Below are 60,948 nucleotides of genomic sequence, written 5' to 3' on the forward strand. Positions count from 1 at the left end.
ACTGCTCCTTGTGTTTTTGGACTTGATTTTTCCTGCCGATTTTTCTAACTCTGCCTGAACTTTTACTCTGATAAAATAACTTAAACTGTGTCATACTCTCCCACAAGCTATATTAGAGACATGTAATGGAGTACTTGCTTTATCTCAGCAAAGAAACTGAGGTTCTTTATACTCCCACTGAGCTGATTGGCTACATTATAACTATAGGTCAAAATAAGCTGCTTGCACAGGCAGCTTATTTTACACTAGCCGAAATTGAATATAACACACGTGTATGTTTTGATTAATGTATAATCAGCCATGTATATCTACATATGGAGTGGGTTCTCTTCTACAGAGTATGCCATGTTTCTACAGCAGCTTACTGTTGGTTACTGATGCTTGGGTGCAAATAGCATCCATGTGCAACAGTGTGTTCACACTTCAGTTCTAGTTCTAATTCTAGTTATTTGTTACCCTTCCTTTGGCGCCGCAGAATCAAACCAAGAAATACAAAAAGACCTTGGTGTGTGTTGCCTCTGATTTCTACCCAGGACATGTGAGTGTGTCCTGGCAGATCGACAGGAAAGATGTCACGGATGGCATGATAACTGACACAGTGATGTGAACCTAAGCTCTTTATCTCTCTTCCTTTTCCTGTTAGAACCAGGAGCTGAAGCTTTAAGAGGTAAATATAGTTTTGTGTGAACATATACAGATCAGAATATCAGCACCACTGAAACATGTCACTCATTGAAATGTTAAAATGTTTTGCAGAGAAATATCTGAGGATCAGGCATACTGTCAAACTGCTCTATGTTGTTTTGATTATGAAGAGCAGCATCTACAGAGTGTTTGTGTCATTTTTGGTGCAGAGGTTACAGGTTCATCCTTCAGGGTTAGGGTTAGGGTTACCATCATCATTAGTGTGCACGCTGCAATGAGTCATTGTCATGTCTCAGTGGTATTTGATAGCAGGTTTGAGCTCTTAAGTCCAGGCTTCTTCAAAATATGATGTTGCCCATAGATAAGGATAAGCAGTATAGATAATGGATGGATGGACAGATGAGTTTTTTTTAAACCTCTAATCCCAATGCTCTTGGATTGTTTCAAAATCCATTCATCCATTCATTTGTTGTACCACTTATCCTTTAGAGGGTCATGGGGGGCTGGAGTCAATCCCAGCTATCACTGGACAAAAGGCAGGGTAAACTCAGATCACCAGTCTATCATAGGGCTGACATAGACAGCCTGCCCCTCTTCAGAAACTAACATATTGCACCCTACACTAAAAAACATAGACTCAGCTGCAAAATTTTGACACCCACAAATATTCTTTTTCTTTTCTCTTGAAACATCTCAAAATATTTTCAATGCAAATAAAATGCATTCATCATATTCAACATTTACATTTGGTTAAATCAAAAATAGTTTTACAAAAACAGTACTTGCACAAACTACAGGTGTACTGTTTGTATTCTACAACATGGGAGATGATTTAAGGTTTTGTTGCTGCAGTCTTTTAAACAAAGGCCACGTGGAAGACTTTTAACACAAGAGAAGCACTTAATCAAATGTTCATCTTCCATTTAAAATGAATTTTAAAAAGTTTTTGTTGCAGATGTGTTTTAAATAAAGGCCATGAGGAGCATTCATCTATCAAGTGGTAAAGATGTTGCCACCATGCTGAAGAGCAGGTTGAGGGTAAGCGGGCGTTTTATTTAAGGAAGAGGCTCTTCAAGTTTTACTTGCCCCCTCTAGATAGTTCAAGACTTCATCAGCAACATTGCTTTTGACACTGGAGTTTTCAGGTCCATACCTGAAGCAACCCTCATCTCACTGTGTAGGATTCACACTGCTGTCATAGGACTCAGCATCATCTCCTGGATCCAGGCAGGTTGCCTGTGACACCATCACATCCTCTCTTTCAGCTTCTGCCAGCCACCACAAACAGATCTGTGGCATAGTTTCTGCCAGTGACATCAGAGAAAAAGCATGTTGCAGCTCTCTTCAAGACCTCAGCAAGAAGGGACTCACACAGAAAAGCATCCTGAGTATCTCCAGGTGGTCGCAAACATCTCCCAAATGTGCCTCATTGAGAGACACAACTTTTTGCACTGCATCATTTGTACCTCAGTGTAACAATGACCACAGCCTGTTAAGCGATCTGCAACATTGCTGTTGTATGGAAATGGTGTGTGTGCTTAGGAACAAATGAACTCTTACAGTCAGCCAGTAAACCTTATGTTTACATCAACATACAGTAATACATACAATGAATCTGAAAAAGGTTTGAAGATTTGAGGTATAGAATTTTTACATGGATGAGATGGTGTCTTTTAATAATGTTTTAATAAAAGTATTTACCTTGCAAGCAGCACATAAATGACTTCTCAAGCCCCAGCTCAGGATACATGAGCATTATCAGTTGGGGGCCTCCCTCTACTGGATAGTCAGTGCTTTTACACCAATAACTACCAGTCCTACCAGCCTGTTCACCGCTGGACAAGTATCTCTGTTGAAAAGCACCACCTGGTGGCAGAAACCATGCAACACATCCACAAAGATCAATACCAAATGAGATGCACTCCTGTCCATTAATTACTTTGTGAAACATGGGGTCATCCCTTAAATTTGCTAAATGTTATAACTTTGTAACTGTATATATACGCTATATTGCTGTCTATGGTGTCTTTTAGAGGAGCAAACTGCTAATACTAAAGAGGTTTTTAGTGATATCTACAACTACTCAACATGTGATCACAGCTATTATATCTTGCCATGCATCAAGCCTTTTACAAGTCCTACAGGAAAATTCCTATTCAAGTACATAAGTATTAGCAGCAATGCAGTTTAGGAATTAAAGTAAAAGTACTGGTTTTGTCTGAGCTACAGCTGTTGGGTAGTGTGTGTGTGTAGCCCCCCATCAATAACACCACAGTTTGTGCAAGGGGCTCATTGTGACCAGGTTACATCGCTGTCTCTGCCTCTCTCCTCTGCTCTCTGCCTGTGTCATGGGTGTATGTAGAGCTATTTGACCGAGGGCAGGGCTGAGCGACTCACACACTCAGAGCAGAGGGGGCACAGCAGACAGAGAGAAGCATGCACATTGGCTGAACTCACACAATATCCAGAAATGCTGCACCTTTTTGCAGGGGTGTGCAAAGGTGTTGTCATATTTATTTGTGGTTCTGAATGTAACAACCAAAACCAGATCCCTTAAGTTGGAAGTTACAGCTTCAGATATTAGACTGATTGAATTTACTGTATTAATGTACTTATTAATGAGAAAAGAAATCAATATCACAGGAGAAGAGCTTTCAGGTCATAGTACAGTATTAATCACAAACTCCAACCACTTAAATCAATCATACATTTTTTTCAACAATGCTTTTCTATCCAATCAGTGTGTCTTTCTCCAATTCATGATTTTATTATTTCTAATTTTCTCATCCTATCATCTGACATACATCACATTAAGGAAGAAAAGATATACTGTGCCCTTTACATTTAGGGAACAAACATGCATCCTCATGTTCCTCACTGTCTCACATTTTGGCTCCTCCCAACAGAGCAGCAAAAGAGAACAATGCATGAGTTGGAAAAATTCTGTTCACCAAACAGGACACTGTAATTCTCATTCATCAGAATATAAAAGTAACAATTCACCCATCCCCTCTCAGCCCCCACCATTTAGTTAGTGTCTGAAATATCCTTGCTGTCAGTCAGTCACTGTGAGATAAATCTCCCTCTAATCCTTGTTGTTCCAGTCTGTTCTGTTCAGCTTTAAACCCTGTTATCTAAAAGAAGGACAGAGAGGTTGTCTTTGTCTCCGTTGATTCATGACATGATCAGTCGTTCCCCTAGTTTCAGCAATGCACTGTTAGACAGTGGCTGAATGACTATGGGATCACCATATTTTCTCTCTGGATATTGTACTTCATTATTCGTCATAGTAATCCAGTAGGGTCTGTTTTAGTCAGTGTTGAGCAATAACACAGCATTATTGCTTTTTGCTCACATTGATAGGATAAAGTTAGTAATGCCTTATAGTAATGTGGTTACTTTTTACAATAACAAGTGGTATAAGGGATTTACATTCAGTAACTACATTACAGTTCTTAATCCCCATAATGCTCCATTATTTTTGACATTGGCTTTTATGCTGGATTAATATCAGTCTGCTCTCTTTCTCTACATTCAGTGGACAGAGCATAATAAACATAAAAGTATAGCATTTTAGAAGTAATTATTCTTCAGGGATAACTGCTAAAAATATAGTCTTGCAGATTCCTGTGGGTACCTACAGTGAAAGAAAAATGTCTAGACCCACTGAAAAAGAACATGCTTCCCAGATCACATCAGCAGGCATGACTGACTTTTTAATACTTGCATGAGCAAAGCCCATGGCTGTGGAAGGGTCTTCAGTCGCGTGTGTTGATCCGCTTGCCGAGGTTATCTTCTTCCTAGAGAGCAGGGTAGCATAGTCAGAGAATAGGAAGATCTTTTTAGCCCTGTATAGGAGTGGGTAGTCATGGAGAGCCTGGCCAAAATTATTAATATTTATCCTTAATCTTCCTTTTAAGTCCATACATTTGTCAGACAGTAGTTCAGCTGTGTTTCCAAAGAGCTCACCATTGAGTCCAGTTCAGACAAGTGGCTGCTGTTGCATGCACACAAATGTTACCTTTCCAGCTCAGAACCTACAAATTCAGCTTCAAATTATGCTGTTCAGATAAAGTATTCGCAAATACCCAGATGTTGTCCCGCCCACAACTCAACAAATTATGATTGGCTAAGACGACTGTCGAAATCAAATTCATCCCCACACTGACTTGAATTACACAGGCATGCACAACAGCTGATAAAGGTCTTGGCAGTGGGGAGTTGATGACTCACCCCGATTCATCAGAAGAAATATTGTGATTGGTCCATTTACCATTGCTTTATATTAACCTACTGTTTGCCTAGACTTATTAGTTCAAGTTGTCAGTATTTCTTCTTAGGTCTTGACTGAATGCCTTGAGGGCCCAGAGGGTTCTCCACCTGTACAACTGAGGTCAGGTCTTCTGGAGATCTATGAGCTATCACTGAGGTTAATGTTGAGCTTGCTGCTGAATGGTCAGAAAATCCCTACAAATTGAAATGCTGCCTGCTTGCAATTTCTTGTTAAACAAATGGAGGATTTGCAGGCACTTTTTACAAAGCCAGACTGCGCAACAGAATAAAGGAAGGTGTAATGTCAAACATTACTTGTCCTTTCAGTTCTTCAAAGAATATAGTTGTTTGCAGATTTTTGTTGGTTGTCTCTGATGAGATTTTGACATTTCAAAAATAATCTTAATATAAAAAAAATATCATACATGACAATGTATGTCTGCTTTTAGGCCTGTCTGGCTTTAATAATCTCCAACACACAAATTTAATGAATGTATTCCAATCCAGCAGTAATCAGCTTGACATCTGGTCTTTCCTGTAACCTCAATAGGACTGTGTTATTCTATTTCTCTTTCCCCCCACCAGTCCATCACTAATCTTCTGTGGTGTAGAGAGCCATATGGTCCTTATCAAGACGTCTGTTTCTAGTGCTGACTGTCTAACTGTCAGACTGTAAAACTGGCTGTAAATGTTTACAATGTATTTGGACATCGGACAGTCGCAGGCAGAGGTGTCGTAAAGCAGAGAAATGCAAAGAAATGTGGAATCGTAAACCAACAGCCAGTAGCAGCCACGTCAACTCCTTAAAATCTCACTGTCTCACTGACCTCTATCAGTAATGACACAATAAAGAAGCGACATGAAGGATGGTAGACAGGCTGGAGGAGCATTTTATGCATGTGCAAAACTACCACTACCAGCAATACTGCACAGCAGGTTACACAGAAAGCAATGACTGTGATCCACTGTTCTGCATTGCACTTGTGTAAAGCAAAAATGTAATAACTAATTTTGTCAGTATAGTGTGCGATGAATCATTAACTTAGAAGCTTTCCATCTGGAACTATTTGTAGAAGATGATGAGATCTTGTCATCAGAATATGATTAATGATTAATAGTAAAGGGGCACACCACTAATTTTATACAGAACTCAGTTTATTTATCATGAGTGTACTGATGATGTCAGGATTATGTCAGATTAGTCTTGAGCCTGTGTGAGAAACTGAATGTGTGGAATTTGAGATATGAGGGCGTTTATGAGACAGGGAGGGTCTAATGAAAGACTGCATTGAATTGCATTATGAGACATGTACTCTTAGAGTTCTCCCAAGCTCTCTTAACCTAACATACATAGCAGAATGACTAGAGCTTGCACTTATTCAAGCTGAGAGTTAACTTTAGGTACATGGTAAATATTTGAAATTTTTTGCTTACTGCTTTTCATCCCTTTTGATATTTTCCATCTTTTACTATACTAAGAGATATTTTCTGTTTTTCTTTGATAGCAGTTGTTATTCAGACTGAATATTCTGAGACGGCCAGACCAAGAGAGCAGCAACTGAAACCTGTGTTTAGCTTTAATCTGTTTATGTTTGCATTCTGATTGGTCCTTTTTATTCACATAGCCCATAGTGGGTTTGTGGGCTGTTTGAAAGAGCTGAATGTGCCTGAAAGGATAGGCTAAACTACTTTATAAATAGTAATAGTGCTGTATGCACACCAAAATACACTTAAATTCCATAAAATAAAATATTCAAAATTAAAATGTTCTGTATTAAAGCCCCTATGAGTAGGATTTTAAAATTTCTGACTTTGGTGGCTCCTATTGGTGGCAGTATCAAAATAGACTGAAAACAACACATAGATTGCATTAATTTACTTGAAATGTTCAATTTTCCTACAAAGAAAAACATTTTTAAAAATTCTACACACAGGGGTTTTAACGGTATTGATAACAAACTATAAATTGAAAACATGACCAAAAACTCAAACTACACAGTGTCCCTGAAGTCTTCCAGACATACAGGTGCATCTCAAAAAAATTGAATATCATGAAAAAGTTCAATATTTGTCAGTTAATTCAGAAAGTGAAAATTGTACGTATTCTAGACTCATTACATATAAATGAAAATGTTTCAAGCATTTTTTTTATTCTAATGTTGATAATTATGGTCTACAGCTAAGAAAAACAGAAAATAACATATCTCAAAATATTAGAATATCTCATTTTGAATTTAAGTAAATCACTATTTATGCAGTATAAATACCATGAATCTCTCAGTCTGGTTCAGTACACACAACCACAATCATGGGGAGGACTACTGACTTAACAGCTGTCCAGAAGACACTCACACACACCCTCCACACGGAGGGTAAGCCACAGAAGATCATCAGTGAAAGGGCTGGCTGTTTGCAGAGTGCTGTATCAAAGCATATTCATGGTAAGTTGACTGGAAGGGAAAAGTGTGGTAGGAAAAGGTGCACAAGCAACAGGGATGACCGCAGCCTTGAGAAGATTGGCAAGCAAGGCTGATTCAAGAACCTGGCCAAGCTTCACGAGGAGTGGACTGAAACTGGAGTCAGTGCATCAAGAGCCACCACACACAGACATGTCCAGGAAATAGGCTACAAGTGTTGCATTCCTTGTGTCAAGCCACTCCTGAACCAGAACTAGAAACCAGAACAGAAATGAAGGACTTGGCACCTGCCCACAGTGCCAAAACTACTGGTAACTGGTTTGTTGACCATGGTATTACTGTGCTTGATTGGCCAGGAGGATGAGAAACACCAGACCCAACAATACAGACGAGCTGAAGACCGCAACCTAGGCTTCCATAACACCTCAGCAGTGCCACAGGCTGATTGCCTCCATGCCACGCCACGTTGATGCAGTCATTTGTGTTAAAAAAGGAGCCCCAACTAAGTATTGAGTGCATAAATGAACATACTTTTCAGAAGCTCGACATTTCTGTATTATACATCCTTTTTTTTTTTTTTGATTGATCTTATGAAACACTAAATTTACTTTTTGAGATGCACGGGAATTTGTCCATTCAAGAAGCTGGAAGCCAGGTAGTTCACTCTTCAGTCTCACAGGGTACTCCTCCTCCTCTCTCTGTTATCATACAGACTCTCAGGAGCTCTGAGTTTGAGTCTGAGACTCAGTGTCCCAGTTCTTTCCACGGTTCCTTTTCCTGTTCCTCTCTGCCATCACCACAGCTGCCACCACGGTGACCAGCACAGTCACAGTGATGACGAGCACAGTGGCGGTTTCTGCGATGCAGAGTTGGCTGTCCACCCAGGCCAGCGAAGCCCCAGTCAGCTGCGGCGGGTCCTGGCATGTTACATTCCTGTAGTCGTCGATGTGCAGGTGGCGAACATGCAAGATCTTACTGAAGACACGATGCAGGTCACAGTCACAGCTCCAGGGGTTGCCTGGGGGGGCAACAAGCAAGGTAAATGTAGAGATGTATGAAAAAGAGTGGTGAGTGAAGAAGTGATACGAGCAGTTAAAAAAGAACAGCACAAAGTAAAGGTGTTGGTGTTTTGCTACAACCTGGCCACTACACTCCCTACTTATTAATCTATTTTAAAACATCTCTGAGACATCAGATTTCCATCTACATGTGACTACCTACAGCAGGGGTCATCAACTACATTTGTCCAAGGGCCAGAATTTTTTAAGCAGACACTGTGGGGGCCAGACTTTAAAATGAAAAGGATTGTATTTAATTAGTCCTAACTAGCCTATTATTGGTTAATATTTTCATATTTTCTTACTAAATTAATGTTTTTTTATTATTTATTTGCCCATATCAGATACCCAGGACATTAAGCAAACTAGAACATTTTCTCAGACCTCTTCCACGGAGGCAGTTCACTGAGGAATGGTTAAAATCTTTAATTCTGGAAATGTCATTAAACAATGCTGTCCTGAATGGTGGAAAACAGGGAATTGCAAAAGAGAGTGAGAGAGGGAGTTAAAAAAAAAAAAAAAGGAAATCAAAATGTGGCAGCTGTAAATAAACACTGTCAGAGGAAAAGAAATGCTAGATATACTTAATACCACAACACATGTTTTCCTCTTCACATTTACTCAATTCATTAATATTGTGTGAGCTGGATGGGAAGCTTTGGCTTTCCGGATGTGGCCCGCGGTCCAGCTGTTGGTGATCACAGACCTACAGTGAGCTAGTTATCTAAATAATGATAATAGAGGTTCAAACTTGAGAGATGCTATTTCGAGTGTTTTCATTTTAAGAATCTTTTTAGGTTTTTAGCCCACAGCATTTCACTGGGAAACATTGTACTCTAAACCATTTTATTGATCTGACAGCAGTCATACAGGTCAACAGGTGAAAAATGTTGTATTTCAAATAAGGTTTTTAAAGTGAAAGAGTGGCTTAACGCCCCATGAACATTCTTGTTTGAGTTGATATCCAGTGTTATAAAAGTATTCTGTCTGAGTTTTTGGCCTGGAGTAGTCTAGGGACCATTTTTTAAGAAGCAGGTCCCTATTTTGTTTGTTTCGTTGATGACATCTAACCACACCATCACATCTGTGATCCTGAGTGTGGTCAGGGGTGAAACAGGAGAACATTTCACAAAGCAAACCCTACTTACATGTTTCATTTCAAACTATCATCAAGTTAAAATTTGAAAAATAACTAAATGCTGTCTAACAGCACTAAGCATGGCTGACCTGACCCTGGTTTACTATTATGGCAACTCTCTAACAGAATGTATAAATACATTTATAATGTGTGCAAGAACAAAGGTTCCAAACAATGAACACAGGTAAATAGTAAAGGTGATTTTAGAGACCTGACAGCTGGATGTGTGTAGCTGTTGTATGCAGGCTGATGAACGTTTTAAACTTGAGGTGATGCAGGTTGTTTCCCTCCAGAGCTAGAACTGCCAAGCTGTAGAGAGGAGCCAGAGCATCACTGTCTATCTGAGAGATGTTGTTGTTACTCAACTGGAGCACCTAGACAGACAGACAGACAGACAGGTAATTAGACATATGGGCATGCAGACAACTTGCTACACACCAATAATCATTTCAACAGTTAGTTTTGTACCTCTAGTCCAGGCAACATATCCAGGCTCCCCTGCTGCACCACAGTCAGTCTGTTGTTATGCAGGTTGAGATGTCTGAGCCTGGAGAGGCCCCTGAACACACCAGGACTAACTGACACCAGCTGGTTATGACTGAGGTCTAGCTTCTCCATGTTGTCCAGATACTCCAAGCTGACAGAAGGAGGGGGAGACAATAAACAGACACAAAGCTCAGTGCAAGAACTATGATGTATGATGGTGGAAGAGAGATGGGCTTTGAAGACATCACAAACTGAGGACAGACAGACAGGTACCTGTATCCAGATATATAATGTAAGTTGTTGTGCTCCAGTCGGAGCTCTCTGAGGGCCGACAGGCTGGCTGAGAAGTCGACAGGGAGAGATGTTAACTGGTTCCAACTGAGATCCAGCTTCTCCAGGAAGGACAAAGAGAAAAATGCCTGTGAAGAGAAAACATCTTTCTTTTCATTCTGCTTACCTCCCTCCAGCCTCACCCCATTTCTTCCAGTTTAATTCCTCACCCTGCTATCAGTGTTTGCATATCAACAGACAAATCAACTGATCAATCAACTGTTTGTTTGCACAATGTGATCTCACTCTTACAACACCTTTCGCGTGTCATTTCTACACAGTTTCAACTTTTCAGGTGTAGTTTTTTCCCTTATGGTGAGAGTTAGGGTGAGGGGGAGGGTTAGGGGTTAAAAAGTCACAAAATAACACATGAAATGAAAAAAGAACAGCGCAGAAATGACATTTCACACGTTTCATGAGACCAGGCTGGTTTGCACACACATCATGGCTGCCTCATGTCTTCTGTACTTATAGGGAGCACTGGTTGTGCAAGCACTCAGAAATTACAAGATACAATTCAGCACATGGCTGGGTCAGTATCAGAAGGTAGGATCAGCAGCAATTTTGAATCACCACAACGGCAGAAAGCTTTGAAGAGACACAGGGTGTGACTTTACTCCTCAGGCGACAGTCGAGGCGCTTTTTATTTTGTACTTTAAATGAGAGTTCATCTGATTTCAATGACTACACTTCGCCTAACAGGTCATTTCTTTTCTTCTTCTACTTCACCTCAACTCCTTTCAGTAGTTGCCCAGAAAACCCTTTCTGGGCTCAAACTAACACTTAGGGTCCTCAAGTGCATCAGCTTCAATGGTAACCCTCCTAAAACTTCACACAAGCATGGGAACATTCATAATAATTTAAATGTTTTCAAATATTTCCAAATTTCCCAAAAAAGCAAACCTAAATTTTCCTCAGAAACTTAACAGAAATCTTTTATAGTACTGTCGATCCTTTATTTTTACCTGTGGTTGTATGTTTTGTATCTGGCTGTTGGTCATCACCAGCACACGCAGGGACCACAGTCCGGTGAAGGCTCGAGTACCAATCTCAGTCAGATTGTTTCCCCCCAACTCCAGCAGCCACGTGCCATGTGGGAGGCCCCTGGGAACATGCTCAAACCCACGGGCACGACAGTCCACCAGGTCAGCATGCTCATAACAAATGCACTGGTGCGGACACAACCTTGACGACTTGACCGGTGGAAAAAGGAATGGGGGTGAATAAAAGGCAAAAAGAAAGAAGAGAAGGGTCGGGAAAAGGTGACACATTTCTCTGAGGGCAGTTTGTTCAGCGGAGCGGTTAAAGTGTGGAAAGCTGAACGAAGCTTGGTAGTTTAATTTCGCTGTTGACTCCACCAAGCCTCACATTCAGTGTAGATAAAGCTGGAAATAAAAAGCAAGCACAAACAGAAGTTTTAGTTTACATGTAGATCAGTTAAGTCAAACACACACACACACACACACAATATATATATATATATATATACAGTATATATGGTGTAAGTATAATAGTTACTAACTCATCTCTACTGACTCCTGTGGGAAATACCTGTCCCCTAAGTTGCTACATGCTCCACTGCTCCACTAGATAGTCGATCAGAGCATTTTTGAAGGCAGCTACCTGATGCAGCTGGAAACAACATTAACAAGTGTGGTGTTTTGGGGCTTGAAAACCTGAATAATGAGCTTGAAGAGGCTCCATACAGCTGACTACTACAGCTGATCATTTTCCACTGAGGGTTTCTGAAAGTCAGAGGATGTTGGTGTCCCTCCCCTCGACCTTGCTATCCTTTCAGTTAGTGGAAAACATACTATGCACGTATTTACTACACACCGCACTAAAACCTCACATCATCATCACCAAATTTTCACCATTACATAACTGATTTATTTGAAATTGTTACACTTGTTTTTAACACAGGTTTAGCATTTGCTCTATCCTCGCTCTCCCATCCAAATGTAATTGCGTAATCATAGCCATTAGGAGCAGAGCAGCAGAAAGGATTAAATCTCTGATGTCACAGCTGTGTTTTATAGTATAAAAATGTTTTCAGCATTCATTGGTCATTTCTTATTAAATGGAGAGCAGCTACAGAATTAGCTGTTTGTCAGCTAGCATGCCAGTGCTAACTGATACTTTTTTTATAATATCTTGTCAAAAAAGCAGCATATAGTAATTTTATTGACAATACAATTTTCATTCACATAAAACTGGAGGAAAACAAAACAACAAAACAAACGTTTAAGTGTTCATTTTCAAGATAAAATCTGACAAACATACACACTGAAAAATCACATTAAAATAAAGAGTAAAGTCAGTATCCAAATTACACAAAAATCATTTGGTGTGATATCTTCCTCCAAACATCGGACTCACCTCTCTTGCTGATGAAGAATCCAGACATCTCCATTCTAGATCATCAACCTCCTCTGACTTCACCGCATGACAACCCCACATAGACAGAAAGGAGCTGATGGACAGAGAGAGAGAGAGAGAGGGGGAAAGTCAGCTGTGTCACTAATCCTCTAATCCTCTCCAATCACCAAATGTTTCCTCTCATCCACTAAACTCTGGCAGCTCGTCTGATGTTTTCATCATGTTTTGGTTTCTGTCTCCTTCCCTCTCATTTCCTGGTAATACCATCTGAGAGCCTTGGAGTTCCTCCATGCTTCTGTGTCACTGACTTAAATATTATATAAAGACTGTTAACAGGTTGTGAAGATTTGTTTGTGTACATTTTTTCAGAGGCAGACAGAAAGAATGGGAGAGCCAGAAAGAACCACAGTTCCTATGAGAATTCCCATATACTGACTGATGTGAGCATCATTGCTGTCCCATACAAAGGCTGGATTCACTGATAACTGAGCAAAGCAGGCACCTCTGCCCTTGGGTCCCAGAACTCAAGACACCTGAAAATTCCAGTCTTGCTAAGTATCACCACTGGAGCCCTAAAGTGTTTAATTTGCAGCAATTTACTTTAATGTCCTTTATTTTCTCTATATTGTGGCATGTAGTAATTTACTTGTGCAAAATAAAAATAAAAAATGAAATAACAAAAAAATCTATAAACAAATTTCTGAAATTCTAGGGCTGCTATAATAAATAATATAATATATATAATAAATATAATAATAAATAATAAATAAATAATCATAAAAAAATAATCAACATTATGTACAGGATGATTGTGCTACTGGACTCTCAGGGCTGTAGTCCCTCCTGCTTCTAATCAACATCATATCTTAGGTCTGATCTATATATAGGAGTCTGTATATATATATATATATATACTCTCCGAGTGTAGATCTGTAGTGCACATTCCAGATCAGTGGGTGGCGGTAATGCAACCAAAAGCTGTTTGCCAGCCGCCAATAAAAGCAAACGAGGAAGAGGAGGGAGCAGAGTGCGGAAGTGGTAGCTGTTTTGGGTGCATTCATAGCACTGATACAGCCATGAGAGCACTCGTGGATGTGTTGTGCATTGCGAGTGGTCATTAACAGAGGAGAAATGGCAAATAACCAGTTTCTCAGCCTAACATGAGGTGTTATTAAACGACCGTCTGACGCCGACGGAACCTGAGGACCCGCCGGGAAACATTAGCGTAGCATAATAGTCCTGCTAACTTGTAGCGAAACACTAGCAGAGGAGGTATGTTGTCGAAAGTTTGAGCATATGGCTGCATAAATTAACTTTGACAACCCAGTTTGGCCTTAGTAACGATATATTTACTTTAGTTGAAATCTGTTCGCAACCACTTTGCTCTTGGTTTTATCTGTAAATGAGTCAAATCAGAGAGAAATATTTTCAGCCTGATATCTTGCTAAACATTGAGTTGAAACCAATGTTGAAGCCAATCATCAATACTCGAAGTAGTTTCTCATAATTATTAAGCATCATTCCCATCGCTACATTAGAGATATTGAGATATGGATTCATTTATTCTGTCAGGACATCTGTTATGAAACGAGATAACACCAAAATATACATTTTAACAAGTTTAAATATACATTTATTAATATTAGTGTCAGTGTTTTTCCATAGAGAAATTCATTCAACCTAATTCAAAAGTAGAAAATAAAATCTGAAGTTAATCTAAAACAAAATAAGAGTCAAGAACTGACTTTAGACCATACAACCATAAAACAAGTATTTCATATTTCTTTTATATTAGCAGCTAATTCAGTTGAGCTCAATTCAGTTTTCTTGATATAGCACCCAACTATAACATAAATAATCTCATGGAACTTCTGTTATCAGTTATATATCACTGTGATTTAGCTTTCAGAATAAACAATACTAAGCTCTGTGACAGAACAACTGTGAGGTATATCACTGTCTGCTTGTCACTGTGCAGCAGCCATGGCAGAGGCCGGAGCTCATCTCACCTCCACCACTGTGAATGAGCAGCCGTCAGTCTTTGAGGTCCTGGCGCAGGAGTCTCTGATGGAAGCAGTGAAACCTGCACTGAGACACGCTGTCAAGGTAAGTTTCACGATCGGCTGTTCATTAAACCCACCTGTGAACAGCAGTTGTCCAGTTGTAGCTTAGCAGCTGTAAACAGGCACGGTAGGCCTGTTGGAATCTGTTGAACCATTGAGCAAGGGGCTGTAATAGCCCCTGTGTACCCTGCTTCCTGCCCAGTGTCAGCTGGGATTGGCTCCAGCCCCACTGCAACCCTTAAAGGATAAGCTAGTATGGTAACAAACTCAGTACCTACAGCAGCATTATAACCTAGCATTAGCCTAGCATTATTTCCATTTTGTGGTGTTACAGGTTACATTAGAACAATACTTGTTTAGGACTGGAACATCCACTCTGCAGAGTTATGATACTAGTCCACAAGAGAGTCAGATTAGTGGCTCTGTCCTGTTCATTATTTTCTTTTGGGAAGTTTACACACCAGCAGCTCCAGATAAACTTGCATTAGTGCTTCTTTTGCCAGACTAACTAAAAGTAAAGTATACATTTAGGAAATACATCTGTCCTGTTTTATCACAACAGTCCACATCAGTTGACAATGAGCATACTCAGGAATGAAGAAGGTACTGCTGTTAGAACCAGTTTCCCCAATTCACTGAATTATTGAATGAGTGTACATTTTTCATTTGACTCATGAATTAATAACAGATTTATTTGTTGTGCAGCTGTGTGCTGCAAACAAACTTAAGCCTTGACTCTATCAACCCCAATTGTGATTATCCTCTCAGGTTCTAGCAGAGTCCAACCCATCCCGTTTTGGCTTTCTGTGGCGAAACTTCGATGAGCTCTACCTGCTGCTGGACCTCCTCCTTCAGAACCACTTCCTGTCTCACTGCAGCGCCTCCTTCTCTGAGAACTTCTACGGCCTGAAAAGAGTTTCAGGAGGATGGGGATTTCCTGTTCGCCTGGGGCTGCGCGGGAAGTCACACTGGAGATCTCTTCTTCTTCTGTGCCTGGTTCCGTACCTGCGAGCCAAGCTGGAGTCGACGCTGGCACAGCAGAGGGACGAAGAGGACTTCTCCATCCAACTGGCACAGACCAGGAGCCAGAAACTGTACCGGGCAGCCGTAGCAGCGTACCCGTACGTCAGCACAGCCTGGCAGGCCTGGGTCTTCTGCCAGCAGCTGCTCTTTGTCTTTGGAGTTGCTAGGACCCATAGTCCTCTGCTGTGGCTGGCCAGGGTGAGACTGGCACGACTTAATGCCCAAGATATCAGAGACATGGAGCTGAAGATCAGCAACACCGGCAACTCAGCTGACAAGAGGTACATCTCAGCTTAATCAAATTCTAAATGTGCCTGTGTCTGTTTGTCTCATTGGAGACAATTAGATACCAAAGTTTGGATGGTAGTGGTTAATGCTGGGTGCAGGTTTAGGTCATGGTCTGGTTAGGGTTCGCCATCTTACTGAAGGAGGCCAGATTTGTATGCACCTCGTAGTCAACAACTCTACAGGGTATCTTTGAATCAGCTCAAAGGAATCCTATGGAGTTTTAGACCTCCAGTAGCATTATGGGGCTGTGATTATGTACATGGGTATGAGAACTCTCATGATCACGCATGCAGGTGAAACTACACATATTCTTGCCAATGATTTCACTGTATTCTACTGATCAACAGGTGGTGGTAACAGTTAGCTTAGCAACTGTTTAACGAGGAAGGAAATGCAACACATTTATTAGCTGTCAAGGATACACACAGTGCATTTTGTTTAGTAGCACTGAATATAAGCATACATCCTGTTTGTTTACAAGACTCCACAGGTCACCTTTAAGTTCTAAAAAGCCATAAATGCCTGGAACCTCAGAACATTGTGCTGCTTTTCCATCTCACAGTTTTAGCACTACTCGCCTCTGCTCGACTCGACTCTACTCCGGTTTCGGTAGTTTTCCATTACAATTGAGTACCACCTCAATGTGGGTGGGGTCATCATAGCAAGACAGACTGAAACTCCCGTGATGTCATTTGTATGCGACACAAACACAACACAGCAATGGAGGACATCGAGGCGATGGTATACCTGCTGTCGCAGCACAGTCGCTGTTGCCAGGTTTTAAGAATTGGGGGGGTTTGATTCTTGTGCAGGAGTCGCTCTCATGACTCATCTAGTGATGTCACTACCAGGCCAATCAGTGGCCTACAGTCTGTTGACGTCACATTTTTGGCTCAACTCCGCTCGCTTGGAACCTGAGCTGAGTAGGTACTAAAGAAGTACCTGATACCAGGTACTACCACCTGATGGAAAACCCTAAAAACCGAGTAGAGTCGAGTAGAGTTTTCATGCAGTTTTCAGCTCTGCCAACTCTTGACTTGGAACACTTATTTGAATATCACAAAAATTAAATATAAATATTTTCTTGCACTCTGTGTCAGGCATCAGTATTAAATCCACTACCCACAATTGTTCCTCTGTTTGCAGCCTGGTGCAGAGAGTGTGGTGGCTGATCTCACAAGCAGCGAGGGGCGTTGCTGTTTCCCTCTCCACCTCTCTCTCCCTGGGCGTCTTCTTCCTGCAGTTCCTGGAGTGGTGGTACTCCTCTGACAACCAGAGCACTGTGAAAACCCTCACCTCCCTGCCTACTCCTCCACCCCCTCTCCACCTGCGGGAGGAGCGCAACTGTGGGGATTCTCAGTTCGTCTCGGCCAAGCACAGCAAAGAACCTCGGCTGGGCCCGGACAGCAGGAACTGTCCTCTGTGCCGGAGGCTCTGCACAAACACCACCGTGCTGTCCACCTCAGGCTTTGTCTTCTGTTACCGCTGCATCTACACGTATGTGAAAGCCAAACGCTGCTGCCCTGTCACCGGATATCCCACTGAACTGCAGCACCTCATCAAGATATACTCACCGGAGACCTAGACCACAGTGACAACATATGTAGAGCATATGTTAGAGTCCCCCTTTAATCAGCAACAGTGGCCTTGTTTTTAAAAGGTGAAACTCTCAGCAGTCTGTGCCAGTTCAGTTGGTTTCTCTCTGCAGCCCTGTGTTCAATGAGCTGTAGGACTCTGTGCTTGAATTACTGTATGTTTTTTGGGATAAAAACATTGTGTTTTTCCCATAGACTTTCCAGTCTTTACTACATTTGTCAGGGATACGAGCTAATTTAGATGTGAAGCGTAACTTCTACGTCAGAGTGAATATTTAAACATTCAGTAAATGATCATCTCTCAGTGGTAACAGGAGTATCTAATATCTCAACTGCAGTAATTGGAAAATGTTGTCTTTGGAGGACACCTTTAACACCCCCAAATCCAATACATGTATGGTGAGTCAACAAGAACGGCCAAACTCTTAGGAGTTAAGCTAGCCAGTGGCAGATTAGTGGCCTAAGTCCAAAACCCAAATATGTTTAAGCATCACAAAAAGAAAATCATCACATCTTCACATTCAACATGCTGTAACCAGTGATTTTTGCATAAACGACTTGACAATTAATTATCATAACATATACAGTAGTTTCCAATATTTTTTTGTCTAGTGACTTATTAGTTAATCAATTAATTATTTCAACTTTGAAATAAATAAATTTGGTTTATTTCTTAACTGGACTGAAACTGCCAACCATCTTACCAGTCTTTGTGCTAAGCTACGCTAACGAAAGTCAAAGTCAAAGGCTTCAGATGCTGTTCAGTGATCTGACAAGCACTTGAGTCAAAACATATCAACGCCTAGGTTGAACTGTTCCCTTAAAAACTGTTTGACGTCATGTGTGGAATAGTAGAACTACCATACTGTAGTTGTGTGATGGTTATGAGTAGTGGGGAATGACACAGTCAGTGAATTGCTTTTATTGAGTTTCCAGACAAGTTTTAACAACAGGCCCACTTAAAAAAAACAACAAAGAAACAGATAATTAGGATCAACGTCACAACATTACAGTGAGACTAATAAAAAAGGGCTTCATTAAAATGTCCACAAACCCTGAAATGAAACTGAGTGTGAAGAATCACAAGAGTCACTTTCCCTTTTTAAGCTCTTGCAACACAATTAATCAACAGGAAATCAGGACAAGAAGAAAAAACGGGCTGAAAGTTCGAAAAAGGGACAGGTATAATCATCAATAATAGTCACAGTAATAGATTGCTCGAATAGCGTGTATTGCACATGTGTACACATATATGCACTTTTATATACATGTGAGTCAGAGAGAATTAAACACGTATTGTCGCAACAGGAAAGAATCAGGATAAAACGACAGCACAGACAGAATAATCAGGAATGTGCTTGTGATCAGTTCCAACAAAAACTGTGTTTTCAAATTGTTCAGTCACGAGCTGGACGAGAGAAAGGTAACAGAGAGAACGACTCCCCTCAAAAACAGGAGGTAAAACAGAGAGGAGGCGACAGTCGCACTGATACTGAACCTCCTCTGTCCCACTCAGGAGTCCAAATATATCCTCCACCACCACCACCCCCCCCCAACCAATCACAGCAGGACACTACAGTTACACCACAGTATCAAACATATCAAGAAATATACAGTATTAACTCACGTAGCAAAATAGTCTGAGAGTGTGTGAAAATGTGCGTTCACCTTAGTGTGGGTGATAGCAACAGTAAAGCTGTATAGCCTCTGGACTGGGGAGGTGCCCTGACAACACAAACCATCAGACTGTGTCAACACTATTCATTGTATTGTTAGTGTTTTTGAATTTACAGAATAGAAACTCCAGTGGTACAGATGGTTTTCTAGATGTCCCCTCTTTTCAGTAGGACTCAGGACCAGAGCCCAGGTGGCCATAGTGACTCCTCTGAACTCGGTACAAACCAACCAGAACTGAGCATACTCTGCACTGCTCTGAAACCGCCTCTTAAAGCTTCAATCCACAATCTGTGCTTATGTGTGTCCTCTGGCGGCAATGCAAGACCAAGCAGCAACCACCACAACCTGAAGGATAATTTGAGTCTTACCCACCAAACTAATGCTGAGATCTCAGAACAAAGCAGAAATGCTACACTGAACTAGTTCTTACCATCTTTTGTTGACTGACTGGGAAGTTGTGGTAAAAGGTGGGTGGAGCTTTCAAATGGGCACAAACTTTTGGACAATCACTTCTCAAAGGCATTTATTATGTTGCACTTGGTTGTACACACGAAAAGTAGACAGAAATAGTTGTGTGAAGACACTTGGAAAAAATCATGTCCCACCGACGTTCTCACCACCGCACATCTGTCCAGTCACTGCGTGAAGCAGGCATGATTATAGGACTGTCAGTTTCACAGTTACAGAAATAGCCGACACTGTACAGAGTCTCACCAGTCGAACAAGGATTTACCATTTGTGCCTCGTGTTTGTTATGCTCAAACAGCATTGTCTGCACGGTTGATGCTTTTGTTTTGCTTGTTGAGCAATGTGTGCTGTTGACTGATTTTCTCCCTGTAATATATTTTATCCCCGAAGCCATCCTCTGCCAATAGAGTATGTCCATAACATTGTTATTTCAGTGATTTTATAACTCTGGTTGTAATATAATTATTTATAAATTTCAGCACGTAATTTTATTCAATTTTCCATACTTGACAATAGTAAATATAAATAAAAATTAAAACATTTGTGGTTAATCATTTGTGAGACTGGTTTTTCTGAGACTGACAGGGCTGTTGCTTAAAGGTAGACCAAATGTTAGAAGATGAGAAGAGGGCCTAGAATGGCCTTTCATTCAGAAGCTGTGTGATGTTTTAAAATAAATGTTTAGTGTCCTTGCTGGTTGCAAATTCAGAACAATTACCATTTTTGCCCCAAGTATACCTGGCTGCAGCCTGCTGAACGTTTGATCCCACCCACGGTGGTTTGGTCAAATTTGGGTGGTGTTAAACATCGGTTGTGATTGGATACTAGCCTTCAGTGTATCACACCAGTAGTTGGTGTACATAGAACAAAATGCGTTGCATTAAATTTCTGTTCTATACACATCAACCATCCCTCATTGCAAACAAAAACTGTTTACAGCTGTGGCAAGTACTGAAGGTCTACTTTAAATGGTGAAGTTGGTCTGTAAACTATAATGGATGTTCACCGCAGACAATATGCATTCAGTTGTTTGGTTCAGGGTTTGTTTCTATTCAAATTTCTTGTCACATAAATCTGCTTTTTATCAAAGTTCTGGTGATCCCAGATCTGCTTTTTAACTTGATGAGTACAGTGTTTTTATTACCCTGAATGGCCACAACTACAAAATAAGGTCCAAATTTTAATAAACCAGAATTAACATTTGTTATTTTAAACAGCAGTTTCTCTGATGGCCACTAGATGCTGTCCAAGTTAAAAGGAAAATCCTAATTTTCTTCTTTGAGTACAATCGAAATTCATTAAAAATATAAATTGTTGAGAAAACACTAAGGCATTTTTAAGTGGAACATAAATTGTGTAACTGACAGACCTCTCAGCTGTGGTAGTTGCTGCTCATCTCACCACAACTGTTAATTTTGTCCCGTTGTGCCGACACAAAAACTCCAGTTGTGCTCAGCGCCGTCCAACACTACTGATGGCTAATTTTTGTCTTCGAGCTCTTGAGTTACCAAAATTGTCCTCTCTAACCCGGCTGCAGGGTTAATGGACAAACTGGCCTTAGTGTTTACAGTAGCACAAAAAGACCACACTGAACCACCTGGAAACACAGATCAATCAATCATCAATCAATCAATACTGTCTGTCCATTCCACCTGACAAATAATGCACACAAAAAACACATAGCTAGAGGGAGCTCCATGAATAATGTAAGCTGTGATGCTGTCTGCTGCATTACCATAGCAAAGCTTAAACTGGACATTGTAGTCTCTCTCTCTCTCTCTCTCTCTGCTGTCCCATCAGTGTTGTATTGCTTTGAACAGATGAGAACCAGAGATAGCAGTGTCAGCTACAACACATGCTACGCTGCAGTGTCCATCAGACATGGAGTTTAGTGAGGTTGAAGACTGTGTCCGAGAGTAAAGTTAGCTTACTGACATCACACAATAGTGTTTTTGTGGATGTGGATAATAAGAGTAGTTCAGTTCTGAAGCTTTGTGTCCACTGGACATCTGCAGTGAGCGGAGAAGTGGCTTACACCTCCTTCTCTAACGGGATTCATCAGTTTGTGAAAAGTGATACTGTAAAATGCATCACATTTCTGAAAATGCGAGCGGTAAACTGGCGCTCAATGAAGAAGCCTTGCCACACAACTTCCTATATATAATGCTAATTCACTGTAGTTAGCGTGTCAGAGATATGGTTTCTAACAGTGTGTGGGATGCATACAGAGGTTTGGTTGTAACCTTTTCACACACCGTTTGGCCATTTTAAATCCCTTACAAATTCTAATAGAGAAAGTTTAGCTGGAGTGGTTTGTTAAAGAATTGTATTGTGTAAGAAAAGTCCTTTTTAAGCCTTAAACCTCTAATACACACAGTTTTCAACTGAGTGACACTTTGTAATAGATTTTGCTTCCAGCTGAAAATGTGCTTTGTTTAAACTGTTGGGTGTAACATTAGCGTAAAGTGTTGAAAATAGAAAAGGAACAAAAAGACCTCAAATTAATTTTTTCAAAGGGTAGCCTATTGTTAACTTCAGATTAAAACTGATTTATATTTTTGGCCTTGTGTAAGCAATGCTGGTGTGTGAGGATTATTACATATAAAACTATTATGCTGTCTTATTGCCATCTTTCCTAACTCAGACAGTTCAGTCACAGACTGCATCATTAGCCCTGATCCAGAAACACCATTTGTTAAAACAAGAATGCTGAAATTATGAACATATCAGATGATGGTAATCTTCTTAGATTCCTAGATTCTTGTTAAATTGTGTTAATACAAATACTGTGTGCAAAAAAAAAAAGAAAAAAGTTTTTGCTGGTTGTATTTCTCTCCTTGGAGTTAAAAGGTCAGTTAAGCCAAATTTTGTGACAGTGACAAAAAGCCTTTTTTAAACATGTATTATTATTTTGTTTGCTATAGAAAGTGAACACTTGCTCACCTAGGGGGGATTCTAGAAAGTAGGTTTGGTGAAAACTGAGATTTCTGCTCCAGAATCTGAGATCACCTGCTCAACACATCATTTCAATTCCTCATTCATACAATCAATATCAAAGCACATAGCGAAGTGCATTAATTTGCAGAAGTTTACCAAATCCCAACTGGACATTTGTCTGTTACCCAAAACCTGGCTTTACTAACATCACCTCTTTTATGACCAATTACTCGTCAGTGTAAGGACAGCAACAGTGACCTGTGTCTTTCAAATATTAAGTTCCACATCACAGAATCATCCTCTGCTCAGAATAAGATCTATGCTGTTATTTTTGTTCTCTATCTACTCCTGAGAGAAATATCTGCCTCTGAAGCTGCTAAATGCTCCACTATGTTCACCAGTTAGTGGCTGACAGCAGATTCATGTGATAACTGGGTGTAGGCACATCACTACGAGAGACCGCCATCACATTGTCATATTATACCTTGTTATTCTAAAAATATATGGCTTCCTTGAATTAATAACTATCATCAACAAAGCTGAGCTGACCTCCATGGGCTCAGGTCCTTTAAGGACAGATCCAGTGGAGGAGGTAAATTATCTTTTTTTGGTTACCTTATTGCCCTCCCTGACTGACTGATGACCATCCTATCAGTTAATGCTTTAAACATTCTTGCTTTAACAAATTCTGTGTGCCGCTCAGTGACTGAAATGTCTCAGGAGCTAGCAATCCAGAGCTGTGATATGTGGTACAACATTTAGGGCTAATGAATATCACAAGCCACGGAGGGGCTAGCTAACTCCCTATTGGACTACAAAAATACACCATCACTGGACTGACCCATTTATCCATTCATGACCTTTGACTTTAATATCCCCCTTTTCTGCTGCTGTTTGCCTGTGGAGGGCAGTGCTGCCTGCCTGGTCCTGCCTGAGGATTTGGAACTTGCTGTTTACCTCCAACAACTACAACCATCACCAGCACAACAATATCCAGCCATCCTCAACATCTGTATAACAAACAATAAACAGGTGGCCGTTCAATGATCAGTGCTTACTTTCTGTCAAACAGCTAAACCTTTAAATCTCCAAACAGAATATATTCATTGATTGGATAAAACATAGTTACACACACAGACACACACACACACATTCATATGTATGTGTGTATGTGTGTGTGTGTGTGTGTGTGTGTGTGCATGTGAGTGTGTGTGTATATATATGTATGCACATATATATTATCTTTGCTTTTTATACAAAAAGAGAAAGTATTTTGTTATTTATACATATATGTATGTACAGATATAGAAAAGTGACCACACAGAGTCTGCTGTGACACATAACCGTGGGCAACAGGACAGGACAGTATTTACACCAAACAATATTACAATGTGAAATTTAAAAAAAAAAAAAAAAAAAAAAAAAAGATCTGGTGGTCGTTGTGGTGTTTCAAAAACGCGCCACAATTCCCTTTACAGGAAGAGGGTAGGGCTCAGGTCACAACAAAAATGAGTAAAAGGGAGAGAGAGGACTGATAGAGAAGTGGTGGTCTGAAGTGATGCAGTTCAATTAACTACATGTTTAAAACACTGAATACTGCTAAAACTGAGCTGATCCTGAGACGCTTTCACCAGATTCCATAAAAGTCTGATTGAATATTATTACTGATATGACTATTAATATTCAATGGAGATTTTTACTGGATATTTCTAGTGTGTAATAATGGCTTTAGAGGCTTTTCTTCCCTCAAAAAAAAAAAAAGTTTTTTGGGAATACTTGACATGAATATTGTCAGATTTTAAAGAAAATACAATTCTTTGTAGTTTTAATACATTTCTGAATAATATTTATATCAACTCTCACCATTCTCTCTCCCTGTCTCTCTAAAGGTTGCTAAATAGTGAGTTAAGAACAAATTAAGGCATCCAGATGAAGAAACAAGGACTCAAAAATGAACTGACTGACTGAAACAACAGCAGTATGTGTGTGCATCAGTGTGTTTCTTCAGTCCTGATTGGCTGGTTGGTTTTGCTGAGGTGCTGCGGCGGTGGTGTTTTGTGGTTTCTGATTTAATGGTTTTGTTTCTGTGGACAAAAAAAGGCACCTAGTTCCTCCTCCTCCTTTGCTCGTTTAAAAACTGGTTATTCATCCTCCATCCCGTGTTCGCTCAACCTGTCTCTCCGGCACAAAGACAGACACACAAGAGGACAAGTCGTCCGCTTGGAGTCTGACATTTTGATGGGATCCAAATGCAGGTCTTCTACAGTCATCAGTGGAAACAGAGGAATTTGGACGAAATGAAAAAGACAGAAGAATGATTGCTCTGTACAGGTAGGTAAGGCATACAGGTAACAAGACGTGTATCCTTGCCAATGTTCTCCTCTGGTTTCCACAGGAGATCATCTATTCCTCCTTTGGCTGATCAACCGCTAGAAAGGAGATTTGTCCACGTTTTTCATAGTCCCGCCTTCAATAATGTTCTCCTCGGCCAATCAGAGTTCTCCTCAACGGCACAATTCCATCTTGTGTGTGTACCTACACAAAATCCATGGAGGAAGAAGAAAAGGAAGAGGAAGAGGAGGTGCTAGAAGGAGGTGAATGTGGAGTTTTTGTGTGCTTCTGGTTTAAGCTCCTCCTACAAAACAGGCTCTTCTTCCATTGGCTCCTCTGTGGACCTGTTGGCAGTTCAAAATCAAACATCACTTTTAAAGGACCAGTGTGTATCATTTGGGAGGATCTATAGGCAGAAATGGAATATAATATACATTGTACATATACATGTACGTTTGTCATTCATTCATTCATTATCTATGCCGTTGTTGTGAGCAGTTTAGTTTTAGTCAGACGAGTAATTTAAGTCAAACTTCAAAAAGATTTCAACCAACTGATTTTAGGTTAAAGGAAAACTTAAATGAATATAAACCACAAAATGACAGGTAGCTTTATCATGAATGCAGCTTTGCTTACAGGAACTCTGGTCTGATGTGACTCACTTAAGCACTACACACAGACTGAGTGAATCATTGCTATGATCTTAACTTTCTGCTAACAAAAACCTAGTTACCCTGAGTGTCCAGGAAAAAGAAAACCCCGCACAAGAATCCAGCGATAAAAACCTACCTTTCTGATCAGTTTTGTCACGACTGTGCCAGGAAAATGTTGATTTTATGAAGTTATTTGTCAGGTAGTGATGCACTAAAGTGTGCATACTATACATTACTATTTAAATAACTTATACTACATACTTGGAACAGCTTGTTATACAACACAAGCCCGGTACTAGACAGCTGACTACTGCCCAACAAACTTCATTCAAGCCTAAAACCAATCTTCTGTATAATATAATAAATCATTCTAATAATAACTTTATTTATATTTATATAACGCCTTTCAGGAAACCCAAGGATGCTTTACAAAATAATACATAATACATAATGTTACACCACTGCCTTCAGTATCTGTTATTTAACACCTTAATCTTAAGGTAACTCAGTTTCTGTATGGTGCGCTTGAGTGGTGCAATAACAGATATATTTCATCACAATTTCCATTAAAGAAATCAGCACCACACAACATGCCTACTGTTGTGTCACATTCTGGGTCTGCTTCAACTGCCATGCAGACAATCTGCTGTCATACCAGAAAAAAATGCCAATGTCCCCTGAAGCATTTCTCATTCAGGACTCTTCCTCTACTCTACTAATTATAATTAATAAATTAAGAATGAATTATTTTTTCAGTATTTTATCGTATTGTTAAGAATATAAAAAATATCCTGCAGGATCGTAGCATGTTAAGGCAATATTGCCCACCCCTACATTAGACATAACAAAATAAGACATAAGAAAATAAATACACAAAAGCTTCAGGCTGTACTAAATGTAATAGTTACTGTGTGTCTTTGCTTTGTTTAAATTCAGTTTTTCTAAGGCACAGTAGAATAAACAAGCTAATTGTTGATACGTTTTTGGCACCATGCCGCGTGAGTGCGTAAGAACCACTAATATCAGCGTGTTGGACATGTTTATGGGCTGACGGCTTGTACCATACTCCTGTACTCTGTGTAATGTTAGTGCTCAGTCACTCATAATGCTTCATAATGATGCCATGAGGTGGTCACCACAGTGCACTCCTGACCTGCTGGATTCCGAGTTGTCGGGAACAGAGCCTGGCTGTTCAACATCAACACTCAACGAGGCCATGGCGCTGACTGTCTCTGCCTCGTCCTTCTCTGATTGGCCCTGAGCACCAAGGGGGCCATCCAATAGCGAGTGGCCGCTCGTCTGAGGCAAATTCTGGAGACAAGACCAGTGTTTACCTGGAGGAACGGAGAGAGACAAACACAGAAATTGAGGATCAAGACATACTGTAGCCTCTCCTCGCTGTGTATATTTACTATATGTTTGTGTGTGTGTGTGTGTGTGTGTGTGTGCCTCTTACTCTGGATCTCTATTACTCTCTCCAGTGAGGCGCAGGCTTTTGGACATGGCTTCTCCTGAGGCCACTGAAACATAGAGTCACACTGACAGAAACAGAGTGTGTGTTAACAGAAATATTTGAAATAAACTGTATAATGTTTATGTTCAACAGGTTAAAATACATCCCATAAACACATTTATCACTGAGGTGTATATTCAGCATCACTGATTGGTGGCCTCTTTGCTTTTTGTCACATCTGCATGCTTTGACTTCCATGTCTGTGTTTTAAGTCAGAACATGGTTAGCCTGGCTTTGCTTAAAGTGAAGCCATTCAAACTGTGCACTACTACATGAAGATTAACTTGGTTTTAATTGTAATTATACTGTTTCACTACATTATAAGACTTAGCAATGAAAATAATGTTAAGTACTTAATATCATGCAACACACACATTTTTTCACTGTGACTGAAACCATTCCAGTTGAAGAATTTGGGTCAACTGTTAACATGGGGTGTGATGTGATATGGTCTTGTGTATGTGACATTGCATTTAATCAGAACAGCTGTGTGACATCCAAAACTGATGGATACCTCCATATTTTTTTCAGTGGTTTTTAATTTGTTCAACGCTGAAATCTATCTCGGCTTTGTTAACTGTTTCGTGGACTTGTTTGAACAGGTTGTAATTTTGTATTTTCCTGTAGATCCTCTGTAGAAGACCAGTTCAGCTTGGAAGCTGAGACTGAAATCTCAGTCTGTTTGGACCTGTTTATTCTAATTGAAGTATTTAGATGGGACATTTTTTTTTCTGTTTGGGCTTTTAAAATGATTATAATCATAAAAATGCACCTACTGATCTACTGCTACGACTACAAAGTAAGACTGTTGATCTGCCGGACCATAACACTGCACCTATGTTTTTCAGCCAGTATATGCAGTGGATATGGTAATGTCAGGTCACATGACCTCCTCATAAATGTGTGTTCCCAACTGTGTGAAGTAAATAATCACTCCTGAAAGTGCTGACTTCTGATTACTATTTGTTACCATTGCTGATAACAGGAACAGGAAGTTATGAGACTGGTAAGGTCAATAGCGCAGGTTGCTGCCAGATATCAGTGAGTGATTTTCTGCCTCTGTACAGACACGATCGAACCAACCTGGCAACCTCACCATCATGACAATTCAGATGGTGGACAAAACCTCCAGTTTGCAAAAGGCAAGCATGGCTCATGTTTGAACATGAATAATTATTGATGATAATCTGACTCTGTCTCACCGTGTCTCCCAGAAGCGCAGAGACACAGGCCTCTGATGCGTCACAGATGGCGGTGAGGTCATGACCGCCCTCCAGAGCCATAACAACCCGCCCACCTGCCAGACCCATCAGCAACTGCGTTAGCTGACCAAAACCTGCCAACACACACCAGTCACAGTTAAGAAACACTAATTACAACCTTTTCGCAATCATGTCATTGAGATGGCAATTGAAGATTGCCCCTGTCTGGTCACCATGGTAACCAGTGTAGTACTCACACTTGGCAGAGACATTGTAGCCTCCCAGAGGAGACTGATGACCCTCTACTGCATCAAAGCCTGCAGACACCAGAACCACATCTGGGCTAAACTGCTGGGCAATGGGCATCACCACACTCCTACTCTCACACACATCACACACACACACACACACACACAAACAAGGGACATGGACATTTTAACATGGACTCCTTAAGGTATGTTCATACTGAACACAAAATGAATTTTCTCCTAACTCTGGACACAGGAAATACTTTGTAGACAATATCTATTCTCCATATACAGGCAACACACCAAGTGTTCATAAGAAGTACATACCATCATAATGGACAGAGATCATGCGTGTCTGTACTGCAGATTCTCTGTTTTTTTTACTCTCATTAATGAAGTGGAGCCCAATGGTTTAATAATTTAAGGGACATATATTTCATACCAGCTGAAACATTATCAACTAATGTAGAGGCATATATACCTGAATCTGCACTGTTGGGAGCATTTCTTCTTGTGAATTTCCATTGACTAAGTAATAATATCATAATAACAATAACAACATTTACCTAAATGCAGTAAGGTACTCCACATCACCCATAGGGGGCTCCACTCCTCCAGTCCAGGCTATGTTCACATTAAAACCAACACCTGCACCTGATCCCACCTGCAGAGAAGAGAATAATTGTTAAATCAGTTACTTTATCTTTACCTTATTCTGTGTGTGCGCAAGTGAGCCAGAAATTTAAAATATGGAACAAACACCAAACAATGAAAAATATTTTACTTGGACTTTGGTTCTGCTGGCTTGTTAATGGTACTATGCTGTGACAGATGGTCCATATAAAGCAAATGATTTTGTTTTTACGTTTGAGAAAAATGTATTTAGTTGAAAGTATCCACACATATGAATCTATTTCTTAACGAGCGCTGCCCCAGTCATGTAATACATGCTAATGCTACACTAGCTTCCTCCTTATCCTGTTTCCACCTGATATAAGCAAATTATTGTGCAAAGGGTGCAGAAGAAAGCACCCTAAAACCAATAAAACAAACAAGCTTAGCTGGTCCAGTCCAGCAGATGGCAGCAATGCAACAAAAAAGGAGCAGTCAACAGCAAGATGGCATGGTAAGCTAAACTGTGGGCTGATGGTGCTTGTTAGATCCACTGTTTTGTATTTCCATTGCTGTAACTATGACAGCCTTCAAGCATTAGGCAGAAAAGCAGAATATGATCAAGTCAAGACAGTATCTAAAAACAGGAATAAACAGGAATAAATGTACAGTCAATGTTAATGTTAAAAAAAAAACCTTTTTCACTCTACTAATTTTCCTTTCTAAGAAGCAATATGAAAAGACAAATTGATGAAACAAAATGCAGAGGAGGGTAACAGAAGAAGGGGAAGAAGCACAAGAAATGTAACAATACACCAGCAAAAGGAGGAAATAGCTCCAGGGTAATGTAAGGAATCCATGTTTCAAGAGTATTTTATAAAAATCTGCTTTGATCATGTTTAAAGAGAAGGGAAACACAATTGGTAGGCTGTAAGGATATATGCCATGCATTTTGGTTAGCATAAGATAAGAGATAAGATAAGACAGACTTTATTTATCCCACTTGCGGGAAATTTACATGTTACAGCAGCAAGAGAGTGAGAGAAATAGAAAAAAATAGTGACAAAAATAGAAAAATAAAAAATAAAAATATAATATAAAAATGGCACAGAAGGGTAAAAAACTAAAGTGCAGCAATCAGCATCATACTCAATATAGGTGTTACTGCTATGAACAGACTTTAGGTACCTTTACACACACTGATTGTCACCACTGCTCAGATGTTTTGCATATAATGAGTTTTGGTCTCATGTCTACTTTGCACCCACACATTCAAATATTATTATATTTCTTCTGCTAAGATAAAATGCACCATTCCATGTACTGTGATGCCAATCTCTGACCTACAAGTCAGTGATATGTCACATATGACACTGGTTCAAATCTCTGAATCCTCACATTTACTTGTGTGTGTGTGTGTTTACCTCTTCAGGAGCTCCACTGCCAGGAAAGAAGTTTCCATTATCGTACCGATGGAGGGAGATGTAGAGGACATTGGGGTCACTGTAGAAGGCCTGCTGGGTGCCGTTGCCATGGTGAATGTCCTGCAGTGAAAGGTCACATTGGCATCGGAGAGAGGGTCAATGAGATATCATGATATGAAACACTGAACACATTGAGTTTGGTCCGTATTATATCCAGATTAGTCCTGCCTGCCTGCCTGCATAACAGCCTGGTCAGGATAATTATCTGTTAACATTGAGTGTATTGCACCAACACTGAATAAATACAGTCTTTTCAATGCATACTTTAGGAGCAATGTACTAAAAACACAACTGATGGCACAAACTAGCCACTAGCTTTGCTCTAAATTCTTTTACTCTCTCTAGCCCCACTGTCCCGCTGGTGGTCAGTCATTACAAAATGTTTCTCTGTAGCCAAATGTTATTCTAACCCACAGGACTTTATTTTGAATTCTAGTGTAGATCCTAGACATAACAATTGTAAGGCTGAGGTTTGGGGAAACGTGTACACAGCTGTGCTCATAAATTTACATACATTTACAGAATTAGTGAAATATTGGCCATTTATTGGAATATATGACTGTGCAGAAGTAGTGGAAGAAGTGGTTAAGAGAAGCCATTTATTATCACATAATTGTATGCCCTTTTTTAAATGATAATGATAACTGAAGTCACCCAAATGGTCCTGATCAAAACTTTATATACCCTTGAATGTTTGGCCTGATAATATGAACACATGTTTAAATAGCTATTAATGGCAAGTTTCCACATCTATGACTTGTTTGATTTGTAATTAGTGTGTTTATGCAGCTTCAGTGGTCACAGAAGCAAACGCTCGGGTGAGGGAGGAGTTCTGAGAAGCAATGGAGAGGGACTTTCGGTTAGCCCAAAGGAAGTTCTGGCAAACAGTCCAACGACTCAGGAAGGGAAAGCAGGGCCTGGCTCAGGATGTGTTCGCTCCTGAATCCGAATACATCCTCCATGGAGAAGGCAGAATCTGATGACTCGGGGGAAGCCTCTTTGGCAGAGGTTGCTGAGCTAGTCAAGAAGCTGCCTAGTGGCAAGGCGCCAGGTAAGGACGAGATTCACCCTGAGTGTCATGTGGAGGTCGGGGGCAGTACCTTGTGGAGTGGCAGACCGGGGTGGTGGTCCCCAGTTTTAAAAAGCAGCACTGTGCCCCAACTATTGGGGTATAACACTGCTCAGCCTCCCTGGGAAAGTTTACTCCAAGGTGCTGGAAAGGAGGCTCTTGACCAACTGTTGAAGCCTCGGACTCAGGTGGAGTAATGCAGATTCTGTCTTGACCATGGCACAGTGGACCAGCTTTTTACCCTCTCAGGAGTGCTGCAGGAATTATAGGAATTAGAAATTAGGAATAAGGCCATCTAGTCTACATGTGTTATGTGGACTTGGAGAGGGCTTATGGGGTATCAGGGGCCACTGATGCAAGCCACCCGGTTCTTCATTCTCAGCACAGTCAAACACGTCTCCACTGTGTGTTGGACTGCACAGTTGAGGTGAGGAGAGTGTCCAAATTGGGGACCTAAGAACTGTGTGTCTGCTTTTTGCAGATGATATTGTACCCTAAGTGAGGGAGTTTAAGTATCTTTGGGTCTTGTTCACTAGACAGGGTAGGATGGAGCGGGAGATCGACAGACGGATTGGTGCGGCATCAGCAGTAATGCAAATGCTGCACTAGACTGTTGTGGTGAAGAGGGAGCTGAGCCAGAGCAAAGCTCTGAATTTACCAGTCGATCTTCATTCCAACCCTCACCTATGGTCAATAGACCTGGGTGGTGACAGAAAGAACGAGAGGGCAGATACAAGTGGCCAAAATGAGTTTCCTACGAAGGGTGTCTGTGGCTCAGCCTTAGAGATAGGGTGAGGAACACAGACATCTGAAGGAAGCTCGGAGTAGAGCCACTGTTCCTTCGTGTTGAAAGGAGCAACTTGAGGTGGTTTAGGCATCTGGTCAAGATGCCTCCGGGGCACTTTCCTTTGGAAGCACGTTCAACTGGGAGGAGGCCCCAGGGTAGACCCAGAACTCACTGGAGAGATTATATATCTCATCCCTCCTGGAAGCGCCTTGGAATCCCCCAGGAGGAGCTGGATAATGTTGCTAGGGAGAGGGATATCAGGAATACCCTGCTTATCCTGTTGCCAAACCTGGATATGCGGAAGAAAATGGATGGATGGATAGTGTGTGTATAAATAGTAAATGAGTTTCTTAGCTCTCGAGCTACCCTTGCACATTTCATCAAGGGCTGCAGTGGATACTAAGCCATGGGGAAAGCAAAACAACTGTCAAAGGTCCTGTGAGAAAAGCTGAATTTTATAAATCTGAATATAAAAATATATCCAAAGTGTTTGATCTAATTAATAATGTTCACACTCTGATAAAGTGGAAAATTAGGGGCCACTGCCAGGAAAACTACTCAAAATGCAAAGAAAAACCTACGAGCAAGTTTGGTTGAAATGTACGTTTCTCTGCAAAAAAAAGTGGTGTGGCTGTTTGAAGACACACAATAAGGAGGTACTTGAAAAAAATGGGCTGCATGGTCCAACTACCATAAAAAAAACAACTATTACTAACGATGGTATGATTATCAATACTACTCACCCAATCCACAATGAGGATCTTGCCCACTCCCAATTTCTGTTGTAGCAGCTTGGCAGTGATAGCTACTGAATTGAAGAAACAAAAGCCCCTGTTGACACACACACACACACACACATGCAGGACACACACATATGTACATACAAAAAAAGGGTACAGACTGTTAGTCATCGCCAAGATGTGAAGTAGAAAAATATCTAGTTGTGTAACGATAATGTTGTGGGTGTACTTACATGGCAGTGGATTCCTCAGCATGGTGACCTGGAGGACGCACCACTGCGAAGCCATTCTGGTGCAAAAACAAAGACAGAGTCGAGGACAGGTAAGACAACTATTTTCAGAAGCGTGTGCCCACTTGTGAGTATTTCTGTGTGTTACCTTCAGCTCCCCTGCTGCCACCCTGAAGGCCAGCTCGATGACCGAGCCGACTGCCATGCGGACCGCTGCTGACGAGTGCATCTCATTCCACACTGTGTCACTGTCCACCTGCATAGAGCAACATAGAACTCAGTCCAAGGCTTAAAACTCTGAATAATGGTATGTAAGACAGAGAAACAGGTGGATTGCTAGAAAGTCTCACCCCGATTCCTCCACACGGAAGAACAGCATACATCTTCTGACTGATTGGACCTGAAACAACCAATCAGTGGCGGTTACAGGTATCATAGTGTGTGAGCATCAGGATACATAACAGAGGAGCCACACAGAGTTTATAGTAGAATTTACACACTAAAAAAATACCTATATAGGTTTAGTTATTGCCATAAAACATAGATTTAAAAAATGCATTTAATTTGTTTCTATCTTTTCATACATACACACAGCAAAACTAGCTGCAATCAAGATGAGTGTGAAGAAAGCAAAAAACCTTGCGAGGAGAATGCAAAAGCTGGTATGTGGCGTTAATAAATAGAACAATGCAGTTCATTTGTTGAAATTAAGAATAATAGTATTTTATCACATTATCATTAAAACTTTTGTAACAAAAATACCCTGCAGTGTTATGGTATTAGCCTATAGCCTACCACTTCAGACAGACAGACAGACAGACAGATGGACAGACGGACAGACAGACGGACAGACAGACAGACAGACAGCTACCTAGCAATTTCTTGTGGTCCAGTTTGTGTCGATTGAGTGGACTGGTTCCATACAGCAGTGTGTGAAACTCTGAATGAACAGACTGGATCTCATCCAGAGACGCTTTACGCCCACGAATCCTCTGCTCACACACAGACAGAGAAACAGACTGAGTAAGGTTTTTGCATTTTTAATTTGCACATTAGAAAAAAATATTACATGATGAATATTCAGCAATTACCTTATGTCAACTACCTATTGGTAAAATAAAGCTTTTATACATGAAATGGAAAATGCTACTTGAATGCATTCATGCAGAGATGATGTATTTAAGGGTGATGGAAACATATTTACAGTAACTGATGATAATAAACTGCCATGAAGGGTTTAACGCCTCATACTTTCTCTGGGAGGTGAATGTTAGCGGTGTGTAGCTGTGCATGCTAGGATAGCTTGCAGTTGTGCAGCAACCGTGAAAATACAGCAGTGGGTGTACCTCTACTGTGAGCACCTCCACAGTGAGGACAAGCATGTGTGTGTGTGTGTGTGTCATAGGCTACTTCTGGGGACAAAAGACCACTTAACTGGGGATTAATGATGTCTCCAGTTAAGGAAAAGCTGATTTTTGGGTCAGTGGTTAAGGTTAGGTTTAGGTTAAGTCAACAGGAAATGAATACAAGTCTACGTAATGTCCCCAAAAGTGAAGAAGATCAATGTGTATGTGTGTGTGTGTACCTCACAGCGGCCCAGCAGGCCCGTCTCCTGCAGTCTGGACCAGATGCTCTGCACTCTTCCAGCATGCTCTGGGTGGATGTGAGCGTTGCCACACACACACTGATGCTTCAACATCAGACTGTCATATACAAGCCCTAGAGTAACAGAGAGAGAGAGGGACAGATGTAAATTTCATCTATCCTCAAATAAAAGTCAGTGCTTCAACAATGCTGAGGTGTGGTATTTACAAATGTGCACCAAAGGAGGAGGCATAAAAAATAGCAAAAAAAAAAAAACAACAACAACAACAAAAAAACAGAACTGAAGTCCCTCTGTGTGGAGTTGCATGTTCTCCTCACTTTTACATGGGGTACCCTTCCGGATACTGCAGTGTCCTCCCACAGTCTGAAGACATGCAGGTTAGGTTAACTGGCAACTTTAAACTGACAATGAATGGTTATTTGTCATTTTTAGCTGGGATTGGTTGAAGGATAAGATGGCAAGATGCCGGTAGCCACACACACACACACACACACACACACACACACACACACACAGATATCTATTTATCTAGCGATCAATATACATATATATGTGTGTGTGTGTATATATACACTGTTGCCCACAAAGCTTTTTTCAGGCACATTCCTCTTTTTATTCCTATTTATACACATCAGTAATCACCTTTGACCAGGTGCAATGATTACATACTGAGTCCCATTTACCAATTTTGTTTTGAGAAGATATACACTTTATCTATCAAGAATAAATCACACCGTCACAATCATTTCATGAGAAGAAGAGGACATGTCAAAACAGGAGGTTTGCAGCATCAATATGCAGCTGACAAATGTGCAGGAATTATACGATGCAATCATTTCAACATGGACCACAATCTCAAAGGAAAGTTTCCAACATTTGGTGGAATTCATGCCACATAGAGTTGAGGCTGTTTTGGGAGCAAAGGGAGGCTCTATCCAGTATGTGTATGTGTATCTTCCTTGACTATTTCAGCCAAATATATTTTCAAACAGAGGCTAAGTATTTGATCCACTCTCCTTTAATGATGTGGAGCGAATGTTAATAACAATTCCTGCAGATGTCTTACAATAAAATCATTTTAGTGAAGTAAAGTCATGCTGTCCCCTGAACCCCTGAGGGACAGCATGACCTTCCATTAGTTTCCATTATTTGGTATTAACAACAACAGAACATACTTGAACATAATCAAATATTATAAACAGGGAACTCTACTTTATGATGTTTCCTTCAGTTCACTTAGTTCATCTGAATTATCAGCCAACAGAGTCAGCTCTCTGTTGCTAAGCAACAAGCACTGTCGCTAACAGTGGGCAGACTGACACCACTGATGTCAAACTCTAATCCAATCACAAACCACATGTGCACACACACAAAAACTGACCAGTAGTAAAGAGGTGCTTTGATGGGATTGACAGTAGCTGCAGGGGAGGACTGGGCTCGTCCCAGAGGTCTGTGGGGCAGTGACGACTGGAACACACCCAACTGCTGCAAGGCCTGACGGGGAGGGGAAGAGAGACACAGGAGGAGAGAAAGTTAGGATTCAAAGCAGAAGGATGAATCAGCGATCGGTCCATTCACTGCAATGATGGAGTGCGAGTGTTTGTGCATAAAACAGGACAGACTGCTTAACACCAACACTGCTCCTGTCTCTCTCCCTGTCATCACACCCACACACACTGAAAGTATTAGAATTCTAAATACTGTATCATTCATAGAAATCTGTGTTACACTCCAGAGTATTAAACATGCTATATGAATTAAGAATTAAATAGGCTCAAATTGATTGATTGATTAAAAAGGTGCTACTCCATTTTTTATAATGATGGCAACGTCTAATTGCCAATGACAATGTTGTCTCAGTCTTGTACTTTTGACACTTTGATTGACTGTCCTGAAATTTCACTGATCACCAACCTCCACAGAGTGTGTGTGGGAGGTTTTTTAAGGTTTCTGTAAGCACTGCAGACACACATGTTCTGTAGTGTCTATATATAGGGAGTGTTGCTGTGCTCCCTGCTGCAAACTGGGTGACTCATCATGTGTGGGTGGACACTAAAACACACACTTGTAGGTATACAGACATAGCAGAACACACACACACACACACACACACACAGCGGTGAGTCCAGTGGTTGAGTCACCAGCTGGTGATGTCACTGTAACGTCAACAATTGTGTATGAGGGGTGTGAAGTCTTTTTGGCTGAGGCACACACACACACACACACACACACACACACACACACACACACACACACACACACATCTATATACAGTGTATGGAGATGGAGAGAAAAGCAGAAAGAGAGAGACTGAGAGAGAGATATTCAAATGAACTGTGATCGTACATTTTAGACTCATTCATTCAATCCTCCCCTTGAAAAAAAGCTGCTATTTCCACAAGCACAAACACCACCCACAGAGAACACAGATCAGAGGTGTTTATTGGGTGTGATGAGGCAGAAGAAAACAGATCACTACAAAAAACTGTGGTTAGGACTGGGAGGCAATATATATCACTCCTACTGATGTTAAAAGGGTTCTGACACACAGAGCTAAACTCAAGGAACTAGCATCAACAAAGGCCATCAGCTGCATTCCCTCACAGTTAAATGTTAAATTTAGAAACACATATAATCAAATTTTGGTAAATTACATGCATGTACTTATCATTGAGAGCAGGTAAGTTATGTAACAAGCTCACCAAAGCATAATGTGTTGTTGTCTGAGGGAGCAGAACAATAACAGAAAAACTCGAAATGAATACTCAAGAGTGATGCACAAATGCACTGCAGCTCAGGATTTCTATGTGTGAAAACTACTGCGCAAAGGTGAAAAACACCTGAAGCCATCTCAGGTTTAGACTGAAGTAACAGACCAACTGTTAGCAGCGATGAGTCAGATAGCTAAAACACAGCAACATCTGCAACACAGCAAACAAAGTGAGACAGAAAACAGCAGGAGGCTGGCTGATGATGCATTTGTGTGATTCATTCCTCTGTGGGATGATGCTACGTAACCAAAACGTCCTGGGTCTAAGACTGACTTGGGACCTTAAAGCAGTGTTTCCAAACTTCTTACTATGTCCGATGCTCCCCCACATCAGATGAGATGTGATTTTAAAGTGTACGTTAAGTAACACTACGTAATCATTTCAAATCTTTATCCGAAGTCTTCCAACTGCAGAAACATTACATTTTTCCTTTCGTTTGACATTTATAACATTTATCTATTACTTCTGACTAGTTACTCCAACTTCTCTGCTAGCTTGCTAACTCGTGTCATGCACTCTCAATAGAAATATGTGGCTTTCATGTGTTACAGGCTGACTCAGGTTTGTGGGAATAGTGTACTCTACAGCCTACAGTATGGGGGCGACTGTGGCTCAAGAGGTAGAGCCAGTTGTCCACAAATATTAAGGTTGGTGGTTCGATTGGCTCCAACGGTCCCTGTATCGAAGTGTCCTTGGGCAAGATAGTGAATCCTGAGTTGTCCCTGAGGACTGTGAATGTGAATGTGTGAGACATAGAGGCGCTGTGTAAAGTGCAGTTCAATCTGTTCCATTTAGTCTAAGTTAGAAGCTAACTGATTACTGTGACAAGACATTTACACACAATCATATTTGAATGCTTGTGTTTCTCATAAATATGTTGTCTGGATGTAAATTATGATTTCTATTTTTTTGAACTACTTTACGATTTTTCCATATCTCCTCTCTGTCATGGAAGATAAAGTGATGTGGTGAGTATGAGGAGCTGCTGAGAAACACTGTGATTTTTTTGGTGCAAAATGGCAGACTGCAGCAGTCTTGACCGAGAGTAGCATTATGTGTAAACACAAACCTGTGTGTAGCTCCCCCTCTCCTCGTCATCGCCCTCCCTCAGCTGGATGACGTCTTCATCCTCTTCCTCCTCGTCCAGCTCACTCTCGGTACTCTCCCCTTTCACATGCATGCCCCCACACTCCTCCTCACCCTTCAGGCGCACACCAAGGCGCTCAGAGGGGGGTGTGCTGTCGTCAGAACCCTCCTTCTGAAGCCTGATTGGTAAAAGTAATAAGAACAGACTTACAAACAACATTGAGGTGTTTATGATTACATATATAGAAAAAGACAATCAGTCATCAATACACACCTGTGAGGGCCCAGCCCTCTGTCATCCTCCTGCATGTCATTGGTCTCTGTTAGCTCCTCTTCTGTCTCCTCTGGGTGGGTGGGTGGCGGCCTGGGAAGATCAGTTCCCTTCGATAGCATCTACACACACAAGGTAACGTTAGCATATGAATGTGTGTGTACTTGTAAATGTATACGAGTGAACATGTTTACCTTGTAGTGTTTCTCCAGGAAGTGCTGGTGTTGCTGTTGAACCACCAGCTGCTGCAGGGCCTGGGGGGACTGTGGCAAAGGTGCACTCTGGGTACGAGCCAGTGGTCGATGGCGAGGCAGTTTGTTGACTGCCCGCATACCACTAGACACACCTCTCTCTGCTGTAACCAGCGGTGACTGGTTGTACATGGGGACTGCGTGGGTTGAAGGTCATAGCAAAAACACAATGAGTTGGGCACTATGGGTGGACACTGACTTCAATGTTAGCAATGAACTTCAGTGTACTGTACATGTATGTGTGTGTGTGTGTGTGTGTGTGTGTGTATGTACCGGCTAGCATAGCAGTCTGTTGTCTGGCCTGCTCCAGTAGTAGTACATGTTGCAATAATGAGGAATGGGCAGAATGAGAGCTGGGTGGCGGAGTCTCCACATCGTGCCCCACCCCTACAGACAAACCTATTTTAATGTTGTGGCTCTTCTGTGTATAACACTATAAAATACCAATTTCAATTGCATTAAATTATGTACTATCGTAAAGCTCACCTGCAGGTAGAGAGGATGTGGAGAGAAACTTCCCCGTCAGAGCTCCGCCACCTCGCAGAGATTGGATGGCTTGACGCTCCGCCTCTTGCTGGGTAGACATTTTCTGAGGGGCCTGTGTGAGGGAGGGGCGTCACCATGGGCTACCACAGGATACACAATCTCTTGTGTGCCAATTTTTACATTTGCCAAAGTGGAAACTACAGGTCATGTGACATTCTTGGTTCTAGGTTCTAAAACTCAGTCATCATAAAACAAACAAGGGAAATAAGTGTAGAGTAACTTTCCACAGCATTCTTCCATTCATCCAATACACGGAGTATACAGTATCCTGGAAGAGTATTATGAAGATATTATGTATGTGTCATTAGTATGTGCGGGAATGACACTAATTTATATGCATTACAGGCACCTGACAGATTCACAAGGTCAGAGATTACAGCTGTAAGATGGGAACCGCTGAATGTTTGCTAAAACCCCCATCCCCCGAGCAATGATTTCCAACTGTACAATCCAGTTAGAGTGCCCAGCTGACTAGCTTATTTTCCACTGTAGTAGGTGTTATTTCCAAGGCCAAGGGACATATCATTAACTAACTACATTAGCTTGTGCAGTTACAGGTAAAAAGGACTGGAACATCCCCTCTGTGGCAGCAAAGATGCAATAATATCAGCATGGACAGTAATGTTTATCGCTCTGTCCTGTTAATTATTAGGACTGGGCAGTTTGCACTTCAGCATTTCTAGGCAAACTTGCATTATATTGCTTTTAATTGGCAAAAGACATTGGTTATTCATCATTCTCAAATCCTTTCTCTTGTAAAAGTAAAGCATACTGGTTTGAAAATACAAACAGTAAAGTGTAAGTGTAGCCACTGTGTTGCTTGTCCAAGTACATTTTTCTGTAAGCATCCAAAAAATCCAGTCATGATAGAACAAATACTAATTTTAATTATATTTTTAATATAAAATACTGCACCATAATACTAGAACTAACTGGATTTACAACTGCAGTGCTGCTCCTTGTTTTTTGTTTACTACTACTGTCAACTCTTTTACACGGGTCTAAAGTTTAAAACAAATCAAGTTTTTGTGTATGTTTTTGCGTGTGTGTGGAGTTGACCAACCGTGATGTGTGTGTTAGCAGGGAGCCCCAGGGAAATATTTGGCAAGGAGGGTGAGGTATAGAGACTCAGAGGACTCAATGTCCCATCAGCCCCCAGGGTTTGATGGAGAGATCGCAGCTGCAGACAGACAGACACAAGAGCAGACTGGTTAGTTTAGGCGTCTTGTTCTGTTGAATCTTACTAGTAGTTGAGTGGGTGGTCTGATGGTTACCATGTAGATTCATCAGGTTGCTATGGTAACCATTGTTTTTAACATTTACTGTAAGCACTGACTAACAGCATCTTTCTCAAATCTAGTAACTTCACTCTCAGAACCCTCGCTACATTGAAGTAGCTCTGCCTGCCTGTGTGCATATTTAATAACTATCTAATATCCCTATGTCAAACACATCTGCCAGTAACCAAAATTGTCCAGCTGTTTCATTCCACTTCATGTTTACACTCCACTTCAGACTTTCACACACACTCCACTCTGCATCAACACACTGCTGCATTCAGGTCTTTCAGGTCTGATCAAAGCAGTGCAGTAGGTCTTCTTCAGACAGTTGTCTCAGAACCTCTGTTGTTCTTTTCTTATCTTCTGACACAGACTCAGATTCGATCTTAGGAAGTCACATGGTGCCAGATCAAGTGAACAGGGAGGGTCATCAAGCACTGGGATTTGTTTTTGGGCCAGAGACTGCTTTACCGAGAGCACAGTGTGAACTGGCGCGCAGAAGTTTTGGAACAACTTTGGCCCACACTTTTGTCATGTTCAAACTGTCTCTTTATCAGTGGAGACCACTTCTGTCTTATACTGAGTCCTCGATCATTTCAAACGATTTGTTCAATTTGTTGAATGTTTTCAGAAGTTTTTGATGTGCACAGGCGCCCAGAATGTTCACCGTCTTGGACATCCTTTGTGCCGTTCAAACACACATGCAGGTAACATGCAGTGTTCCCCATACACCTCATTTATGTACGAAAAGAATCATCTGCTGTTTTGTTCAGTTTCACCAAAAAATTCAAGTTAATGCATTGCTCAACTTTTAAGCTAATCATTGTCCACCGTCTTAGCAAAAACACGTGCACTTCAATCAGCAGCTAGCAGTGAACTAAAGACGTCACTTATTGGAAACTTACAGCAGTTGTGCGTGAATATATATATATCAATGAATATATCAATGTAAAAAAAAGTGAGGGGGCTGAATACTTTCTGAATGCACATGTCATCAGTTTACCTTCAATCAAAAAACCAAACCTCGATCCTGTTGAACTTAATAACTTCCTACAATTTTAATTTATCCACAGATCCCAAAGTTGCCTTCTCACGTCATATTCCTTTTCTAGAGCACAACATTTTGTCAAATTACAAACCTACACAGACATATGGTCCACCACCATATGTCTGTGTAGGTTCTCAGTCATAAAATAGTGAGTCAGCTCTGCTAAGGCTAAACTTAAGCCACAATAATACTTCCTTGCAAACGCGCATACAGATAGCTGTGGACACCATTGATGTGTAGTTGTTCTTATTATACTCGTATTATACTGAGCACTACATTTTAGGTCTCTTCTAAGGATATCAAATGCTGAATGGCCAAAACTTTTTTTCCAGTTTTCCTGAGCCTTAGTTTTCAAATGTCCATAAAGATACAAATCTGTTGTAAAAATAACACTCTTTTGTACAGTGGCACTCAATGCTCAGAGCAATGCAGCTTAATAATAACAATAATAAAAAACGGGCAAATGGACAGAAGATAAGCAAATGAAGAGAGCATCTCCGCCAATGTGACGACACAGACAACATGAGAATGTGCTGCAAAAACAGAAACACGACTAAATACAGAAACCCACTGTAAAAAACTGAAAACACAACCAAATATAAAACACACTGCAAAAACAGAAACCATAACCAAACCTACTAAAAACACAACCAGATACCAAATTTACCACAAAAACAGAAAATACAACCATTATAGATGTCACTACAAATACAGAAACACATAGCAAAAACTGAAAGCACAACCAAATACAGGATTGCTGCAAGTCGCAATGAACACAACAAAAAAGAGACTCAGGTCTCAGATCTTTACTCCACTCTGTCAGGTCTTCCTCATCTATCACCACTATTAAATCCTGTCACCTTTTGAAAACTAGCTTGATTATTAATGTAATATAAAATTGCTTCAATTTTGTCAGTTGTTTGCCTATTATTTTCTGTTCTGTTTTGGCGTATTTTAAATTTCTCTGGAAAGCACGTTGGTCAACACTACAAATAAACTGACTTGACTTTTCTTAAACAACAATGAACTGTAGGTGGCAAGCTCGAGCTGTGTGAACAGTATGAATGGATGACTGTGAAAATGAAACCAACCCATGTGCTACATGAATCTTATTTTAGAATAAAATTTGTGTGCGGTTGTGTGTATACCTCAGTCTGTATGTTAGGGACCGATCCTGTGTTGCCATTGGCAATAGCTGTGTTGGAACTGTTGGGACTGCTGGGACCTGAACCTGGAGCACTATTACAGAGAGAGGAGACTGGACGAGAGACACAAACAACACACAGAAAGAGAGAAAATAATTCATGCTCAAGTTAATAAATAAAACATCAATTGAATAATTTAGTCTATGTCTTAAATGCCTTTGTTTGTGTATGTGTGTTCACCTGATATCTCTATGGCTCTCTTTTTAAAGGTGCTGATGACAGTTCCATCCTTCCTGCGGAGAAGTGGAGAGCTCCGCCTCTCTGCCACCTTTTGCTTCAACCGTGAACGCACCTTAAGGTTTGGCTCTGAGACTGGATGAGACGCAGAGAGACAGTGAGAGAGAGAGGGAAAAAAATCAGTGATCACTTGAACCCTACTGTGTTATATTACAGTCTGTTTTTAATATAGGTGAGAAAAGTACACATTTTATGTCAGTTTAGTTGCTTGGATGAATTGATTATTTTGCCTTTTTGAACTTTTAATAATATATAATGTCTATATATGCATTTATATATCTATTGTGTTATACGTTTCATTGTGACGTGCAGTGTTTGGTTGGCAGAGTTTTTAATGGGTTTATATTAAGGTGCCTGGTAATCTGCCAGCAGGAGACTACTGCCACACTTACAATTACATTTTGGCTGGCTGCACATTCTGGCTGGCTAGTTTGATTGCTGGATGAGCATCTACAGTAGGTGTATTTTAAGGAAGCTTTGGTCTAAATGTCAAGGTGAGGAGCAAGGAGCAGGAAGTATCTGAATCCAGGAAAACCTGGAATGTTATGTCACTGCTTACTCTTTCACAGTGTGGCATCAGGGCAGCAACTGACAGACCTGACTGACAAACACTTGGACATGAAGGGACTGTGCACAAGTGGTGTAAATGTTAACATTTTAAACGCATGTTATAAATCTATCCATTTTCATCAGCGTGTGTAAGTGCTGCAACAACTGCAATGTAAGGACAGAACCAGGTCCACACCCTTACCTCTGACCACACATGGACATGGTCAGAGAAAATGCTTTCACATGGTGTCAGATATGTCTGAAACTGTGTTTGTGCGTGTTTTATCTCTAGGTTTGGGCTACCTCTTCACTGGTGAGTCAGACTGAGTCATCAAAGCAGACACACATATCCACACACACACATACACAGCTAAACACACCACACTCCGCACTCTACCTCCGCATAGTCTTTCGTCAAACTACTATTACATGGAAAGTGACAAATCTCACACTCTCTCTCACACACACACACACACACACACACACACACACATCCTCCCTCTGTCTATATGCGCCTCTCTGCCTCAGTCTGTGCCTCCTACCCGTCTTGCGGAGCGGGAAATCGTCTTTGCTCTCATAGTTCCCCAGCAGCGGGGGCAGTTTATAGGAGGGAGGAGTTCCTGGGGTGTTGCTCTGCGGCGGAGAACTCTGCTCCAGGGAGGTGTGCTGGGCTCCCCTGCAGACACACAAACACATGGAGAAAGCCAGTTAGCTGGTCGGCTGGTAAAACAGTTTCACAATGTTATGTGATGAAGTGTTGCACTGAAAGGGCATTTTCTGTCAATCTGCTTGGTGTACTTCTGCTTCACTTAGTCACTGCCTACATTTCCTAGAACGCCTTTTCTGTTACTGAGAGAGTGGAAATCATTTCTGTGCCCCCTCTTCAGTTGATTTCTTCCCGTATTACCACAGAACAATGCTGAAAGATGGATTTAGGAAAAGTCTTCTCAAGGACTGATGGTGAAACTTTTCCAAGTGCTGCTGGAGCTGCTGAAATGAACTGAACATGACATCATACCATCCATTCCCAGGTTTCATCCTGCATTTGGCATGAAAAATAGATAAGAGTGCTGGTCAGATTATTACTGTGGTGGTTCAAGGGCCTGTTTATTTTGTATGTTTGTTCTTCTTTAGCCCTGCATCGGAGGGAGGAAAGAATGTTTGTTTATAGATTGTTCCAACATGAGATTAATCTCCTGAACGACCTAACATTGTCATACTCACAGTGTTTCTGTCAAATGTCATCTGGATTTGAATGCAGGGTTCCAGACTAACTTTTTCCACTAATAGCACTGGTGCTCAAAAACTAGGAGCACCACTGAAATCAACATTCAGTGCAAACTCAGTCATATTTTTTCTATCTTAACTGTATTACTGATAAATGCTCTGACATTTGGTGAGAGGTGGGGTACACCGCGGACAGATCGCCGGTCTATAACAGTGCTGACATATAGAGATAAACAACCATTCACGCTCACATTCACACCTATGGGCCTTTTCTGTTTTGAAGTCACCACTTAATGTAACCTGCATGTCTTTTTGACTGTGGGAGGAAGCTGGAGTACCCAGAGAGAATCCACGCAGGAACAGGGAGAACATGCAGACTCCACACAGAAAAGCCTCGGATGAACGGCGGTCGATCCGCAGAACCTTCTTGTGAGGCGACAGTGCTAACCACTGTACCAAAGTCTCGCCCGCAGCACAACCATAACTGATAAAACAGAAAATCAGTGTGGCGAGCAATGTTGATATTAACCCATAGGAACCCAAAAGAACCCATGGTGACTCAGGTGTCACCAGGTGTTACCAACTCTTTAAATGTTGTGGAAAGTTCCTAATTGACTTTCAACTTATAAAGTCCCCAAGAAAAAATAAAAAAAAACTTAAGAGATGTGTTACATGTGGTCCATTTTGTCAGTTTTATATTACAAATAATTTATAAAGCAATGTATAGAAACACTGGACCAACAGAGAACAGGGGCATATTTGCATGTAGCACTGGTGCTCACAGTGGTAAAATTTAGTTGCACTGCAAAAAATCCAAAAAAAATGGCCACAAAAGACGACTAACTGGTCGCAGCCTGGAGTCCTTAAATGATTTTTTGGAATTTGTGAAGGCTGCCTGTTCAAGCTGAGATGAGATCAAGTTACTTTTTAAAAAGGAAGAGTCTTTGTGCATGTTTTCTCTTGTGCTGCTGTAGCCCTTGATAATCTCAAGACATTCACTGAAGACTTGTGCGACACTGAAAGTGATACTAACGTGATGCTTATTCAGACATGTCACTAACATTTTACACAGCGCATGTCTTAAAGGAGGTCATTACTGATCAATTTAACCACAGAAAGACAAAGAGAGACTTTTGACCAATATAAATTATTTCTGTTTAAAACCACAGAGAGAGACCAACCACTTTGACCCATTTCAATTTGCTGACAAATGTCACAAGCCTTACCAGCACTTTGGGGAGAAGGAATGGTTCAGTCCACCAGGACCAGGCTCTTTCTTGCTGAGCAGGAACTCCTGGAGCTTCAGCTTCACCTCAGTACTGGCAATGGCACCTTCCAAAACACACACACACACACACATGCAGACAGCAATCAGGACACACTACACATGCTTGCAGACACAGAGCAAACCTGTGGACAGCATAGTAGTGATATCAGTAGCAGCAGGATAACCTACTCTCTTTGCCTTTCTCCTTGTTCCTCAGCAGCAGCAACTGTTGCTCCAGTCTCTGTTTCTCCTGCTCTTCATGTCTTTGTTGCTCTAGTTTCCTCTTCTGTTCTAGCTCCTGTTGCCGCTTTGCTGCCAGAAGCTCCTGTTGTTGCTTACACACACACACACACACACACACACACACACACACACACACAGTCTTTCAGTAAAATGAACAGCTCTTGGGATAACTGATTAACCTAACAAACTAGAGATAATAGTCAGTGTTAAAGGATGTTGTCCTACTGAATAGCTTATACTGAGACTAACTGAATGACTATCTACCTTCAGGTGTTCCTGCAGCTGCACTTCATGTTGTCTTGTTAGCACTTCATGTTTTTTCTGGAACTCTGCAAACAGCAGTTGCTTCTGAAGTTCCTGCTGCTGTTTGAGTAGCACCAGTTCCTGCTGGAGCTGCTGTTCTCTAAGGGCTGTGTCCACTGCTGCTGCACCACCAGACAGAGACCCCACCCTGGGCTCTGTCCGCAGGTCCACAGGGCCTCCTCCTGCTCCTCCTCCTGGTCCTTCTCCTGGACCCCCACCTGGAAAAGCAGCAATGGACAAGAGGTCTTTACTCATCCTGACTAAACAATTGTTTTGTTTTATCTGTTTATTACATACCCCCACTAACTAACTAACTAAATCTTTTTCCTCTCTATCATCAAAAATCCATCCTTAAAGATACAGTCCAAAACTCCATAATATCAGAACAGTCAATTAAAACACAACAAAACACAACCCAACGTAAACACCAATTTCCTTAAATGCAAAGTCAAATATAGTGCAATGAAAACACATTAATCAATGTTTAAAAAGGAAATAAGGAAAACAAAATTGTGGAACGTGGAATGAAGAATTGTACTTTTTTGTCAGGAAGACTGTCAAATGTATGTTTTTAAATGTGTTGACTTGTATGTGGACCCCAGCAAGACTAGATGTAGCACTCCCCAACATCTGTAAACACTGTGATGTGATGTGATGTGATGTGATGTGATGTCTTCCTGTTTAAGACATTTACCAGTACCTCCCACAGGACCCCTGCATCTACTGCACAGAACTGAGGTACACTGGAGGACAAATTATTTTTGATTGGTGTGATGCATTCTCTGAAGAACTCCTTTAAGTAACACACCTAAAACATCTTCAACGTGCCACTGATACACTTTTAGGAAACATTCAACCCATTTAATCAAACTTCTTCTGGAGACCTGGGACCCCTCCCACCAAGGACTGCTATAGGACTCCCTACTCACCACTTTCTCCACCTCCTCCTCTGTGCTCACTTGGTGTTCCTACTGGGCTCTGCATGCCTGATGGGAGGCTGCTCTTCACCTCCACTACTGTAAAACAGAGAAACACAGAGGAAGAGAGAGAAATGAGTGATTGATAAGTCTGAAATATGCTGTCAGGTATACAGACTATTGCATCATTCACTGCATACACACACAGAAGCAGTTCCCGTTGTGCAAGTGTTGGAAGAAAGTGAGGAAAACTGCATCTTGCTGCCTAAAGATAGCCACAAACCTAACTTTAGCCTAACACTGCATAGCTCTTATTTAAAATTATCCTAGTGTGGCATCATGGGCAGCTGTGGCTCAGGTAGGTAGGAGGTAGAGCGGGTCACCCCCCCCGACCGGAGGGCCAGTGGTTCGATCCCTCGGCTCCTCCACTCAGCATGCTGAAGTATCCATGGGCAAGATACTGAATCCCAGATTATCCCAGATGTATCACTGATGTGTATGTTAGAGCGCTTCATGTGTAGAGCAAGTGCTGTGTCAATGGGTGAATGTGATAAGTGCAGTCCATTTACCATTTACATTTGCATCAGCCCAGCCAATAATCAATGTGGCTTGGCTACAAGGATGCTGAAGAATTATGTAAAAATCTCTCATATGTATTATCAGAGAAGCCTGCTATTATTTATAGCAGTATGGTGGAAATTGAGAAAATGTACAAATAAATGAAGAACAAGGCGAGACAGAAATGAGTATTGCAGTAAGAGACACTGCTCTCTTGCTCTCCAGGAATTAGTGTAATATAGTAGGAAATGATTAAAACAAATAGAAGTCCCCTCCCCTCAATTAATGATTAATGCCCTGCCTTGTACTGTCTATTTGTGGCGGCCACTTGGGCTAATCAGTATTACAAATTAATATTTCAATATTGATTAATTTCACAATGGCATTAGTCAACATTTCACATTAAAGATATGAAAACTCAAGCAAAAATGAATCGTCTTTTCAAGTCTGTCAGTGGAATAAACCCTTCAGTTTTCTGACAGACATTATGCGGTCACCTGGATTGTGTTGTACCAGCTAATTATAAATCCATTACCAAGATTCAATCACTTCCTAAGTTCTCAGTAACTACTAGCTAGTTTCAAAACAAGTGATTTACTCAATCAGGTTGCACCATTAAAATTTATGAAATGTTTTAGCTAGTTAAGACTTAAAGAGCATGTAAATTGGATGCTGGGAAACCTCTGTAGTGCGTCCAATCAAGAACTATTAACTATGAAAACGGGAAACTAGCATGAATTCCTAACAATCATGAGGCCCAAGACATTTTGTTTACGAATGTAGGTATTTGTTTTATTCACAGTAGGAAGTGCAACAGGGCTCCACATGGCAAGGAACTGCCTGAACAAGTAAGAAACCACATATGGTACAAGACTATCAGCATGCCAAAGAACAAGGTGAAACACAGTTGCAGCAATGTTTAGTAGGTAAGAGAAGAGTCATATTACCAATAAGTGAAGACACGGTGATCAAAAACCATTGTTCACAGAAATGTCATAAAACTGCACAAAACCGCAAGATTAAACTTTGCCCAAGATCATGAAAAGAGGACTGATGAGAACTAGCAGCACATACCTTGGTCAGATGAAACCAAAATAAATTTGTTTGGACTGGATGGGGTCGAGCAAATCTATGATCAGGTCAGAGGTCAAATGGCCTGTTCTAGACCAGTTCAACTCTAATGGACACAAGGCTAACATAGGAATAAACAATTAGAAACTCCAGAATGAAAATGAGCTCATTCTATGCAACAAGTCTCTCTGCATTGAATATCTGGCTGTTACTTTTAGCAAAAAAAGGTAATATGAAAAAAAACTATGCTGATCAACAGAGACTGGACTCTTACAGATCCACAGACCCAAACTAAGGTTCTCCTCCCTCTCTTTCTCTCTCTCTCTCTCTCTGTAGACTTCATCATAAATTCCGACACATTCCAGTCTTAACTGGGAACTGGAATCTCCCTATTTTTCCTGATGTATGAAATCATATGAGATAACTGTCTAACCGTTGTAACCCAAACCACTGTATTGAGCAAATGTTTTCAGGTAATCTGGTGAAAATGTGAGATCTACACAACATGCCAAAACTGAGTTGTGCAATTTCAGAGTTAATTCAATATCCCTCATGGAACTATACTGTTACTCATTACTTTCATTAATCTTTAATAAACTCAGGTGAACTCAGACACCCAACAGCAGCTGTCTGGCTGCGAGAGAAAATCATTAGCCTACTAGCCAGTCAGAGCAGCAGCACCGCAGGTGGACAGAGGTGTGGCCCTACCCCCTCCATGACCTCCCTTCAGTTGACTATAGTTCAAGAACATGACAGATGATGAAACCCACCTCTCAGGGTAGCTCGGAGAGTCTCCCGCAGGTTGGCGTCAGCTGCCTGACACCTGCAAGGGATTAGAAAATCTCTCTTTCCCATGTTCCGCCAGAGGGATGAAATACCTTCTTTAAGAGTGTGTGGTGGGCTCATTGTTAAGGTTAGGCTACATATAACTTATGAAAGATAACCTAAAGAATACATGCATATCAAGCATGTCATGCTAGGTTATCGGCCAGGGAGTGAAATAATGCTCCATAGTTAGGTTAAATTTTAGTGAGGAAAAAAAGTCATTTGAATGAATAAGCTCTTGGGACTTCCAGGGCTCCCTGAAATAAAACGGTAGGGTTTTATTATAGGTAGAATATGATCAAAAGAAAATGTGCATGTTTCCATCCACTGAGGTGGGCAAATATTAACAGGTGTTGGCACTAAACTCAAGTCAAATGTCTTGTAATTAAAAGATTTTTTTAAAATGAAAGCAGTGTGGAACACATGACAGCAATAGGACATCTATGTTTGTTTGTTTTTCATCTTTCCGGTCTGTTTCTGTTTGTGGCATTTTGTATTTGTTGATAGAAATGTGATTTGTATCTAATTAAATATCTAGAATTCTCACTCATACGTTTTTATTGAACAGGTGGATGGAACTGCACTTCCTGTGTGTGGCTTTTTTTTTCTTTTTTTTAAATGTATAAGCCACAATGCCAAGACTCAGCATCACTCAGATCAGAAGCTTCAGTCAGCTTAGCTGCTCCAATTAGCTTAGACTGATCACTGGATATATGTGTGTGTGTGCGTGTGTGTTTGTACGTGTGTGAGTGAGTGAGAGTCTGAGAGTTTGTATAATGTCCTTTGGACTAATTCTTAAGGTTGGCTCTAGGTAGCACAGAGAGCCAACAACTGAAAAGCCGACAGGTTAACACACTAATAGAAAGACAGGGGGCAAACAGAGAAAGGGGAAACACAGAGAGACAAAAAGAGATAGAGAGGGAAATATATATGTATATATATAAAGAGAGAGAGAGAGAGAGAGAGAGAGAGAGAGAGAGAGAGAGAGAGAGAGAGAGAGAGGTTTCAGCATCTTAACACCATCATCACTTACCAATGTGCCCAAGAGAAGGGCAGTGACCCTGACCTACCACAGGCTTGTGGCAAATGTGCTTTCCTGGTGATTACGCTATTAAATCAAGCTACTTCCTGGAAGACGCACACTGCAACGTGCAGACACGTCAGGATATTTCCTTTCTGCTGGCCAGGGAGGAAATTCAATTTGGACATACCTACTGTGTAGTCTGACCTTTGACCTTTCCCTACAAAGGAAAGGTGGATTGGTTCCCTCCCATTCTTTGGCACACCCTTTCAGATTTTGCGTCCCACGTGCGTTCAAAGCTAATCAAACACCAACAACCACAATAAGGCCAAGATGGTTAGCCCTGTCCTGGAAGATTATGACTAGCAGAGGACAGATTTCATCATTTCAAATCTGTACCATCTTTAATCCCAATCTGACTTTTTACGTTTGACTTCAGACAGTGATACAAATAACATGCAGTGTATCTTTGGCAGCTCAGATTTTATTCCTAACAAAATCTTGTGAGATGAAGAGATGATTTTTCCTTTACACACACATGTACAAACACACACACTGACAAAGATGCAGTCCAGTTTCAGTCTTTCTGGTTTATGACCGTTAAGTTAGCTCAGTCACAGCGGCTGCTGCAAGAAAAATTTGGTAAAAACCAAAAAAAGAGCCAGAGATAAACAAAGCTGTGTGTGTGTTTGTGCACGCGTGCCTGTGCGCAGCCACTCACATCTAAATTACCTAAACAAATATTCTGGCATTTCACTGTGACGCACGTGTCTCCCCTTCCACTTCAACACACACACAGCCTTAGTGTGTGTGTGTGTGTATGTGAGAGACTGGTCTCTGAGTGTGTGTACAACAGTCCGTTTGGCAAGAGAGCAGCATTCCACAGCAGCCAGTGTCTGACGTCAAACTGAAGACATTTATAGTCTGGTAAACACACACACTCACACTAACGTACAGTCTGACGGAGAGGTGGGACTGAGGCAACCTTTCAGTCAATCATATCAGTCTCTAACTGACTACAGCTCACTGCAGTTAGACACAGTAATTCATGCACCAAGACGGATGCAGTAAAAAGAGTGAAAGACAGATTGTGTATCTAGTTTGTCCAGTCAGTAAATCCTGGTAGAAATGAACACAGACTGGTGATTACAAGTTGGTGCTAATATGACTCAGTATGCATCATGCTAATACAACACAGACAACTTACACACACTTACATCACAGAAGCAATTTTTGTAACATAGTTGATTAAGACTATTATGACCAAGATTATGAATAAACCATAGACAGATGTTTGAGTTGGTCAGGTCTACTGTCTAAAGCATTCCTCATTCAACTGGCAACAGAATTATACTTTTTAATAGGACAGCAATTATAATTTTTATTTCCAATTAATCAGCAACCATCTGTCTCAATAAACTGATTAAATGTTTGGTATACTAAATATTTTTTAGATTTATTAATTAGCAATAGAGACAAAGTACAGTTGAGGTTGAAAGGAATTTCATTCATTTTATTTATTAAATTTTAAACATTTCATTAAAATGTTTAAAACGTGTTGGCACTAGATGAAAAGTCCCTTTTTCATCTAGTCCTTCAACAAAACTCTTTTTAATACCCAACAAAACACCATAAACCTCTCAGTATTTAATTTTGTTTTAACACCAACAGCTGTACAAGAACTTTGCCTGCATCTAATTCAGTATAACCTCAGAAAATATCCAGGTTTTTCCCATACCATTGCAAGACTTAGGTGCAGTACTGAAGCATTTTCGAAGCCAAATGAAGTTCTGTACTGCTCTGGAGAAAAAGGATACCACGTTGGCCTGGGTATAAGATGAGATTCTTTTCTCTGGTAATTAGGTTTGATCTAGAATTACTGCCTTGTTGTTCCCAGGGTTTACGTTAGACTTTTTTTGATAGCCAATTAAACCACCTGATATATAAGTAGCCACAGAATAGCCTACATTTAAATAACAATAAAACAAATCTTATGATCCAACAAATGTATTAAAAGCAGTCAGCACAAAATGCTAATATGCAGAGTGAGGCCTAGTCATATGACCAAACACTCAATCCCACATTGGTCCCATGCCACATTTAGTCACATAGCAAACACTTAGTGAATCTCTCATTGTCAACAGTGGAGGCAAAAACAAACTTTTGTACAAGTTTATAGTTAAAAAGGATGAGTCTGGTATTTTTTAATCTGGGTCGTATTTTCAGAGCAGTACTGAGCAAAAACAGTGTACCCAGCCACCCCAAACAGTTCCTGCAATGTAATCCAATCGGCCAATTATCCACATCAAAGTACATCCTCTGGAGTGCTTGTTTTTGCTACTGACAGGATTCATCCACAGAGATGCACCTTTCCATTAAAGAGTAGGATCCTTTTTATTTAACCAGAAAAATTGCAATATAGCGCTACCAGATTCCAAAGACAAAAACAGTCATTTTACAGAGCAGAACATGGGAAGTGTCTTGGAATACTGCTGCTTCAATTGGTTAGTTTGTTTATGAATCTGAATCTCTGTGGGTTTGGACTCCCGGTTGGACAAAAGAACCAAGTAAAATTTTAATTTGGGCCCTGAACAAATTGTGATGACAACATTAACTGATAACGAGATTAAATAGACTAAGAATTATGGCTTCACTCTGTCTGTTAAAGATACAACAACATCTATCATATAAGCATATATTCATTGTGGATAAAATAATGTCCAAAGACTACTGTACTCTTTTAAAATAAGCAAAAAAGAAGTGATCCAGAGCTGCTGATGAAGATGTGACTGTGACACATCATGTATGAACAGTTACAAGAGAATTACTACAACTAATGGGGTAAAGACTTTTTGGTGTTGGACCACTGGAATGCATCAGTTGTGTGCTACAGTTGGATAATTTCCAACACCTGCATTTGACAGGAAGGCTATGTGTTCTTTCTTGAAAGATGCAGTAATCCAGTAATATCTTAAAAAAAAAAAAAGAAAGACAAAGATGTAAGACAAAGGTAAGTATGTTGAAGTCCAGGGTGGATGAGTTTTCTTTCTTTGTCCCCCTGTTTCTCTGTTTCTGTTACTCCTACTTCAAATTGCTGCTGCTGCTGCTGCTGGGAGGTATTTATGGAAACCAATATTCCTCTTTTCTCTTCTTTCTCTCCCCGTCTTGTTCATTCCGCGTTGCTAAAAGAAAATAGGCACTATGACGTCAGCCCTGCAAAACACTCTAAAAAAAGCCAGGAGAGAGAGAGACAGGGAGGTAGAAAGAAAAGACAGAGCAAGACGGAGAGTGAGGTAAAAATAGTATAATGGCTGTGTGTACTTCAGACAAATTAGAAGCTTAGAGAGAGAGAGGAGTCACATGCATAGTGTTGCTATAGAGACAGAGGGGTGGGTCAGAAGTATTATGGGCTGGCAGACTGTAGGTCATCCACTGATACTGTCTGTTGTGTTGTACCGGGCAACGATTACACAGTATATATGCACTGTTGTATGTACTGATCAATATTTGTATAATAACAACAGTCCAAATGGCTATGTGTAATATAAAGGGGGTCATTCATAGTGACATACCCACATATTACGATCATCCAACCTTGCAGGTCCCCTCAGGTGTGTGGTGCATTTTAGCATCTTTTAGCTCCGCTTTTGGTTTTACAGCCTGCAGCTTCCTGCAGCAACCGATTCCTTATAAATGTGTGAACTACAAATCACTTTGCTGACTGAACAGTTTTGTCCAAATTAGTTTACAGATTTATAGTCACTGGCTATGTAGCCATTGTTCTTAAATTAGTAGTCATATGCAAATGCCCATTAGTGTCTTATAAAATACATAACCAGTTCACTGGATTATGTTGATCAATGCTGGAAAAGAGCAAACACAAGGCTAAAATAAAAAAAAATTAAAAAAAACAAAAAACACAAGCCACGGCAACAGTGGATGCATCGCCCCTACAACATCAGTACAGAGTGGCCAGTAAAGTTACTGGAGGAGTCAAGCTCAGCTTTCTGACTTTACAGCCAGCAGGTCATAAAGAAGACCCATGTCATATTGGACTGACCACCTCCTCAGTTTGAGCTCTTACTTTCAGGTAGAAGCTACAGAGTTCCACCTCACAGGACTACAAGACTCAAAGGTTCTTTTGTCAGTAGAATGAATTTGCACAAATGATGGTGCTAAGACTCTTTTGTAATAATCATTGCATTGCACTACACTGTATTGTTATTTCTGTGTTCAACCAAGTGTCCCCCAGTGGAATAGTAAAATTTACTGACTTGACAAACTGGTTTTAATGTTGCAGCAGATTGATTGGTGTACCCAAGTCTACGTGAGCCTGTGAGGTTTTAGCACACACACAAACACACATATACACTGACCTGGGTTTGCCAGTGAGCCAACACTGCAATCGCGAAAAGAAGATTAGTGTGAATGTGCATCCTGCTTGTACCAACTAACAACCTGCTGGCATCAAGAGATGGCATCTAGCCACACTCCAAACCCAGCTCACCTCACTTTGGCAACCACGTTGTTCAGCAGACCATGCTGCACCTAAATCAAAATAACACATATTAAAATCTTTTATCAGACATATGTCTCTGAGGCCAATGAATGTCTTTGCTCATATATCAGATGTGTGTATAAACATAAGATGAATTACTAAATCAACAACTTGGTCATCACAACACTCAGCACTCCCCAAGAATGTTCTTAAAAGTCTCAAAAGGTTCCCAAACAAAAGTTATCCACATTGCCTAAAGAAGCAGCAGCAGAACTTGAAGGAAGAGGATTTATGGAGCAGCATCAGAAGCACTTTTGCCTTTTTTCCCCCCATTCTGGAAGTATAAGGAGTGTCTTGTTTACCATGATTTGCGAGTGAATTTTTATGGACATTTATTTGTGATGGACATCAGAGATAAAATATAAGTATTGAGTCTTACTGAATCTAAAATATGAATATCATGTATGTGTAGTCATATTACTCAGAGTTATTCCTCTGTGAAAGAATATGAATTCTGATGGAAAATGCAGCAATGAGGCACAGAGCTGCCTCCATGAGCTGTGTGTGCCACAGCCACCGCTGCTGCTGCTTCAACCATGTTGGTAAGCAGGCCAGATAAGCAGACCAAACTACAATAACTAACTTCTTGCTAGTTTTAGAACACTAGCATGCACCTGTCACTTTCACCTCTAACTTTGCCTCACATCTCTCCCTCCGTGCTCCTCTGGGAAGGCACACAGCACAGTTTGAAAACCTCTGACCTAAACCCACCGTCCAAACTTGAATCCTGTCCTATCAATAAAACTGGCATTTTGCATGACAACAGGTTAGTGATAAACCACAAAATATTCAGAAAAAGCTCAACAAAACCTTCTAGCACATATGGACACACACACACACACACATACACACACACACCTCTTTCCCACATATGACCTACCGGTGGTGGGCATGGCAGTGCTGGAGCCCCTGTTGCCACTCAGGAGCTCCAGAGGCTGGTGGTGGCTGTCTGTGCTAGCAGAGGAAAAACAGGACTCAGTCTCATAGATGGTCTGCAACATGGCGCACAATCCTGACACCGTGGGACGCAACAGCATGCCAAGACAAGAGGCAGCGTTCTATTTTGTTACAGGAAAAGCTGTCAGTTCCTCTCACAAGATACCATCATAGCTTAGTTTAGGGTTCAAGTTGTCAAGGACAGGGTGGAACGAACATTGAAATGTGCTCTCAAAAATGAATGACTGGGTGAATTCAAATCTTCCTTTACTGTAAAATGATCCTTAAAATGATAGAAAAATTCCAGAGGATACTCCTCTGAGCTTTGATTGTGTAAGCCAGCAAATATTGCCTGGTTAGGCTCCAGTCTCCAGTTTGATATGGAGTTCCTGCTGTTTCTGGCTGTTCACTTTGTGCTGTGATGACAAGTCACTGACACTTAGGCATCCTGCTCTTTTCTAATGTAGTAGCCTGAGCTACAGGTTCCAGAAATCCACCTCCTCCTGCTGGGCTTGAGAAATGAATCGAAAATTAGAAGTTCAAATTCAGGAAGAACAGGCTTTCCAGAGAGGACCAGGCTGATATGTAGTGTCTAATCACCTGGAGTCCTGATCCATGCAGAGTGTTTTTCCAGCTCCTGAGATAGTGGCTGGTATGTTTTGGGGTGTTCCCAAAACAGTGTTGCAGACGGAACAGAAAAGTTTGTTTCCTCTTGGTGCACTGAACCCTCTTGCACTGAACCGACCATCAAACCACCAACTATGAAACCAAGACCGGGAGGCAATCAATGTAATGTCCTTGCTTGCCTGGAAAAATTGTGCATTTCCATAAGCTGAGAAGTGATGGAAAGGATCAGTTCAGGAGCGGAGCTGCTGCAGCCTCCTTACTGACTTCCCACAGCTAACAACACAACAAAAATACAGAGATGAGGAGAAGCCGAATTCCCTTGCTCTGGTGCATCAAAGGATCCTCATGCTGTTCTCCTCCTGGCTGCCGAGAGGGAGAGGAGAGGAGAGGAGAGGAGGAGGAGGAGGAGGAGGAGGAGGAGGAGGAGGAGAGGCAAGGACGTAAATAGCTTTGGGAGAGCGCTCCCCGAGGTTCCACGCTTCCAAAATTAGAACGGAGAGCTGAGAGAATGACAGTGAGAGGGAAATGGAAGGAAAGAGGGACAGGGAGAGAGCAGCATAATAAAAAAAGAGGAAATGTGAAGCGAGGGAGGCTGAGGCTGAAGAAGACGATCAGCGCGTTAGAATTCGTCCAGAAAAATCACACGTTGTCCTCCCTTGCTCAAAAACACACAAAAAGGACAAGAAACAGCTGCTGGTCAGACAGCTAATATTCACTGTCTAAGAGTCATTGGCGGGTTTGTGTGTGTATGCAGGCGTGTGTCTGTGGCGCTCTTTGAGCTGCTGAATGAATGTCGAGAGAGAGAGAGGGAGAGAGAGAGAGAGAGAGAGGGAGGGAGGGAGAAAGAGGAGACAGAGGGAGGAGGGCGAGCAAGCGAGAGAGACTGAAAGTAGATCACTGGGTGGAAAGGAAGTTAGACGGATGAAGTGAATGTCAACAACAGCTCATTTAATTTTAGTAAGCATCACAACATCAGCAACAAGAAAGGGGGAGAACACGTACACTCCTCCAGTGTCCATACCTCCGTTCACTTTCATTCATCCCTTTTCTGCTGCGTGTTTCTGTTTAATGCATGTTTTTCCATGACACTGGCTACTGTTTTTAAAGATTAAAAGAGAGGCAGAAGAGAAGAGAAGAGAAGAGAAGAGAAGAGAAGAGAAGAGAAGAGAAGCATTTACTAACAGGAGATGGGGGGTTGATGGAGGGACCACGGCTGAAAATAGCCTGCCAGGGAGGAGGAGGAGCTGGAGATAAAAATAGACACAGAGAGAGCTCAAGAGCTTTAAGCCTACAGCTCTAGGGTGGGGTGGAGGGGGTGGAGGGGGGTGGGGGGGGGCATTCAGCGCTGTCATGTTTCTGTACTGCACTTTCCAGAGATCACCTGTCAGTCAAACAGTGTGGGCAGTTTGCCAAACTGGCATCACATTTTACACAGACAGTCATGGTCCTCAGTGAATGAATCCTACTGACTAGTGGTGATCCTTAGATTGCATTCAGCACCATCATCCTGTCAAATTTTGTATTAGTATACGTTTCTGACCCAATGCCTTCAAAACTAACATGACATTCTTGCCAGCCTGTACTTTGTGTTGAGTACTAATAAGCAAATGTTAATATGCTAATATCCTAAACATCAGCATGTTGATGTTATTGTGAGAATGTAGACTGCTGATGTTGGCACCTAGTTTTGTTCATATACATGGCATCAGTTACGGTCAAAAATGAATATTTTCTGCAAACCAAAAACCCTACTAACCAGACTTCCTAGTTTTATGGTCAGCTACTGCACATTCTGTCTTCCATACAAGAAGAGGGAAGAAGCAACTAGATATTACGCTTGGTTGGGAGCTGAAGAAATGCTAATTTGGACAGGACATAAAAAACAAACTGCTAAAAGTTGACTTTTTTTTGTTTTTTTGCAGAGATTGACATGAAATCATGTCTGTACAATATGAGGCTACAGCCAGCACTTAGCTTAGCCTAGCATAATGACTGGAAATGAGGAAACAGTTAGCTCCATCCACCTGTTTCTATTCACATTTTTAATAAAAAGAAGAGTCGAAATTCTAAAATGAGAAAATACTGCATATATCTCTGCAGTGGTCACATAATGGTATGTGAATGGAAACATGTATTCATTCGCTTTTCTTTTGCACATGTTCTGGAAATGCATCTTGCGTTTGGCCTATATATCGACCATGTGTTGTTCTTATACCTCAGCAGTTTTCATCCAACAGCAGCATTTTAGAGGTGTACTGCATCTGAGAAATGTAATGGAGAATCACAGAAAGGTCACTTTTTAACTAAAACCTGCACTGCTTACTTTGCTGTCAGTGTGGATATTATTAATTGAAACCACTGGCTGCTATTTATAGGATTTGTTTATTCCATTCAGCAGCTCAGCCCTAAGTGTAGCTGTACTTAAAGGAATAGGTGCCAGGATTTTAGCAAAGTATAAGGGGATATCTCTGACTCGTAGCAAACCCAGCATGCATGGATTATGATAAGGATAAGAATGAATCAGGCTTCATGTAACCAGTGGTAATGCACTAAAAACGTCTTGAATGGCTCAAGCAGATCAGCTGAGAACAATTCTAATTCATTTAATAAGGTAGATGATTTTGACACTTTTCAGCTTTTCAGCTTTTCATCTCAAGGCTGTTGCTGCTGCTTTGACTGTTTCCTTTCCAGGAATAATAATATTTCATTTAATCATTTTATCATCACCTTCATCCCACCTCCTCTTCATCACCTTCATCGTCCTAACCTCCTGTGTAACCAGCTCTGTGTGTCCTCAAGCAGATTTAGTGCTGCCTCTGTATGACTCACAAGCACAAAGACTAAATAGATAAAAAGAGAAGAAAATGTAAATACTAAAAACTGGACGGGCAACATGGGAC

At 41.0% G+C, this 60,948-nt stretch overlaps 3 protein-coding genes across 4 annotated transcripts; 1 reads left to right on the forward strand and 2 right to left on the reverse strand.

Annotated features, from left to right (window-relative positions):
* Positions 1-7,987: 7,987 nt before the first annotated feature.
* On the reverse strand, positions 7,988-11,791 carry si:ch211-237i5.4 (leucine-rich repeat-containing protein 4). Its single transcript, XM_018698475.2, has 5 exons — positions 11,312-11,791; positions 10,290-10,435; positions 9,999-10,167; positions 9,742-9,904; positions 7,988-8,352 (listed from the first exon to the last, which is right to left on the reverse strand). Exons 1-5 carry the CDS (start codon positions 11,615-11,617, stop codon positions 8,051-8,053), a joined length of 1,086 nt encoding a protein of 361 aa, XP_018553991.1. The 5' UTR covers positions 11,618-11,791; the 3' UTR covers positions 7,988-8,050.
* Positions 11,792-13,746: 1,955 nt separating this feature from the next.
* Positions 13,747-18,272, forward strand: pex12 (peroxisomal biogenesis factor 12). Of its 2 annotated transcripts, none has more exons than XM_018698480.2 (4): positions 13,747-13,997; positions 14,704-14,831; positions 15,557-16,092; positions 17,246-18,272. In XM_018698480.2, exons 2-4 carry the CDS (start codon positions 14,709-14,711, stop codon positions 17,682-17,684), a joined length of 1,098 nt encoding a protein of 365 aa, XP_018553996.1. In that variant the 5' UTR covers positions 13,747-13,997; positions 14,704-14,708; the 3' UTR covers positions 17,685-18,272. The 2 variants fall into 2 exon arrangements, with proteins under 2 accessions (XP_018553996.1, XP_018553997.1); XM_018698481.2 differs by having other exon boundaries at positions 14,707-14,831.
* A 328-nt stretch (positions 18,273-18,600) lies between these two features.
* On the reverse strand, positions 18,601-58,882 carry hdac5 (histone deacetylase 5). The gene is given in 29 exon segments (XM_018698479.2): positions 18,601-25,451; positions 26,914-27,094; positions 27,217-27,298; positions 28,476-28,609; positions 28,733-28,851; positions 29,290-29,387; positions 30,760-30,879; positions 33,419-33,506; positions 33,649-33,704; positions 33,794-33,901; positions 33,996-34,045; positions 34,517-34,637; positions 35,231-35,364; positions 36,633-36,651; positions 36,653-36,745; positions 39,092-39,287; positions 39,383-39,501; positions 39,574-39,767; positions 39,904-40,017; positions 40,117-40,228; positions 41,240-41,356; positions 43,653-43,762; positions 43,890-44,021; positions 45,038-45,171; positions 46,949-47,054; positions 47,179-47,323; positions 47,497-47,753; positions 48,465-48,551; positions 57,366-58,882. Coding segments are annotated over 29 exon segments (3,423 nt in total). The 5' UTR covers positions 57,523-58,882; the 3' UTR covers positions 18,601-25,411.
* Positions 58,883-60,948: the final 2,066 nt, after the last annotated feature.

Source organism: Lates calcarifer, linkage group LG11 (assembly GCF_001640805.2).
Source record: "Lates calcarifer isolate ASB-BC8 linkage group LG11, TLL_Latcal_v3, whole genome shotgun sequence".
Taxonomy (NCBI): Eukaryota; Metazoa; Chordata; class Actinopteri; family Centropomidae; genus Lates; species Lates calcarifer.

What these genes read in the sequence shown, in the direction of transcription:
- si:ch211-237i5.4 (XM_018698475.2), bottom strand. Translation starts at nt 11,617, where the DNA reads ATGTGTCACCTTTTCCCGACCCTTCTCTTCTTTCTTTTTGCCTTTTAT. An exon ending in ATATGTTGCCTGGACTAGAG is followed by an intron (nt 9,905 to 9,998) that starts GTACAAAACTAA and finishes CTGTCTGTCTAG; the next exon opens with GTGCTCCAGTTGAGTAACAA. An exon ending in TACACACATCCAGCTGTCAG is followed by an intron (nt 8,353 to 9,741) that starts GTCTCTAAAATC and finishes TTGCCCCCCCAG; the next exon opens with GCAACCCCTGGAGCTGTGAC.
- pex12 (XM_018698480.2), top strand. Translation starts at nt 14,709, where the DNA reads ATGGCAGAGGCCGGAGCTCATCTCACCTCCACCACTGTGAATGAGCAG. An exon ending in CACTGAGACACGCTGTCAAG is followed by an intron (nt 14,832 to 15,556) that starts GTAAGTTTCACG and finishes TTATCCTCTCAG; the next exon opens with GTTCTAGCAGAGTCCAACCC. An exon ending in GGCAACTCAGCTGACAAGAG is followed by an intron (nt 16,093 to 17,245) that starts GTACATCTCAGC and finishes CTCTGTTTGCAG; the next exon opens with CCTGGTGCAGAGAGTGTGGT.